Raw genomic sequence first — 72,089 nt, forward strand, 5'->3', positions numbered from 1 at the left:
TTTAAGTTTCATTGGCAGCTAAATGATGAACCGTCAACTGTTGTAAGTTGTAACACTTAGAATAGAGTAAGTCTAGGGCAAAAATGGCCAAGTACCACTGTTTGGCGAAATACGTATGGATTTACTACTGTTTGTGAAATAATTAGGGATATACCACTTTTTTAAAACTCTAGTTTGTGAAACTTGAATTTGCCATGTAACTCGAGTTTCACAAACTTGAGTTCTTTGAAAAAAAAAATTTGATGAAATTCAAGTTCCATAAAAAATAGCATGGCAAATTTTAAAGCTTTTTTTTTTTTCTTTTAAAGAACTTGAGTTCCATGGCAAACTCGAGTTTCAAAAAGGTAATAGATTACTAAATATTTCATAAACAGTGGTATATTGCTAAATATTTTGCCAAATATTGGTATATGGCCATTTTGGCCGTAAGTCTAGTGAGACAAATTTTTCCCAAGATAAAATGCGTTGGTGTATAATAAAAGTGATTTTCATGTGAAAATAATTTTGTACCATTCACAACTTATTACCTCTAGCGAGTTGTGAAACAATTGCTTTTTATTTTATTTTATATTATATATATATATATATATAATATTTAAAAAAAAAAAAAAAAGAGTTTCCTAGGCTTGTTCAATATACTTTCTCAACTAACCAATTTGTTGCAAGTCTTTACTTTTATGCCGATAGAGTCTGAGCATGGAGCAGATTTCTGCACAAAAAGATTCTTGGGTCTTTATTAGCACTAGAGTGCCCTCACAAACAATTAGCATGCCAGCAATGATTAATGCAAACCAGAAAGGGAAAGAAAATTATGATTATTGATCATTAGACAGTCGACACCAATGGGATGCTTCAAGCTTTACATATAAGAACAAGAAAATGACTAGATTTCACCTAATTAACATCATTCTATTCACTATTTAACATCATCCTCCATATCACAGTTATTAATGTTATATATTAGTGTTAATATCTACACTTTTAAATACTAGTAGAATGGAAGCCATGGTAAAGTGCACTACAATGCTATATCCATTTACCACTTCAATAGGATTAATTAATATATGAGTTAATTTATGATTAGGAAAGTGGATTTAAGACAATTTTTTTTTTTTTTATTTATAGATAAAATTGAATCTGTATTAACTTCATGATGATTACCTAAAGATCAATTACCTTTTATCTTTAGGGTAAGACTCTAAGCTACCTTAGAGAAAGTATCTTATGATACCATTGCATGGAGTGCTCTTCTCTCATTTGGTGGCTCTACATACCATGGAACCAACTTATTTATAAGAGGGAATGCTCTTGGAAATAGTCTCTTAAGATAATCTTTTGCTACTTGAGAGGTTAGAATTTAGAAGTTAGAATACTCTTTCTAGAGTCTGCTTGAACTTACATCTTTAAAAGATTCATCTAACACACACAACCAACCCCCAATCCCCTTCATATTTAGCAAAAAATTGATGTACAAAAATATTAATTTTCCTTGAAAATTTTAGTAAACACTCATGATCCCATGTTTGTGAATTTGAATTATTAATATCCTTCCTAGTTCCTACTACAGTCTTCAAAAACCACCTTTAACCTCTATGATTATAGCTTAAAATAAGGGTTATAGAAGTGTATCATATAGAATTTTTTAGTCCCCAATGTTATGTGCAGGGCCTTGCCTAGGGCCCCTTACTAGAGAAGGCCCCAAATTTGTGGGGGCAAATTTATTTATTTATTTTTATATATAAATTTTTTTTTTGAAAAATATATAAAAATATTTTTGGGAGATATTAAAACATTTTAGTTTACATTTTTTTTCACTATTAAGAAGGCTCAAAGAATTAAGTAATGTTAGAGATTGAGATAAGACACATTTAAATAAATAGGTCTTACAAATAGATGTGTTACTAATCACAAATAATTCAAAAAGGAAAATGTTAACAATACCATAAATTTTACTACGTAACTTTTATTTATTTAATTATTTTTATATAAGATAAGAATTATACTCTAGCCTAATCTAAGTGTATATGTGTGCGAAACTCTCTTATAGAGACTTAAATCTCAGCCATTGCCCCCACACCCCACACCCCACGAGAACTTATACTTGTGGAGTGATTACTGCATCAAGGGTGCGTGGTAGTCTCGATAACTTTTATAATTTGGTGTGACAATGAATATAATAGGTAGATTTCAACAAACTATTGATGTATTTTTGAATAAATATTTGTGATTGGTAATATATCTTTGTAATTCTCATGTTCTAAATTTTATAATATTTCTATAATTTTTGTAAGCCTTATGTTATTGATCACATTTATTACAACACTAGTTTGTAGTAAAATTTGTTATAACTTTAGCATTTTCTCAACAAAAAAAAAAAAATCATATTAAAGAGTAAAAATAATGGATTTAAAAAAAAATATTATATAAAATGCTAGTTAAATATTATTTAAGTGATAATATAAATGCCCCATTTGAAAATTTTGCCTCCTTACTAGGCCTCCGAAACGCTTGGGCCACCCCGATTATGTGGAATCTAATCTATACCTCAATCTCTTTACAATATTTCTCCACAAAATCTAGCTTGTGACCAGTGAGAATTTTCACTAAACACGTTAGATCTTGAACACGTATCCAAATCTAGTCTTGTCCATTAAAAATTTCACCGGATACAAGCTTTACCTTCTCCACAAATCCACCTGAGTTAGCATCAATCCGAATCACTACTTTGAATCCCGAAAACACCCTTAATTACAAAGAGAGAGCGCAAATAATCAAGGGTGTTTTAGACATGTCGAATACACAGTACAGTGGTACACACACTGATCAAGGAAGGGATGTCCTTCGCCTACTGTTGACGTGTTTGCTAGTGCACTTTTAAGCCAGACATTTTCGTCACGTGTCCCGCATTTTCCAAATTTTCTCTTGCGTGTCAACGCTTGGTTGGTTTAGAATTGACTTTTATTAAATCTGGATCAATGTGCGCCATTAGCTATTGCCTAATTTTGGGATTTACCGCGGAAAAATAAATATAACATTTCCCGCGCAATAAACTGCTTAGCCTTGTGATAAGTGATAACATGCGCCGGAGTATCCCTACCTTAGTTTTATAATTTTTCAAGGGGTATGGCTTGGGTGTATAGACCGTCTTGCATAGCACTAGACCCGTTAAGACATGGACGCATCTTTTATTATTTAAATATGTTATTTATTTGAGTTGTTGTGAAATTTACTTATATCTTTAGATAAGAAATCATTAAAATGTAAAAATAAAGAATGATAAAATCATGTATTTTTACTCATAATTTTTTTTTTAATAATTATTACCGGCTCATAAAATTTATAGTTTATTTCTCTTATGCTTTCTAGTTGGAAGTTCTAAGTTATTCCCATTAAGCAAGTTAGATTTAGCTCATCTTATCATCCCAACAAGGCTACACCTGGTACTTTGCCTATCATTTTTGAAAACATCCTTCCTTAAAACAATTAACATAAATGAGATCCGAGCCCAAAATTTATATGCACAAAACTTAGATACTCTTACGTGACAAACTGATCAATGCACTTCCTTATGTATAATTATGAACTTTAAGATAGAAAAATTAAATTTCAACCAACAAAAAGTAAAGTAAATTGTTAAAGAAAATTGTAATTACCAATTTTATATTGGAAATGGTTTTGCTGCATACAAGACTTGTGTACAACAATTGTTGTTTAATGGGTTATGTGGCAAAAAAAAGAAAGCAATATGTCTCCAAGAGTTACGTGTAGTGCACATGATCAGGTGGATACTTAAACATTTGTCAATTTTTTTTTGATACCACATAACTTATTATGTAACAATGATTGCATACAAGCCATGATTTTTTAATGGAATATGGTATGCCTTTGTGTTAAAACTTTTTTCACCCTCCTTTCTATATGTTTGTTTGTAAAAAAAAAAAAAAAAAAAAAAGTTCGCACAAAACTTTTTCCTTTTATACTTGGCAACAATATATATTTAAAGAAGCATGCAAGATACTAGTAGACTCGTGGTAAAATATTTATGGCGGGCTTAAAATTGGGCGCAAGTTAGCAAGGCCGTATTAAAAGAAAATGATTGGGAAAAAAAGAAGAGAGATGTTAAATGGGAGCCCCATTGAAAAAGAAAAGAAAAGAAAAATGGTAGAAGCTAAAAGGTTGAAGCTAGTAGCTGTAGTGGCTTAAAGCAGAGGTTTAAACTGTAATGGTGCATCCAACAGCTAGAACTCGGAAAAGGGTTCACGCAGTTCTCCGTGCCCCTGATGGAAGCGCCTTTCAGAAATGGTAATCTGATTCATTACACCATGCACACACACACGCGCGTGCACGCACACACACACACGCACGCACAAACGTGGATCGGTGGATACACATATAATGTTTCTTTTGTGTTATAGGGTTTCCTTTAGTTTTTGTTACTATGTTTTTAGATGAATTTGTGGCAGTGAAAGTTGCGGAGTTTCGATAGCAATCGCTTTGGCTGACATGCACGAGTGTGAAAGTAAGAAGGAGTTGGCGGTGAAGAGGTTTAGAGGTGTATGTGGGAGGCAAAGCGTTGTTACAGAGTCACAGTCACACACCATTGGGGACCAACCCAGGTCGCCTTTTCGGTTTTTCATGTAAAGTCTTTTCTTTGATTTCTAATGTAGTTTCATTATTTGATTTCTAATACCTTGGGGATTTAATCAGTTCTAAATTAAATGCTATAGACTATAGTTTCAAAAGTAGTAAATCAAATCATGACGAGGCTTTAAAAAGTAACAAATTAAATCCTGAGTTTAAAAAGTAAAATTAAACGACATTGTGGAAGTTCCTTTATATATACATATAAGTATTTTGAAGTGCCAATTATAGGTTGATATTTTAGGTAGAGTTGTGTTTATGCCATGTGGAATGTGTTTGAATGTTTGAAGAATACCTTTTGGTTGCTGGGTAATTGGGATAAAAGAAAGAAAAATATTTGGAGTTTGAAGCTTTAAATGGCATTTATTTTACAAGTTGGAAATGCTGATTGCAGCTCATCAAAATCGAATAATTGCATTGTGAATTGTTTGGAATTCCAGTGAAAGATTAGAGCGTATTCGTTTTGGGAGTAGATGATGATTTTTTTTTTCCTGGTGGGTTTGACAGGGAAAACTTTCTAAAGACCTGCAAGAGTAGGAATTTGATTAGCATTGATCAAGCTGGGTTTGACATTTGGAAGAACATGTCCAAGGAGGTGAAGTTCTTTAAGTTTCTGATGTAGACTAATCTGATTGCTATATTTTCATTTTTTTTGGATGAATAATTTAATCATTTTTGTGCTTCAGGAGAGGGAACCATACATCATTGAAGCTAAAAGGGTCAACTCTTCTTACATGAAAGCTTTGCTTGGAGAAGTTAACAATATGCAAGAGGTAATTCAGTAATTCTGGGCCTCAATGTTGGGAATTGATAAATTCCATGCTTGTTGGATGGAAATAGTTTATTGGAATTGTACAACCAGTTCAGATTCAAGGCTTATCAGTCTAGTTTGAGTTTTATGTGACATGGGTCCTAGTATAAAACTTGAGAATAGAGCTACAAATGTATATTGGGCATGGTATTGCTGTTATCATTCTTTCTAGTCATTTTTCCCTCTTTCTTAATTCCAATTGCTGTTGGGATGTCATGTGTGATTTGTAATAAGCAATGTTCTCTGGTGCATTGGTTTTCGTATGGATTGTGTTTAGTTTATAACTTCAGTATGTTTAAGCAGGAGTTTATGATACAGTTGTTCTATTTTACTCAAAATTTTCTTGATGGCCAGAACTATAAGGTGATACCCAGTTATGTATGATGATACTGTTTATGAATAGCTAAGAGATGTGGTTGGGAAAACCCTGACCTGTCAAGCTTCATTCTCACAATATTGTGTTATTCATAATATCTTAAACATCATTTCAATACATGATTCTCTAGTTTCAACAATTACAAATTGGTAGTTACATAATAGCCTATTTTTCTATATTGAGCCTAATTCCTCCTATTTCCTATGTCCTAATCTAGTAATTTTTGTATCCCCTATTATGTTCAATAAGGAAATATTGGCTTCTTTCTTCAAATATTGAGGCTTCCAGGGTTTGACTGATGACAGATTGATTGCAGGTCAATGATGAGGCAGATTCAGCAATGGTTGGGAAGTTTGATCGGGTTTGTCTACTTCAAAATGTTAAGAGTTTGATCGTTTTCTTTCTCTTTGTAATTGCTTTATATTAGTTTGCACAATTGTGCATATTTATTATTTGAGGCTATCACAATTGATGCAGGAGCATAAAGACAAATTTATTTCAATTAGTAGTCTATATAAACGCCCTTGTACTCTTACAGAGACAAATTTACAACGAATAAAACTTCATTTAGAATATTTCCAATGCATTGTGTTGACTCTGGCCAGCCTAGGTGCTGAATCCAAGGTTTATTTTATTGTTCTGTTCTTGCTGATTTTGTTCTATGTCAACAGTTCTATGAAGGCTATGAAGACTATGAGAACTGTTATAGCTCTGATAGTTTTCCATCTTGGGAGACTGAGATCTTAGACACCTATGGTGGTACTTCTCTTTCTCTCTCTTTCTGCATGCACTTTTGTATGGTCTTTACCTCTATCTACTAATATTGCTACCTTCTTTCTTCTGCAGTGCCCTACTAATTTCCTGAACTTCATGAAGCAAATGGTGGAATCACGGGTCATTGAGAAATCTGACTTAAGTTCAAGTTTGCGCATGAAGGTCCCCTTGTCAAAACTTTGGGTTAAGGGGGCCAGTCAATTGGCAATGGTGAAGTTATAGATGCTAACAGAATTTTTACCATTACCAATGTTCTCAAGGCAAGTCATTTGGCTATTGTATAGTGCACTAGGGGTTTTGGATTCTAACCAGTATATAGATATTTTCCTTAACAGAGTTTGGAAGGTTTCATATCGGGGTATTTTTGCTCTAATTATATTACTTGAGATAGTGACAGAGCTTGATACCTCATAGAAAGCATTTTGTCCATGTTTTTGTTTTGAAATGTTCCCTTAAATGCAAGGTGATGCATTGAAGCTATTCTGTTTTGAACTCATATTTCCTTTTAATTGAAGTGCTTGTCCCACACGATTAGATTATGGAAGGCATGGCTTCTTGGATCTTGCTACGCCATGCACAGCTTGTGGAGTATGGAGTAGTAAGATATTAAACAATAAAGGGTTGTGCTAGAATGAACTGAACATGCAAGCTTCTGCAAAAACTCTCTCTTCTTTTGCATTTTAAGAGATACTTTAAGAGTTTGAGATACAATCATAGAAATTTCTGTATATCAAATACCATCGATTCACAAAACCAAAAAAAATCCCAACTCCCTAGTTTATTGGTCATTGGTGTCATCAGGTCCGATCAAGCAGGTGGCTCAACAGGTTGAGAAGATAAGGGAACAAAATAAGTGATCAGTCAAGGATCATAAGGATCATCAGCATAACCTTGAAAGATCCGATAAACTTGTGACATCGTTGACTTTTAATGTTCCAATCGATTGGTCAGCCTGTTAATCTTTGACTCCTAATGTTCTAATCGATTGGTGAGCCTGATAATCTCTGACTCATAATGTTCCAATCGATTGGTCAGCTTGTTAATCTTTGACTCGTAATGTTCCAATTGATTTGTTGTGCGTATTGGGTGAAATAAATATGTTTACACAAGGTTAAAGAAGAGAGAGAGAAGATAATATGACACAAGGAATTTACGTGGTTCGACAATATGCCTACGTCCACGGGAGGCGACGGAATAAATTTTCACTATATTTTGGAGATTACAACAATGACTTGTAAGCACTCTCACACAAACCCAAACCCCAAATACACCCTTGGTTCTTTCACAAACAAATGGAGAACACCCTTTTGTATTTAGGCAAAATTGCAAGACCTAACTTCCTAGCTCTGGTGCACACACACAGAAGAAGTTATTTGCTATCTCCCTGGCTCACCCTTGCATGCTTTCATTTGCTCCACACATATTGTATTTATAGCCAAGGTTTAGCCGAAATCTCCACCTCTAGAGCACACTAGAGACTTCCATTGTTAAGGAAGTCAACAATGGTGGCTAAGCAATTCATGAAACATCCAATGCATGAATGTTGTCTTTCTTCAAGCAAGCTTTTATACAATGAATCGTATATCTTTGACTTTGCTAATCAAGTCATACTTTTCGGCTAGCTTGTATCTCCTTGCCTTTTCTAGACAATTCATGAATGCAAGAAAGTCATATATTTCGGCTAGATCTCAAGTGTTCTAGACCAATGTGAATGTAAGACTTCTATCAACCAAGAAGTCAATAATTTCGGCTATGGAATCTTCTTGCAACTTCTTGATAGTTTGATGCTTAATTGTTAAGCCACCAATCTTGACAATTCAAGCCACATTATTTGACAATTCAAGCCATTCTAACAAATCTCTACCTTGGCTTGAATTGTATCAAGCTCCACAAAACAAACTCTTCAGTCGCCTCCACCTTAGCCCTTACGGGCTATCACAAGCTACAAACACTGATCAAGTCCAAGCAATGCTTGAACTTGCTTGTAGGTACCGGCTTCGTCAACATATCAGCTGCATTTTCTGAAGTGTCAATCTTCTCAAGAATAATTTCTCCTGTAGCAGTCAACTCCCTTATCTTATGGAATCTCACATCAATATGCTTTGTCCTAGCATGATAAACCTGATGTTTTGCCAAGTAAATGGCACTTTGACTGTCACAATGCAACTGAACTCCTCTTTGGTTCAAACCAAGCTCTTTGACTAGCCCTTTCAACCACAGTGCTTCCTTTGCAGCTTCAGCTACCGCCATGTACTCAGCTTCTGTAGTAGACACGGCTACTACGGATTGTAGTGTGGATCTCCAACAAACAGGCCCTCCTGACAGTGTGAACACATAACCTGTTGTAGACCTTCTGTCATCTATATTGCCTGCATAATCTGAATCCACATATCCTACCACTGAGTTATCACCATGTTGCCTCGCAAACAGGATCCCATATCCTGCGGTTCCATTCAGGTATCTGAATATCCACTTCACTGCATTCCAGTGCTCTCTACCTGGGTTTGCCATGTACTTACTGACAGTACTTACTGCATGAGCCAAATCTGGCCTGGTGCAAACCATCGCGTACATTAAACACCCAACTGCACTTGCATATGGAACCTTTGACATGTCTTCAATTTCTTTTTCATTCTTCGGGCACTGACTACCAGATAATTTGAAGTGATTCGCCAATGGGGTGCTTACAGGATTAGCATCTTGCATGTTGAATTTTTCAAGAACTTTTCTGATATAGTTCTTCTGAGATATCCACAGCTTTCTTGAATCTCTATCCCTGCGAATCTCCATACCCAAAATTTTCTTAGCAGTACCCAAGTCTTTCATGTCAAACTCTTTGCGCAACAAAGCTTTTAACCTGTCAACCTCACACATGCTCTTTGCAGCAATTAACATGTCATCAACATACAGTAACAAGAAAATATGAGAACCATCATCAAGCATCTTAACATATACGCAGCAATCATACTCACAACGGGTATAACCAATCTGGATCATGTAGGAATCAAACCTCTTGTACCATTGTCTGGGAGATTGTTTAAGCCCATAGAGTGACTTATTCAATCTGCAGACAAGATTCTCCGTACCAGGTTTCTTGAACCCCTCTGGTTGTTCCATGAAGATTTCTTCCTCCAAATTCCCATGAAGGAATGCCGTCTTCACATCCAGTTGTTCTAATTCCAGATCCTGATGTGCTACCAAGGCTAGCACTACCCTGATAGAAGTATGCCTGACCACAGGTGAGAAAACCTCATCGTAGTCAATCCCATGTCTTTGTGAATATCCCTTTGCTACCAATCTTGCTTTGAACCGTTCTCCTTCCTTTTCTGATACTGCTTCCTTCTTTCTGAACACCCACTTGCAACCTATTGGTTTCTTTCCCTTTGGTAGTTCTGACAACTCCCAAGTCTTGTTCTTATTCAAGGACTCCATCTCCTCCACCATAGCTTCCATCCACTTGTCCCTTTCAGAGCTATCAATTGCTTCCTGAAAAGTGGAAGGATCCCCGCTACTGATTACTAAACAATAAGAAGCAAGATCCTCGAAACCATACCTGACCGGTGGTCTTATGTTGCGTTTAGGCCGTTCTGATATCATGTTGTGATCTTCTTGATCACTATTGTGAGGTTCCTTCTCTGGCTGAGACTCCACTTCATCTAGCTCCACCTGCACCACTGATCTATTGCTGTCACTACTGCTTCCCTTTTCTTGAGACTCTTCTTCCTTTCTGAAATCTTTTATCATGGACTTCTCATCAAACACCACATCCCTGCTAATCACCACCTTTTGAGCCACTGGATCCCAAAGCTTGTACCCTTTTACTCCTTTCTCGAACCCGAGAAAAATACACTTCTTGGATTTTGAATCAAGCTTTGACCTTTCTTCGATAGGAATATGAACATAGGCTGGACACCCGAATATCCTCATCAACGAGTAATCAACTTCTTTCCCTGTCCATACCTCTTCAGCAACTTTCCCATCAAGCGCAGCTCTAGGTGATCGGTTAAGGATGTAACAAGCCATGTTCACTGCTTCAGCCCAGAAGACTTTAGGAAGCCCAGCATTCAGTCTTATGCATCTAGCTATCTCACCGATCGTCCGGTTAAGTCTCTCAGCCATCCCATTCTGTTGAGGTGTCCTTCGTACTGTAAAGTGCCTTTTGATGCCATGCTCTTCACAGAACTTCAAGAACTCCCCATCCTTGTACTCAGTGCCATTATCAGATCTTAGGCACTTGATCTTCCTTCCAGTCTGGTTCTCCACTTCGGCTTTCCACTTCTTGAACTTTGCAAATGCCTCAGACTTGTTCTTCAAGAAGTAAACCCAAACCTTTCTGGAATAATCATCAATGAAACTCATAAAATACCGAGCTCCACCTTTGGAGACCACTTGTACCGGCCCCCAAATATCAGAGTGTACATAATCCAATATACTCTCTGTCTTGTGCGTGGCTGTTTTGAATCGCATCCTACACTGCTTTCCCATGACACAGTATTTGCAGAAATCTAACATACATGACTTAACTCCAGCCAACAGATTTCTTTTCTGCAATTCCCTCATACCACGCTCACTCATATGCCCTAGCCGCATATGCCACAAGAGTGTATCATCCTCCTCAGATTCAGTCACTGCAGTAGCTCCACCTACAATGGTATTGCCGAGTAGCTTGTAGATATTACCTTCTACTTTCTGCCCCTTCATCACAACCATAGCGCCCTTTGACACCTTCATTAACCCATTCTCAGACTTATAGCAATAGCCATTAGAGTCTAATTCCCAATGAAATTAATACTTTTTCAACTCTAGAACATGTGTACCTCTCCTAATGTCCTCACCACATTATCGAACATCTTTATCTTAATTGTTCCTGTTCCAACAACTTTGCAAGTAGCATCGTTGCCCATTAGAACAGACCCACAATTAACCGACTTGTAAGTGTCGAACCAATCTCTGTGAGGAGTCACGTGGAAAGAACATGCTGAATCTGAACCCAAGAATCGATTAGTCTGTTGGCACTGGATGAAACAGAAAGCATATCTCCATCTGAATCTGAATCTGCTGCCACAATGTTTGCAGATCTTGATGACCCTTCCTTGTCTTTGTCCTTGCCTCTTTTCCACTCTGGACAATCTCGCTTAAAATGCCCCTTCTTTTGGCATTTAAAGCACTTCACTGTCTTGCTTCTGGATTTGGATCTGCTATGTCCCCTAGCAGAACTGTGATCTCTGTCTTTCTTCCTTCCACGATCTTGATTACCCTTTACCATAAGCCCTTCACCAGAACTTTCACCAAAATTCTGCTTCCGTTGGTAGTAATCCAACAGGGCTCCTGAGATCTCTTCAAATTCCAGAGTCTCTTTCCCCAAAGCAGGGTTGTAACCAAGTGTTCATAGGATGCCGGGAGGGAGGACAGAAGCATCATCGCCTTGTTTTCATCATCGAATTTTATATCGATCCGTAACAAGTCACTGATGATTTTATTGAACGTGTGGACGTGTTGAGCCAAATCCGCACCCTCTGCCATCTTAAGCTCATATAGTTTTCGCTTAAGATTAAGTTTATTTGTGAGGGATTTGGACATATACCGGCTCTCCAACTTCAACCATATGGCTGCAGTAGACACGTCATCCAAGACATCGTACATAAGCTCGTCCGCCAGACATAGTCGAATTGTACTGACCGCCTTCATATCGAGTTCTTCCCATTCGTCATCCGTCATCGTCTCTGGTTTCTTTGCTTTCCCGTACAAAGCCTTCACCAAACCTTGTTGTACCAACAGATCTTTCACCCTTCTTTGCCATAGCCCGAAGTTACCAGTTCCGTCGAACTTAACTACGTCTACCTTGGCAATAGAAGCATTGATCTCCATTGAATAAATCAACCTGGAGCTCTGATACCAGTTGTTGTGCGTATTGGGTGAAATAAATATGTTTACACAAGGTTAAAGAAGAGAGAGAGAAGATAATATGACACAAGGAATTTACGTGGTTCGGCAATATGCCTACGTCCACGGAAGGCGACGGAATAAATTTTCACTATAGTTTGGAGATTACAACAATGACTTGTAAGCACTCTCATACAAACCCAAACCCCAAATACACCCTTGGTTCTTTCACAAACAAATGGAGAACACCCTTTTGTATTTAGGCAAAATTGCAAGATCCAACTTCCTAGCTCTGGTGCACACACACAGAAGAAGTTATTTGCTATCTCCCTGGCTCACCCTTGCATGCTTTCATTTGCTCCACACATATTGTATTTATAGCCAAGGTTTAGCTGAAATCTCCACCTCTAGAGCACACTAGAGACTTCCATTGTTAAGGAAGTCAACAATGGTGGCTAAGCAATTCATGAAACATCCAATGCATGAATGTTGTATTTCTTCAAGCAAGCTTTCATACAATGGATTGTATATCTTTGACTTTGCTAATCAAGTCATACTTTTCGGCTAGCTTGTATCTCCTTGCCTTTTCTAGATAATTCATGAATGCAAGAAAGTCATATATTTCGGCTAGATCTCAAGTGTTGTAGACCAATGTGAATGCAAGACTTCTATCAACCAAGAAGTCAATAATTTCGGCTATGGAATCTTCTTGCAACTTCTTGATAGTTTGATGCTTAATTGTTAAGCCACCAATCTTGACAATTCAAGCCACATTATTTGACAATTCAAGCCATTCTAACATGATTGGTCCATCTGTTAATCTTCAACTCATAATGTTCCAATTGATTGGTCAGCCTGCTATTCTCCATCATCAATGGTTGTAATTGATCTAGCAGTCTCTCCTCTATCTGTTGAGGTGTGCACCCTTGAGTGAGCAGGTCGCGTGGCCTGATGATTTCCCGCTTTCTCTTACCTAGCAACCTGGACCTTGGGGTTGAAATGAAGTCATCATCATCATCCTTGTCCCCCTCAGCCACCACCACATTCAACCAACGCTGCACAGGTTGGGGAACAAGAAGCGGATTGGATGAGAAGTCTGAAATAGGTATAGGCACTTCCCCACACAGGGTGACTCCCATCTCCAAAGCCAAAAACCTATACAAAGGTAAAAAGTTCAATCACAAGTAAATATAAACCAAATATCAGGAAAGGAACACTCCAAAGCATAATTTGTAGAGCCATAATTTAATAAGGCATCCACTGAATTAGTTGAAGCATTGTTAAATCTCAAGACACAAGACAAAGTATTGACATGGTATGCTAAATCCAATTCCTCATCACACTTATTGTAGGTCTCCCCGAGGGTCTTAAAAATAAAAACTACGAGTCTACGATGCTAATGACACGTTTTCCTTTGTCTTCGACAACATACTGATAATTAGACTCCTCTGGATGTGGAGACATGCCAGACAATACAAAAGAATCCATTCCCTAAGTGAAGCAAGCTTGACGAGGACATCACCTGTGGAGGAAAATTACAAGTAGCATCCATATCCATACTCATCTCGTTTGGGTAATTTGCAGCCATCTTGCTCTCCCTCTCCATTCTTTTCTCTCTCTTTTCTTTTTCTGTCTTCTCCTCCCTGATTCTCAGCTAATGGAAATTTTAATGCACACACGTGGGTCATCCTTCCGTTAGAACATCCATAAAGAAAACCGTCTACATAGTCAATCCTGCCAGAGAAAGGAGGATGAGGAAAAGGGAAGGGATGGAGGGTTAAGTATTTATCCCTATCACAATTGAATGTTATCCTTAAATAATATTTATTCCCATACACAAGTTGCTAAAGGGTTTCTATAAATTTGTCTCTAAGATACAACAAAGTTTATTGGGTTCTACTACAGGTGGCAAAGTAAGTCTAAACCCATTTGCTTGCCCAAGCCCACTGACTCTACTTGAACCCAAACCCACCCAATTATTTGTAGAATCGTTCTACAAATAACAATTTTGGAGAATACCCACAAGATTTCTAGTATTTCTTTTAAACTTACTATTTTGGAGAGAGCCTATACTTCTAGTGAACATGAACCTCTATTTATACCCATAGGGTTATAACCATTCAAAAGGTACGTATAGAGAGTTAAAATGTTTCATAAAACCGTTTACAAGACTTGAAACCTCTTCAAATATTTAGAACAGTTATCAGAAAATATTGCAGAAATTCAATTTTCACGAGTCTCGAATGATCGAGAGGAATCAAGTATCGATCAAAAGTTCTTTTCAATTGATTGAATAGGAATTGAGTACCAATCTAAACAGGCAGAGACTTCAGGATAATTTCCTTCACCACTTCGATCGATTGAGCAAAAGTTTTGATCAATCGAATATACTGAATTTCAAATTTTCACTTAGAAAATTCCATAACTTGAATTTTCACTTTATTCATTTAACAAATGAATACTCTCCAACCTTATATCATTATTACAACCTATCCATGTATATACCTATATATACAACAGTATCAACATCAAAATAGTAGAGACCGTGTTTTTCTCTGCCTTGACTACGGACTGAAAGGAGAACCTAATATTGGAGGGAGCACTGGGACATGGCAATGCAGTCCACTCATTAATCATACATCTCAAACCAATTCATGGGCTCTTATGTGTTTTGTGCTTCCAAAGCTTAAGATTGAGCCAGTGCTTCCAAAAAATGGATTTGCCATTGAAGAAGTAAAATTTAGAACCTAGTTGAACACAACACATGGTAGAAGAGTACTCTCCCTTTCTAAGTTTGACGATTGGATTTAAGGCACCATTCGGAAGAGGGTTGGATTCTTTATCGCTTCGAGTTGGGTAGGTTTAGTTGGGGGAGAAGGGAGATGATTTGGTACAACAATATCAAACATTGAATGCTGGAATTTTCCATAGTTGTGCATGTGATCTAAATATACATACAATTTTGTTGTTGCTGTTGCTGAAGCCATCGTCACGGCACAATGGTTGGTTTTGAAGATGAAGAACAACCTAGGGTTTTGATTCGATTTGAACTTTGAAGATGTGACTACATTTTATAAGTTACGGGTGGGAATTTTGTATAATCGATTGGACTCATTTATATTTAGAGAAAGTATACCATGTTTCAATATTACCTTTTGGTGTTTCCTACCCAATGAATACACTTGGACATGGCAATGCAATCCGCTTATCAACTACAAGTTCATATGCCTCAATCAATTCATGGGCTTTTATATATTTTAAGCTTCCATCACATATGATTGAGTAAGTGCTTTAAAGAACGTAAATCTTCTCATCCCACCACAAACCCCAACGGGGTAGCTTTTCCAATGTTCATGGATGCAACCCTTGTCAACTTCTTATCGTTATCAGTGGTGTCAAAAACATGGACATCTCAAGGGATATTGTTTTGGTTTTTAAATGTTCTTTTTATTAACTTTGTGAATTCATATATGTGTGTGGAACTAATATTGTAGTATTTATTCTATGTAATTAGAAAGATTAAATATGTTTATTTGTTATATTCGTTATTTTAAGTATAATGAGATTTTTATATAATTTTTCTAAGATTTATATGAGAAACAATTGAATTTTTTGTTATGTGAGAAAAAATTGATTTGAAACATGGTATTGTTGCTCAAATTTAGTAATTTTTGCAACAATGTCTATTAAAAAAGGAAAAAAAAAAAAATCTAGTAACACACAATCAAAAATGTATAATAAAAAAAATGTAAAAATATTTGCATTTTTTAGTAGGCATGAAACATGCCTATTTATATTAGTCACTACATCATGCAAATTTTAATTTGTAAACACATATAAATAGTATGATCAGATCACTATATACTATTCATAATGTCTTTCTATTTTGTCTATAAAATAACTAAAGATTATAATTTTTTATAAGGAAATTTATTGAATTTTTTTTATGTATACATTGATAGTTGAGATAGGGGATTTAAAGTCTGGATGTCTCTATTGAAAATATTATGAGGTGCCAACCAACTAAACTACAAGATTCTTATCAAAACTTATTGAAATATTGGAGAAAACTAATAATAAGTTGCACTGCATGTTGTGCAAGAACTTAGCTAGTAGGGTTAATATCAATGCACATCAATAAACTCTTGAGTACATTCTACTGCAGGTGTGCATATGTAACTGTTTTATGTTCAATTGTTCATAATCTTGCCAGAGGAAACATATATTCTTTGCAAGTGCTGCTTCTTATTTGGTTTCGGAGCATTCAAGGCAACCTATATTGCATTATCAAAAACAGTTCTCACATTCTAAGCAACTAAAATTGAGAAAGAGTTAGATTTAAACATTTGTCTAGAATTAGAATCTCTAATGTTATGTTAAATTTACAATAAGCTATAATAGGGAAGAGAAATGTTATAAGATGTTGTATTTTATTGGATACACATTGTAACTTGATTCATATATGATTTTAAAATCTTTCACATCACAAAACTTCATCATATGCTTCCGGTCGAAAAGCCTTTTCCCAAACAACCACTACACCAGGTTCATAAACCCCATCAGATCATATGACAGTGGTTGCTGGATCAAGATTTTCATCAAGTGGGCAATGTCATAGGCACCATGAAAGGTAACCCAAGTGAAAGCAGAGTGACTACCCAACAACCCAGATTTCAACATCAATGCAGCAAAATCAACAGAGTCAATACCCTCCTTCAAGTTCTTGTCAAAATTGATTCCCTGGCTTTTGAGTAACTCTATTGATTTCGGTTTTCATTGTATGTATTTTGGATCATGTTTATCAACTAGATCGCAATAAAAGACCAAAAAAAGAAAACAGTATTTCAATTAGCAATGGTGGCGCCACATGGTGTTCAGGGGTTCATTTTAAAAAAGATAACATTTTAAAATATTTTTGTTTTGAATACCTTAAAATAAATTTTTGAACCCCCTAAAATAAGTCCAAAGAACAAATCAATTCAATACTAAAATTTATCTTGGCCTTCTTAAACAAAAAGAAAAAACCCAACATCAAACCAATTTGATATAAAATATGAGGAAAAAATTAGTAATTTGTTGATCAAAAATCTCAAAAAAAGACAATTAAATAAGTTGTAAAGCGTAAACACAAAAAGAAAAGTAAGTGTAAGGCAGTGGAAGTGGGGCGTGAGATAGTGGAGAATGAATATTTTATATTTATATATTTTTATTTTATATTTTATAATGATTACATCGTTGCATTGAATTCTTAATAGAGTAATGTAAAAAACACAACAAAATTCTTCTTAATGAATTACAAAGATTTGTAAGTTGTCACAATTGAGTTGAATTGTTAAATAAAAGAATTGAAAAGAGTAAAACCAAAAACTAACAAATATTGAATTAGAGTATTCTAAGTAATAATAATTGAAATCACTCAACAACAATAATTAATAACATTATTATAGTAGTGAAGAATAGATAATTTACAAGATTTAATCTTAGTAATAATAATTAATATTTTCATTATACTTAGAAAACAGATGCCCAATGAACTTATAATTTATCTTTATTTCTCTTTTTAATAGTATAAATAAATTTTTGATAAAGAAATCACATATACCGTAAGATTTATCTCCTACCTAAGATTTATTATCTAAAAGAACTCATGTTGACTTAAAAAAATCTTCTTTTAGATCATAGGTTACGAAAGATCTTATTAATATTATCATAATGATCAAGATGAAAGAAAATTATTTACAAGGAGATTCTTGTCAACCTCTTCAACACAAATTTGAATGAACCCCTAAAAAATATTCTTAGAGCCGCGACTGTCCATTGGGCCAATAAAATATAATATCTAAGATCTAAATTCATGGGTATTAATTGATACTCATGAATAGATTAACATTAATACCCCTGAGTTTAGATCTTTTTCCAACGATTGATTCTTCCCATTGCTTCTTTTACGAAGCTCTGCTGCCATCCATGCTATTGTTTAATGAGAATAAATCAATATTACAAACAAATTCATGTTACCAATAAATGTTGTGACTAGGTGCCAATTTCTCAGAATGAATTAGTCAAACTTTAAATCCTAGTTCTTACTTGGTCAATTCATGTTACTATTGATGTATTGGTTAAACAATCAAAATACATTTGTCACGACTACGTTTAGAAATTGTTTTCCTTTGTCCATCAGGGAAACAACCACAACATTAGGCCCCAGAATAGAATGTATATGCTCAAAAAACTTTAGAGCATTCACATTAAAGGTGCTAAAAAATTTAACTTTTTAATATCTCAAAAAATAATTTTATCTATTTTAACACCACACTTTACAATACACCATAAATTAAATATTCTATTTTTACATATAACCTATTAAATAATATAAATAACCGAAAATATTAATAAAAATCATTATAAAAAAAAAGGAGAGGTATGTAGGAGAAAGACCAAAAAAAAAAAAAATTTGTTATAGTGAAGTCTAAACTGAATGTTAATTTTTTTTTTTTTTTTTTAAAATATAGTATTTTTGAGTTACTAAAGTATATTGATTGGAAACCAATTAAGGGGGCCATTTTCATTGAACCCACAAGCGTTATTGACCACCAGATTATCCTTATCCAGGTTCATACGATTTAATTTCTGTGAAACATAAGCAATCGGTAATGGAATTAAATGGTACTAAAAACAAAAAGGAAAGGAAACAAATAGAGACAAACCGGTAATCTGAGCTTTGAAGGGTAGAGAGAGTGTGAAATCTGAGAAGAGGGTCTCCATGGAAGTAGAGAAGAGCTTCTGAAATTGCTGCAAGTGGCACTGCCCATTTAGGAGAGTAACGAAGCTGGTAGAAGAAGCTGTTTCTGGGGATTCATTCGTAGTTCAAAATCCAATTTTTGCGTTTTATATTTCATTGGTTGGCTCCACGTGTATGACTCATGGGGATGGCACGTGATCTCTCTTCTTCTTCTTCTTCGAATCCCTCTTGGTATAATCCCATGATTCATGACACATCATGTCATCACATCCCTAAAATTATGTCACGTGGGAGAAATTTCTGGTTCAACTTATGAAGAGGAAGGATTTTTATACAACAATGACTAGTGACTAGTCAATAAATTTTAAGCACCAGAGATGTTAAAAAAAAAAGCACTAGAGAGCATTCGCAGTAGAGCTCGAGAGCTATACTTTAGTAACTCAAAAATACTATATTTTAAAAAAAAAAAAAAAAATTAACATTNAAAAAAAAAAAAAAAAAAAAAAAAAAAAACCTCTATATTTTTTATGAGTGAAAAAGGAAAATTGCTTGCTATTGACAAATGTTGTAAAATTAGTTGTTGAGTAGACTCATATATATAAGCGTGTTACAAGTAATGTTCTGATACTATGTTAAATTACCAACCATGAGTTTCAATTAGCTTAATTGGTGAAGTCTCTAATAGTTGAAACCCTCTAAAAAAAATGTTAAACTACCAACAATTCTTACATTATTTCTTTTTTCTTTTCTCCCTTTTTTTATATATAAATTTTTATGGGTACTATACTATTATAAATAATTTGGTTGGTTCAAATTAAAAATAATAATAATAATAATATGAAGCAAAAAATAAAAATAAAAATAATCCATTTTCCAAATAGAGTTAGGCACCCGACTTACCTCCTATTCCTAGTATAATAAAGTAACCCGCTAAAGCTTTCAACTTCGTTAGAGATAGTGGGAATGTGGGATAAATTCAAATAAATGAAATACAAAATCTTAGCTGCCTTACCAATTGCTTTGCTGCTTATACACATGTTGATTCCGATTTTGTTTTAAATATAAGAGGAAAGTTTGCTCATACGGTTGTTGGTTTTGGATTTTAGTGGGGTTTGAGCTTGTTTTGGAAGCTGATGATGAAAGAAGAACATGTGGATGGATAGGGAAAGATTGACCCAGAGAGCTTTGGTGACTGAGCATTCCAGGGGGAAGCCTGTTAATACTGCCGTTAATGAGATATTGGCTGATGAGATAGGTGAGCTTAAGATTGATGAGAAGCTTGTTCATACTGTATCCAATTCTGGTTTTGATCATTTACTACCATATCAAAAGCCTAGTGGATGGTTTGTTGGGGATTCCTCAGATGAAGATGAGGATGAGGATATGATGATGGAGGATGAAGTGGAAGCTGACGGTCCTTGGGCTATGCAACTACAACCAAATTTTGACAATATGAGGGTTGATGTTCTAAGCATTGGTTCTTATTGGCTTCAACTTCAGATCAATGAAGCATGTGATTAGTTGGTTGGAGTGACAAGATGCATCCATTCTGCAGAAGATGTGCTTAAGATACTCGTTGAAGGTGATGACAGTGAAGTTGAATCAAAGCTATTGGTGCATTTCCAATATGATAATTTACAGCATCTCTAAAAATCATATTTATCTAGCTTTGTTAAGTTTCTGTTGAGGAACAGGCTAAAGATTGTTTGGTGTACCCTTTTGGATCAGGCAAGCGATGCCAAAAAATATAAGATTGAAGAGAAAATGATGGGATTGGGACCAGAAATGGTTGCAATTGTGCATCGGTTGTGGGCCGTAAAGGTTACTCCATAAGAAAGGAAATATAACTCGGTGAAGAGAATTAGAGAAGAGGCTTATCGATTGAAGGAAGAGAGAAGGAGAGAGAGAACGGGCTTGTCGTTTGAAGGATAAGAGCAAAGGAGATGAGGATGTAGGGAATTAATACGAAATTCCCAAACTTGTGATAAACAAAATAGAGAAAATACACGCCAAAGAAAAAAAAATCACACACACAAAAGACAGTATTTACGTGGTTCGGCAATTTTCCTATGTCCATGGAGTTGTAGGGATTTCACTATTATCAGGGAAAAATATAAAGTCCGGTAGTACAGTTTTTCTCTCTCTCAAAAACTACATAAATAAAACTCTAATCACCAAAACAATGATTTCTATATCTTGCGCACAAGATTCACAATGGGCTACAAAACGGGCCAAAAAAATTGGCTCCAAATTAAAAAGCCAACTTATTTTACTATTCAACTTATTTTTGCTACTATTTATAGACTTCACTACACTTTTTGATACTATTTATCGGTCTCACTATACTATTTTATCTAACTTTTACTTTTATCTATAGTATTTTCAGTAAAAATTTTCAGTTTTAGCAAAATAAGCGGATCCCAAAAAAACCCTTAATAAAAAAAATAAAAATAAAAATAAAAAGCATTCTTGCCATGTACTATAGAACTACCCAGCAAACAATAACTAAATAGGAACAAATTGCAAACTGTGGAGCCAGAGAATTTGGCAACCCTAGCTCATTTCATACTGAGCCCAAGGCCCACGTCGAGGAGAAAAGGATGTCCGAGGATGAACAAAAAAAGTCCAAATTGTCGAGGATCATAGCCGAGGATAATCCTGTCCTCGGCCAACCAAGATCATAGAAGAGAAGAGCGGCACGCCATCAAAGGCTCAGAGCATCCAAAAAGAATGACGAGTATGATGGACCAGCCATAGGAGCATGGTGGAGGAGCAATTCAGGAAGAAGTTGTCATCTCCGCATTAAATGCTCATAACTAATGTTCTGGCCACATTAATAAGAAAATGACCTTGAACAGTGCTACCTTCGTTGCTGCAACTCACAGAAGGTTTGGGAAGATGGCTGATGAGACAAGCAATCGAGTAGTGACCTGCATTGTCAATAAATGGAGGGTCAAGATCAACTGAAAGGGGGTATATAATGTAAGAGATCTTCCAAGAAGGGGGATCGAAGAGAGAAAAAAGGAAGAAAAGAGGAAAAGGAAACATTGTAGCCATTTGTATGGTCTTTGAAGTCCTTGTAACCAAGCACCGAAGAAGTAATAAGAATTGCAAGCTCCTCAAATGAGGGCTGAGAACAGAATTTCATACTTTAAGCTCATGTTCTTGTTATTCAAATCAACCCGTAACCGTGCCTAGTTGTTGTATCCCTTATTAAGACCTAGCTCTTTGGCCCACTCTTTAGAAATTTATTGTATTGGGCTAGTTGGGCTTGAGTCCGCTCTTCTAGTAGAAGAAGTGTTCACACCCAGTTCCTACACAAACTATTTTATACATTCTCATCTATGTTGCTCTTGTTAGTCGAGTGAAGAAAATCATTGGGCTTTGATTTCATAAAACTACATCTTTGGGATATCGAAAGTAGCTATAACAAGCCTCCTCCACATTCTCTACTTCTAAATAATGTTTTGATGGTAACCAAATGGTGACTAAGGATAGCATGTGTAGCCCATAGTATGTAGAGAGAATCTATATATGACATTCGTCAGATTTATCATCCCCAATTCGCATTGCAAAATCAAGTGGTTTCCCATTATTGATCATAGTAGAGACAACTTCCTCTGCAACTAGCCCTTTAGATTTTAGTAATCCCCTGCAATGTTGATGCAACATTAGGCCCTCTAAACAACAAGAACGGTCATCACCTATGGAATGGTTCTAGGCTTCTTGGAGTTTAAACATGTCCCCAGATGCCAATTCCAAAACATGAGATAGTAGAAGGAACTAGGAAGGATGAAGCAAATCAACTTTCAAACTTTTGAAATTAGTGGCCGTCATCAAACGTTGCTCTATCCCAATTGCTGCCACATACAATTGTACTTTTTTTCCACTAAAGACTGAAAGAGGGAGTTTAGATGCTCAAGTACTTTGTTCCCATTTATAACCTTCCACCACCATAACCTTTATAACATAAATTCTTTTTTGTGGACTGCTTGCACAAGCAAGCATTGAATGTCCCAATTTTAGGTGCTAATTGAAATCCATAATGCAATTTTAGTTGCCTTTGAAGAGCAAATGAGATGTGCATCCTATAAAGCCACTATCAATCACAAGTTAGCTTCTACAACAATGGGAGCCCTTCACAGTTGGAAATGTTTTCAATATTTGACAAGAGGATGTGAGTGCAATGATACTATTCATCAGCCAAGTTAAATGCCACTAGGCTTCACAGTTTGAACTGATGTGGAAGACAGCCACATCTACTCTACAATCTCAAAAGCTCTTTTGAAAAACCTTGATTACTAGTTAGCAAGAGCCCATTCAAAACTTGATTGAAAGTGAACTTTCGAGGAAAAAATCCTCTCTCAACCATCTCAATCAACAACTTCCTAGCCACCAACAAATCATTTGATTTCTTCCTCACAAACATATCACACTTATCAAAACATTATATGTATCCAAATTGGGGAAGCAAACCCCACTATCGATCTTTTCAAGCACCTTTAACCCCTTTTCTTCTCTCCTACATCACAAAAATAACGGATCACAATGTTATACATCTGAACATTCAGCTCCCACTCATCGTCCTTCATTCTTCCCATAAACTCCAATGCCTTATCCATTTCACCCGTGTGACACAATCCTCTAACCAGTACACTATAAGCCATCAAATTAGGCACATAACCCTTCCCCACCATCTCCTCAAAAACCAAAACTGCATTTTCCACACTATCCTTCTTACACAAAATCTGAATCAAAGCATTATATGTCACAATCGAAGGAAGCAACCCTTCCTTAATCATCTCATCAAAAACCTTTTTAGCTCTCTTAATCTTGTCTGCATAACCAAACCTGTGAACCAAGGGAGTATAAGTAACAACATCAATCCCATATTTCCTTTTCTTCATTGGTAAAAAGAATTCCCAAGCTTCCTTAATCTGATTAGCGTTATATTATACATCGTTAAGCTTGAATTCAATCCTCTCTCAACCATTTCCTTCAACACCTCCAATGCCTTAAGCATCTACTTAATCAAACAAAACCCTTTTGCAATTATATTATAGCTAACACAATCAACCTTAAGCCTACCCTTTAACATCCAAAACAAGTTATGAGTCATTTCAACTTACACAAAATGTCAAGAATAGTATTGATAAATTCAATTCATGAAAACAACTATGTTCATGCATTGACATGAAGAGTTTGAAGGCTCTGTCGGGTTGGAGAGTGGCATGGAAGTAATTATGGGGGTTTTGGAGAGTGGGTTTTGAGATGGGAGAGTGGTGAAGAAGCTCTTTGAAGCTGAGTGAACAATTTCGATTTTCCTTGTCCCAACAAACAAGTTTTTCATAACCGTTATTGTCTAATTGGGCTCTAATTTGTTTTGGGCTTTATCACTCTCTCATTAATATGGTTGTAAGTGGGCCAAGCCTACTCAAACTTTATTATTACTAAAAGTTTAGGTGTATGGAACAAGATTACAGGCTTAGGAATTGGCTTGAGTCCAGTGCACAAGTGCACTAGACCTATTGAGATGCTAATACATGTTAAATATTTGGCAAATTTCATTTGGTCTCATGTGCACTAGACCCAATCCTTACCCATATTCACAAACTTTGTTCATTTTCTTATCAAACAAATTTAAGCTTGTTCACAGTCTATTTCATTCATTTATTGTATGCTTAAAAACAAAAAAAAAAACAAAAAAAACTTCATTCATTTATTCTTTTCCCATAAATGCTAAAACCTTAATAAAAATCTGTACCCATTCCTAATTGTAAAAATGAACTATTGATATTATCAATAATCTAAAAATAATAAATCCTATTTACAAATTTATATAATTCAATCTCAACTTTATATAAATATATTNTTGATATGGTGAAATCTAAAACACAATTTTCGAAGAATTGTCAAATTTTTTAGAACTCTATGATAGAGTTAACCTAGGAACTCTAGAGGATTTCAATCCATTTTATTACCTACTTTTATATTGTAGAAGATAATAATGGAACTTTGATTTTCTTAAATTCAAAATTTGAAAAACTATCATATTTTTGTCATAGCTGGAAGTTATTGCAAGTAATAAAGGTTGGTTGCATAGCATATGAACAGATTTTTGTTTTTGACTTACTTGCACGTATTCCTTGCAGCTGGATCGGAAACCATCCAAGTGTGTGGTGTTTGAGGATGACCCTAGAGGCATAACTGCTGCTCACAACTGTACAATGATGGCTATAGCACTAATTGGTGCCCACCCAGCGTACGTATTCACAATTCTATGTTGGGAGTATTCAGATGTCTCATAAATTTGGAAAAATTCTGTTGGTTATCCATTGGATTGGATGTACACACAAACATGTACATGATTTTTTCAATGAATACAAAAATACCTAGAAGTTTGATCTAATTGCAATCATTTATAGCATTTTGAAGGGGTCTATATCCATGAAATGAATTGTTATATAGTTCTTCCTCTAATCAGTTATAATTATAATTTAATAAAATTTTTCTGTGTATGCATGTGCAATGAATCCTTGATCTTAAATGTGTTCCCACAAATATTGGAAAAAACAAAAATCACTTTCCATTCCATAGAGGCATAGAGTATAGCTTGAAAAATATATCAAAACCATGTGTCCAGAGATTGATTGACATTGGAAAATGCAGGTATGATCTGGGGCAGGCTGATCTTGCAGTTGCTGGCTTTAATGAGCTTTCGGTGATCAACCTGCGAAGATTATTTGCTAATAACGGTTCTACGTTCATGGACATGCAAAAACAGATTGTAGAGAAATCTCCACCAAAAAGGAAGCTCACAATAGATACCATTTTTTGATTCACTCTCCACACTTCCTTCTCTAAATTTCTCCTTGTAATTAAGCAGCTGATCATTATCATCCTTTCGTTTTTTTGGTCTCCTGTGAAATTTTTTGATACCAGTCTAAATAAATTAGATTTTATTCAATTCTTATTTGATTTAGATCAAATTTTGCTGTTGTGGTTCCCATTCAGATTTTGACCCTATAATTTAGGTTTTGGCACAATTTCAATTGTCTTTACTTATTAGAATATCGAAACTTTATGCCTTATTATTGTAGTGACAGCAAATGTATGAATTGTCTAATGTTCTGTGATGTTAGAATCTTAACCTATTCTAGTCATTTAATGTTTGTTATAGTGAGATGTGAAATTTATAGTGAGGTTCGCTTCTTGTGGTTCAACATAAGAGGTAAGAGTTGAAAGGTGTTTTATCTGTTGCAGGATGGAAATCTTGCAGTGGATTAGGTGGGGACCCTAGGAGATTTATGGCCCGGGCCTATATATGAGAGGGAGACCATACAAAGTTTTACCTTCCAAACATGGCCTTTTTTATAATAAAAAAAAATCTTTTTTGGGGGAGAGGTGTTGATAAACGTGATTCGAATTTAGGTTTTTGTTATTTTACGTTAAGAGATTTTGCCAATTAACTTACAAAAATATGGTGTATTTCAACTTGAATTTTATAATAAAGTTTGCAATTTATCTCTGCCACTTTAATTTTGTCTTATTATTAAATTATTCTAAAACCAATTGAAAAGTGAACATTAGAAAGTTCTATTCCCCTATTATAAGAAAAAATAAAATAAATAACAACCACTCTATTGGGAGAAAAAAAAATGTCGATTTAGTGTAAAATTATCTCCTATATCATTTTAATGGTAGACCAATTACAACTGCATCTTCTAAAAGAAATAACAACTTACCCACAAGGTAATTGTCATTTATCAATTAGACCTGTATCATTTTTATGGTAGACCAATTACAATTGCATCTTCTAAACAAAAATAACAACTTGCCCCCAAAGTATTTACCATTTACCTATTGAGTTAAGCTTGTGTTTAGTGCACTAAATACGTTAGGGTTAGGATGCAAACAAGTGACACAAGCCATATTCTTATCTAGACCTATTCGGAGAGAGCCAGAGATGGAAAAAAAAAAAATTTAAGCAAGGTGGGTCCCGTCATCTGAATATCAATGCCCACAAAAATGAAAAATCCTATTACTTTTCTTGACTACAAGGATGAGAATAGAGATAGAGAGATACTGTAATGTACCCGCCCTTATCCTAATACCTGTCCTGCATCTTTTGTATTACTATTTTTCTATCATATTCGCTCGCACCTATTTCTTATTACTTACCGCGTCCAAAACAAGCAAAAACAGTCTCTAACGCTTTCTCAGATATGTTGAGCTTTTGAATTCAACATTGCCAACACAATGTCTTGCATCTATAGCTGTAGCTCCACACCTTCTTTCTTTGCTCCTTTTGTTTCATCCAGAAGCTCCAGATTTGCTCCCTCCTCATCAAATTCAAGGCCCGAATCCATTGTGCCCTTGGAGGTAATTCATATTCTTTCTTTTGATAATTTTGTTATATTTCGTTTTGGGTTAGTTTTTAGTGTTGAATTGTGGGTAAAGTTTTGATCTTTGTGAGATTTTCGTTGTTTTGGTACCTGGGTTTTGTTGACTGAGTGGTTATTCTGCTATTTGGGTTAGTGGGGGTGTTGAGGTTTCTTTGATTTCCTCACGGTTTCTGGGGAAGCAAACGGTGGGGAATGCTTGAGTTGACTTGGTTTTATGTTGACTATGCTCAATCAGATTACTAGTTTTGCAATTCTTTGAGGAAATTAGAGTACTATTCTCAACTGCTAACCATAAAATGAGTACTATGCTCAATGTGATATATGCTAAAAATTTGTGATGTTGTGAATGTTAAAGACAAGCTAGCACAAAAAAGCTTATGGGTTTTTCATTAATGGTTGGAACATTTGCAAGGTGTAAGTAATATTTTTCGAATAATTTGACAGTTATGCTCTCTATGTGGTTGCTCATGGGAATGAATTTGGACTTTTCTTGCTTGTGGGTCTCATATGATGGACAATCTATGTACTTTGTTAAGGAAATGACAAAACTTATGGTCCGTATGGATTGAGGGGTAGGGAGAGATAGTAGAGTAGGGTAAAGTAGATTTCGCCCAAAATTAGCTTATTTTCAGCCAATTCTACTTTATTCCCCTCCAGTCCCTCTCAATCCAAACAAGCCCTTAGGTATAGTTACTTATGTGCTGTTCCTTAGTATCCCAATTGTATTCAACCATGAGATTGCATTGGCCAATGAACTACATGGTTGAGTTTAATTGTCATTAGGGAAAGAGAACATTTGTTGTCTTGTATTGGTCAATACAACTAGGTGTTTGAATTTAATCGAGGAACCTAAGGTACAATAACTAAAGACCTGTATCTAAGTTTTGGCCTTTTAGGAAATATATTGTCTTATGTTCTAAGAGTTTTTGTCCCTTAACAACCACGTCCTTTTTTTTTTTTTTTTTTTTTTTTTTGGGTATATATACTTGTAATTTTGATATGACGCAACTGTCTTTGATTTATATTTATTGGTTTAATATGTAAAAACAGTAACTTTATAATTTTATTGGTAGTTTAGACATGGACCCAGTAGGTTTTGAACTCATGACCTCTTCCTTTATCCACTCCCACGAGAAGAGGAAGTGTTATTTGATTTGAGTACATTTTTTTTTTTTTTTTTGATAAGTAATTGATTTGAGTACAATTCATTGGGATATGCTTCTTTTTTTTTGATAAGTAAAAAGATTCATTGGGATATGCTTCTAGTCCATGGGTTTTTCTAATTGAAGAAAATCCTATGCAGGGACAGTGGCGGAACCAAAAATTACCACTGCTGCTGAACCATTGTTGCTTAATGCTGTTCGTGGGGAAGATGTTGAAAGACCCCCAGTTTGGCTCATGAGGCAAGCAGGGAGGTACATGAAGGCAGGTTTAAACAGAGATCTTTGGATAACAATTCTTATGTTCATGGCCCATTTTTTAGAGAATTTATTTAGATGCCTTTTCTATAAAACTTCTATTACCTATACCAAAAAAAAAAAAAATCATGCCTTTTCTTGGATTTGTATAGCACCAAACCTGCAAATTCAGAATGTCTGAGTTTCTTATACTTTGTGTTTTTTACTTGTTGGACCCTCATTTTATTTCTAAAATAAAGGACCAGAACTGGTCTTCTCTTTTGCCTCAGGATGAGGATCATGTTACTACTTTGGAATACTTATTAGTTTTTTAAGTGGTCCAACTACTTCATCAGTTACTATCCTATATATCCTTAGAATTGTTTTGTTTACTTTACATCCCATTCATTTGTTATTTGTTCATTCTGGTAGGATCTATTGCTTGTGTTGTAAGCTATATTTCTACATAAATTTGGGTTTTAAGAATCTTTTAAGTAAAGTTACCCAGAGAAAGTTGACTGCTATGTCTGATCTGTAGATCACTAAAATTCACAATGTTCTGCATTACCAGATCAGCTGTAATTTGAAATTTCCATAGTTTCTTTGTAGTATCTGTTTCTTTTATATCTTTCACTGCTGAGAAGGTTAATCTTGCATTACCTATAGCACTGCAATGCATATATGACTTTAGTTCCCCCTACATAACTTGGACCTCATTTATTGACAATTTCTTGTGATAGAGTTACCAAATTATCTGTGAGAAGTATCCTTCATTTCGTGAAAGATCAGAAAATGTTGATCTAGTTGTGGAGATTTCACTACAACCGTGGAAAGTTTTTAAGCCTGATGGGGTAAGATACCTTTCTGGAAATCATTCCAACATATTTTTTATTTAGGCAATTTCATGTTAGACTTCTTTTTCTCCTTTGATTTATTTAGTTGTTATCTTTTATTAGATTTCTTTCACACTGATTGTGATAGGTCATTTTATTCTCGGACATTCTTACCCCTCTATCTGGGATGAATATACCTTTTGACATTGTGAAAGGTAAGGGCCCTGTCATATTTAATCCTCTAGGCACAGCTGCTGATGTTGAACAAGTGAGAGAATTCGTTCCTGAAGATTCAGTTCCATATGTTGGGGAAGCATTGACAATCTTGCGGAAAGAGGTACAGCTTGTTTCCATTTATTTTTCACTTGTATTTTATTAATTCATTCTAATATTTTACAATTAATGCCTCCAAGTTCAGTAATGTACCAGTACCATAAGGTGACTTATTCTTCATGTAATTCATTCAAATGAAAGGGCATTCTTTCTTCTGTGTTTATATCATAAATGGATCATTACTGGTTTAAACTAACAGGTGTGGGTTTGATATTTGCTGGAGAAAATAATTAAAGACCTCTCATGTGGTACCCAGGGAAATGGAATTACAAAATAGTGTATGAATCCTCTTGCATGTACCAATATTTAATAAGCATTGTCTGTTGTTGTATTGTCTATTTTGAGTTGGACTCCATAAACAGAGATGATAAACAGTCACACCATTTCAATTTACATGCTAAAGTATGACTGGTTCTAAACATCTGTTCTATGAACTTAAAAATTTTAATGCTAGAGTATTACTGGCTCTAAATATCTGTTCTATGAACTTAAAAACTTTTTGTTATCCCATTTCTCATTGTATAGATTAATGTTCTTATGCCTTTTTTTTATGTTGTTTAATAGCCAATATGAAATTTTTTTGTGTAATATTCATCCATATCTCTGTGTTCCCAGGTAGATAATAAAGCAGCAGTTCTAGGTTTTGTTGGGGCTCCATTTACCCTGGCATCATATGTGGTTGAGGGCGGTTCATCAAAGCACTTCACAAAAATAAAGAGATTAGCCTTCTCCCAACCCAAGGTAAAAGTACCTTTTTTTTTCCAGCTTTCTGGGACCTGGAAAGGTCCACAATGATGGCATACTAGCTGGGATGATACTTGCAATATTTTTCAGTGGGCTGCTATTTTGGTTTGGGATTGATTGTCAAGTGGGGTTTAATTTCTAGTGAGTCATGCAGCCATAATGATTGTATTAGTCATATTGTTAGTTTAGGTGCTCGAAAGACATCATAGCTAGTCCTGAGTCTTGGGTACTAGTTATTCCTTTTTTAGACAGGTATACAGAATTGGTCTGTGACTAATATGTGTCTTCTAGAATTTATCAGATCTCTTTCAATGGCTGTACTAAGATTTGACACTTATGATCTAGAGCTAATTTACTTAACAAAAAGAGAAGAGGGGGGAAAAGAAAAGGCACCCATCAAATTTTAAGGACTATTTAATTATGTAGATACAAGCCATTTTCTCACTTGAAATTTAGGCATTTTGTTGGTAGCCACTTCAGGTAGACTTCCAAATACCCATTTCAAAATATCAAACCATGTAGTATTCATTATCCAAATCTTTTGCACTATTTTGTCGTTCTTGATGATAGGCCTGTTATTGTGACTGCGATTTTAACTAATTAATTGTGGCCACCTCTCATATGTGAGGCAACTACAGGTGCAGTTCCATTTTGGGAGAGGCAGGTTAAACCAATGTGGAAAAAATTTGTCCAGTATATGTGGATCATATAGGAAACAATATATTTGATAAAAGAAAATATATACGATTATCTATATTTTAAGAATCCATTATTTCTGTATTGAGGAGGCAGTTCAACTTTTTGATCTTTTCCCACTGATGTTAAGCTTTTATTTGATCTCTGATTATTTCTACAGGTCCTTCATGCATTACTTCAGAAATTTGCAACATCAATGGCAAGATACATTCAGTTCCAAGCTGACAGTGGAGCTCAAGCTGTTCAGATTTTTGACTCATGGGCCACAGAGCTTAGCCCAGTAGATTTTGAAGAGTTCAGTTTGCCTTACTTGAAGCATATTGTGGACACTGTAAAACAAACCCATCCTGATCTCCCCCTAATCCTGTATGCAAGTGGATCCGGGGGCTTGCTTGAGAGGCTAGCTTTAACTGGTGTTGATGTAGTTAGCTTGGATTGGACTGTTGATATGGCTGAAGGCAGGAGGCGATTGGGACCAAATATAGCGGTTCAGGGTAATGTGGATCCTGGTGTTCTTTTTGGTTCAAAGGATTTTATCACCAACCGTATCAACGATACTGTAAGGAAAGCGGGGAGAGGGAAACATATTTTGAACCTTGGTCACGGTATTGTTGTAGGTACACCTGAAGAGAATGTTGCTCATTTCTTTGAGGTTGCTAAAGGACTCAGATACTAAAATCATATCTGGGGTAGATTAATAGTTTTCTGCATATTGGAGTTTTTGTAACATTAGTTTCCTTTCCAGCTCCTGATCATTCATTTGAATATTAGTGCCCAAATAGTGGAGAAAAATATTTGAAAGTGATTATTTTAGCAGGTATAATTCCTTATTGCCAAGTTAGGGCTTGGATAATCTTGAGATAAAACAGGATGGTTGAATTAAATTGGTGAGCCTAAGGTTCACGGTTGAATTCAATTTAAGGTGTTGTTCTTAAGATATATAATATATTAATTCTAAAAGAGAAAAAGAAAAAGTTATACTATGTACTAATACTTGCAGTAATAAAAATTCTAGACCGTTCATCGTGTTCCAGTCATGCATAATTGGTTTGTAGGGACAAAAAAATTTGTAGGTGACAATGTAATGCCTAATGCATTATGTCATCAATGTCAATGCTGGTTGAAGAGTATCATTGTGACAGTTTTAATGGCCGACATTGATAGGCTAACACCAGAAAAATTTACAAGTTGTGGAATTATGGTTACAAGTTGATCTAGTGCAGATGTACTTAGTGTCAACCTTACTGTTCTTTTTACTGTTGCGTTTGTAATTTTCAAATTCCCTCACATTGTCATAATGCTCTACCAGTCTGCTCGGTGATGTTTGCTTTATGTAAGATTTTTTACCGACTTTATAAGGTGTGGAGCCAGTGGTGCTAAATTTTTAAGTTTTACTTATCGCTTCAATAGTATTTTCAGTTATCTCATCAAGTTATACAAATTTTATTAACTATATACGCTCACAATAACTCAGCCATGAGTACTTTATGGTGCCCTGTTAACATTTACCATTTAATTAATAAGATCTGCTATTGTTGGAACGATCGTTTAATCAATCAACCCGACCAACGCTATCCAGTCTAAAATTGCTGATAGACTGGTTGAGATCAGACTGTGTTGGGTTTTGAATTTGCATATTTTTAAATTTTTTCCAAATTGTTGAAACCCGAACCAATGTTCTCACTCACACCCTAACCCAATAGTTTGGATGAAAACTTGTTATTTTGACTAAAAAGGTTCAGACTGACTAACCCAAACTGACCCGCAACTCGTTTGCATTCCAGTAATGTGAACCAAGTATAATTTTATTTCTAAGGCCACTGTTTCTAACATCATTCTGGTGGCAATTTCTTTTCCTTTGTTTTCATTTCCACGCAACAATCTTTGAACCTTTGCTCTTGGGGACAGAAAAATACCAACTAGCCACCAAGCCAACAAAAGAAAGGCAATTACTCACACAACACATTACTGCACATAGCAAAGTCAACCTTTTGGCTATTGCATACATTTCTCTCTCTCTCTCTCTTTTTTTTTTTTTTTTTTAAGGAGACAGTCAAAACATAAAACAAGCAAGAAAATAATGAACAATGTTATACAAGCAAACAAAATACACACTTTTGACTCCTTAATAACTCACTTTCAACTTTAGCTATTGCATACTTTTCTTTCTCTCTTTTGTGTTTTTGAGGGAGACAGTCAAAAATAAAACAAGCAAGAAAATAATGAACAATGTTATACAAGCAAACAAAATACACACTTTCGACTCCTTAATAACTCATTTATGTGTTGTTTGGATATGCTTATTTTGCTAAAATGAAAATTTATTCTAAAAACAATAAAAAAAAATTTTCTAAGTTACTGTTACTCTGAAAATATTGTAACTTTGCCTTAATGCACGTTCATGTCTCATAAATAGTGCAAGAGCTGCTAGTAAAAAAAAAAAAAAAAGAAAGGCAAAAATGCCAAAACGCAGACGTGCGGACGTGATCCAAACGGGCTTGTATTCTGTGTAATTATGGAATTATCTTTCCCTTCAAGGTTTCTTTAGTTTTTGAGAATATCTTCTTTTGTTTTTTTTTTCTTGACTTGTTTCAAGGACTAATTCAAGAAGTGTAGTCAATGATGAGCCCACATGTTTATAATGTTAAAAATACCCAGAGAATATCAAAAAATTGTTCTTCACTTGTCTTATTCAAGACAAAGAGGACAAAGAGAAAAAAAGTGGAAGAAGATAATCATCTTGAAATTTCTCTAAGCCAGAAGAGGGGTTCCCACTCGCTAAAAAGCATCAATTGAGTTGAGTTGAGGCCCCATTTGCAATTTGGGACATGACACCCCTAACATAATATCTAGTCACTTCATCATTTTCAATTTGTGTTCACTGCTTACTATTCCATACAATTTGGCGGCATACACAGATTTAATGGGCAGTCCATCAAGGATTGCCACTTAGCATGGAGGAGATTGAACTGGACCTTGCCTTATGGAACCCCATTTGGAGTGGGCCTGCTTCTTATTTGTGATTTGTTAAGAGCAACAATTAGAACTACTTTGGATTTGGATAGCTAGGCTTAGCTATCTAACACCTAAAGGTTGTATTATCCATTTGATGCCTTTACAGCTCTCTTAATTAGATTCTTAGTTCAGAAACAATTGGTACCGACAAATTCTTATCAACAAGTACTGTGACAAAATAAATTTGTTATCCATTAAAAAAAAATTATTTATTGAAATGACCTGTTAAGAATTAAGAATTTAAGATTGTTGTATAATAATTAAAAATAACCTAAATAATATGCATATTTGTAACTTGTAAGCAGTTTAAATTTCAAAATTTTTAATGGAGTTGTGAAACAAGTTGTGCTCATAACATTACTCAATTATTTTTTTCATCTACACATTGTTAATGAATTTTTTTTAAAGCATTTTATTGAGCTAAAATTTCTTTTTCTGCATTAGAGTGATATATTTTTTAGTGTGCATTTAGATGAACTTATTTTTATTAGTTTATTAGATAAAAGTATAGTTGTGTATCTTGAAAAAAATTAATGCTTTAAAAATTGAACATGCATACTTTATTTTAGGATGAAAACAAGCTCAAATAAACATATATCCTTTTGCTAATGTAGTTTTTTTTTTTTTTTTGAGAAGAAGGCCATCAAGGCCTATTATTCATTTAACTTGAAAATAAAATAAATAATAGTTATAAATATCTAGAGAAACAGGCTCCATCCAAATCATCATAGGAGAAAAAGATCTTGCTCACTTGGCCAAAGCATCAGCTAAAACATTACCTTACCTAAATGTATGAGAGAAAGAAAAGCTCTATAAATAGCTAGCAAAAGAGAATATGTCTCTAATTAAGTGACTAAAGAAAAAGTGAAGTAAATTCTTGGTTCGAAACATATACTCTGAAAAACTCAAAGTTTAATCTATTAAAAATAATAAATTTAATTATTTAACCATAATTTTAATAAGCATCTACAAATTCTCCATTTGAAGAACCTTTGACCCCCTCAACCTCTTTCTCTACCCCAATGCCAATTTTTCTTTGTGACTTACAGAACCCTTGTCAGTCACTAACACAAATGCATATTAGGTTTAGAAGCACTCCAAGGTACATTTAGCAAAGATAAGAAAGAGGACTAAAAAGTAGAGTAAACGTCACATGATGCCTGTCAAGCATATGTGAAAAGTTGAGAAGGGTTCCTAATATATTTAAGAATTATGTTAACATATGTCCTTAGGTAATTGTTAATAAATTATTTTAGAAAAATTTCTACATTACTTTTATGAGAAATTAAAAAAAATTATCAAAATATTAATTATTTTTTCTTTTCTTATAAATCATTTTCTAAAATGGTTCATTAACAAATACTCTTAAGCATTCGTTAAATTTTCCCTATATTTAATTGGAAATTCTATAGATACCAAAAAATTTGATAAAAAATTCCATACTTCACTTAATACGACCGATTGTTAGTGCAAAGTAAAAAAAATTAAAAATTGATGTCATTGATAAATTTAGATAAGAAACAGTTAAAATTTACCAACTCAACTGAAATGAAAAATGTTATGTATTTTTTTTTCTTGGTGTTGTAAATTTTTTTGTATCTATAGCTATTTAATTTCTTTCTTTTGTGCGTGTGCGTGTGTATATATATATATATATATTTGAAAAAAATCTTGGGTGAAACGGGCGCATGCGCGTGTGGGACTCACATGTCAATGAGACAATGAGCGCATGCGGCCGTCTCAGAGTCAGAAGATAACATCTCATATATTTGATGCTAGAGCAGCTAGACAACAAATGAGATAGAGAAATTGGGAAAATGGGAGACAGTTTGAAGGAACTTGTACTTTCATCTCAAATCACGCTCCACTAACTAAAAGAGAGAGTTTTGTCCTGCTATGTGCTATCTAACATTACATGGATAATTCATACTACCAAAAAAAATCCCTCACTACTTGTGAACCATTCAAATCTCATTTATATGCAATGCAATTGTTTGTGGGCCCTAGATTTTCACTTTTTATTATTACAAGAAATGTTAACGAATGCTCTAAGAGCAATTGTTAGTGAATTATTTTTAAAAATTTTTTATGGAGAATGAGAAAAAAAAAATTATTTTGACAATTTTTCCAATTTTCTATAAAAATAATATAAAAATTTTCCCATAAAAATTTATTAACAATTGGCCTAAAAATACACATTAACATAACCCTTCCTTCTAACTGCGTCATCATTTGAAAATGCGCTTCTTTTCCTTTGTCTAGAATTGGTTGGGATTCAGTGAAACCCTTAGGATTAAAGGAATAAAAAAATATGTCTCCAAATTTAAGGACCCACTTAATAATGCATTAAAGTGGTCAATTAAAGGTGTCATTTTGATAATCAAGTTTTTATAATTTTATCGTGCAAATGAATATCCCAAGTGTCAGTAAGAGATGAGATTATTGTATGTATAAGTGGGCAAAAATGTGGGTCCAATTGATTTATTTCATTTTTTATGATTCCTAACTTCTTCATATCTCCATCACTATCACTTTCCTTCTAGATTGCAAAAGTCACTTAGAAGAAAAAATTATGAAAGCCATTTAGAAGAAAAACTAGTCACAAATATAAATTTAATTGAAAAGTTTGAATTGTTATTTATGATTAGCAATTGTGATTGCCAACCTGTTTAGCTACAAAAAAATAATTACTACTTTATGCCGAATCTACCAAGATTCATTCCTTTGTGCTGGTCATGATCAAATAAAGGAAAATATTATATCATTCATTCTATAATCCCACATGCAGTGGACAAATGATGGAGTCCAGCTGGAGAAGCAAGTGTTGCTGAAACCCTTTTTGATAGAATTTCAACTTATGGCGTACACTTTTAGTAATTGATTTCTTTATTTATGACAAGACACCAATCGATTTTTGGTATAAATAAGGATTGGACCTTAAATCTTTTATTCAACTATCAAAAAGTTTACCAGTTGAGCTAATTGGAACCAACATTACTTTTGTTATTTATTTGCAACATGTAGTATGATTGGGTAATTGAAAGTTATACCACATGATTGTTGCATTTGCAATAGAAGATGCATTTTTATTTTGATTTTTTTTTTTTAAGAAAACAAACTAATATTAAAGAGAATCAACAAGCACCCACAAGTGTCTTCATTTGACTTGTAGCCCATCATAAAAATCTGAGTTAGAATGTTATAGGTTAACTCATAAAGTTGGCTACATGTTGATTGATTTGCTAATTAAAAGTTGGAAGTCACATGGTTGTTGCATTTTTAATAGAAGATGCACTTTGATTTTGATTTTTTAAGAAGACAGACTAATATTAAAGAGAATCACCAATTAAATACAAGTGTCTTAATACAACTTGTAGCAAAAAAAAAAAAAAAAAAAAATTGTAGCAATCATAAAAGGCTAAGTTAAAATGCTACATTAGTGAAGTCATGCATAAAAATAAGCATGTTTGGTAGATTGTAATAGATACTGTAATGTAATTGTTATTTTTATGATTTAGTTATTTAATAGTTTTGTTATATTTTTATCACAAAAAATAGTCATTCTTTATGAATAGTTATTCTTTAAAATGAGGAATAACTATTCATCTTTAGAAGGAATGTAATAGTTATTCCTTAGTAGGTGTATTCATTTCTACAATTAATATATTTTTAAATAAACAAACTTTCCATATGCAAATAACAATTATGAAAATAAAAAATCATAAAAATAACTAATATCTCTTTCAAATTTAATTTTTTTTAGGAAATATAATTAAATGAGTAAGATATTTCTTAAAATATATCTTAAATTTGATTTAAAATATTTTCATTCCATTGTCTTTATGGTTCTATTATTGTATTGTCACAAAACAAATGAATAGTAATAAGCATTACATTACAACATTTTGTATTCCTTGTAATATCTATTTCTATTCCTTTGTAATTACTGTTATAGTCTACCAAACGTGCCCAATTTTGGGTATTATTGAGGTCAATTAGTTAAAAACAAATTAATTAAATAAGGATTTGAACCTAATGATTTAAGGAAAATCCTTCCTTTTTCCTTAACCTTAACCTTAAACCTAACTTACCAATGTGATTAACAACAATATATCAAAGTAAATATCAATGGTTTCTCAAAATAAATAAATAAATAAATATCAATCAATCTCTTAATTCCAAGAGGCAATGATAAATTTCCTTTTACCTTAACTTTAATGATAAGTTACTAATATGATTAAGGACAAAGTTTAGCTACAAAATTAGTTGTAGCCTAAGGCTACAACCTTACCGATAAAATAAATATTACTACATATTTTGAAATTTAACTATTAAATTGTATGTTCTTTATGCTCATAATACACATGTCAAATTTTGTGTCAATCAAATATTATTTACTATATGATCTATAAGATTATATTTTATGCATAATTTTAAACTACAAAAACTTGTAATTTAAACAATTTATTGATAACATAGCTATTGATCTTTAATTTTCTAGAAATTTTGTAAGCATGGAGGATATAAATAGAATGTGTAATCTAACGGTGGATTTGTCAAAATTCACATTCAATAAAAAGATATTGAGTAAGGTTGTAGCCTTAAATTATAACAAATTTTGTAGTTAAACTTTATCCTATGATTAACAACAATATATCAAAGTAAATATCAATGAATCTCTTTTTTTAAAGAAGCAATGATAAATTTCTTTTTTCCTTAACTTTAATCATAACTTACTAATATGATTAACAACAATACATCAAAGTAAATATCTATGAATCTCTTTATTCCAAGAGGCAATGATAAATTGGTAAAAATAAAAATAAAAAAGAGAAGAGGGAATTATAATCTCTATGACGATGTGACCTACACCAACGTCAAAGGGTTTAAAAGAAGGGTTAGGAATTAGATGGTGCCACGCTGTGTAGCTTATATATAGTTATAGGTTTATTATTTGTAAGTGGTTCTAGTTAACTCAACTGGTAAAATTTCTAATGGCTAGTGTCTAGGCTTAATGATAAAGAGTTATCATTAGGAACAGATGGCATAATAAGTTGAAACTCTCTAAAAAAAAGGTTAAATTGAACTCTCTAAAAAAAAAGGTTTATTATTTATAATCAGCTAAAAGAAAAGAGAAAAAAAAAAGGTTAGGTTGAAACTCTCTAAAAAAAAAAAAGTTTATTTATAAACAGTATAAAAGAAAACTATAGTACCACTGTCACTATTTTGAAACTCTCAAAAAAAGAAAAAAAAAAGGTTAATTACTTATAGACAACTTAAAAAAAACCTAAGTATCACTCTCACTATTTCCTCAGTCCTTTCCCAAGTTTTTCTTTTAAAAAAGAATGTGTTAGATAAATATAGAGCAATGAGTAATGACAGCTTGGGTTACTAATTTAACAATCAGAAATGAGTTTACAAAGTAAAAGGCAGAATATACTGTCAGATCCCATCAAGGTTGAATAGGAGATACACTTTGTTTTGGCACAATTAAAACTTTGCAACATTTCACGGTAATTTTATTTTGAACTATGAACCTATGAAGGATTCAAATATAATTTTATGTTATTAAGATTTATGCTGGACTTATCTCTTAAATTTTTTTTTTCTTAGAAACAACTTACATTTTAACTTGTAAAGTCTTTGATAGTTGAATAAGAGATCCGAAGTTCAATCTTCACCTACACAAAAAATCGATTAGTGTCTTAATCTGATGATAAATAAAAGAATCATCATTAGGAGTGGATCGCCATAGGTTGAAACTATATCTCAAAAAAAAAAAAAAATTTGTAAACATGTTATGAAATTTTATTGTTATTGTAAAAGAACTCATAAATCTATAAGTTCTCCTTTTCTTAAATATGGATTTAAATAATAATTAAATTACTTATAAGATTCACCATTAGGCATGAATGTAAGTAGGATAAGATTCTTAAGCTATGGTATCTTGGGAAGCTACGTTCCCCTATGTGTATATAGTTCGTAAGGGTTTGACAGTCAATACTAAATAATCCAATGGGGTTGGTCGAGTGGTCAGGCACTCTCTCTTAAAGTGGTTGTCTCGAGTTTGATTGGAGTTATTCAATTCAAGTTCGGGCACCAACACTTTGAAAAAACTCCATGAGCCTGCGATTTATCCTGCTATGGGCCCACCCGTCATGAACAATAATTAGTCGTTGATTGAGAGTTTTGAGGAAACACAAAAAAAAAGAAAAAAAAAAAAAAAAAAAAAAAGACAGTCAATACTAAAGAAATACAATGCATCTGAAATAAGACAAGTTATTGGGTGGTGTAAGATTGTTTAGAGTTACACCAGGTGTATCTTAAACCTAACTCCAATATATATTATATATATATATATATATAGTTTTGAGATGGGTTCAAGTTACACCTGGTGTAACTCTACAAAAGTTACACATTTTTTAAACCGTAATTTTTTAAGAAATCTAATGGTTAGAAAATCACTATAATTAATGTCATCTTTAAAATTAATTGCTTTCCATATTAGTTAACCTAATTAATTTGAGAGAATATTATATTATTTTATTTTTAACTTTCTTTCTCTCTCCTAATCAATTCATCCCTAACCTTACACAAAAGCATATTCTCAACGTTCTTGGGCATGGAGGCAGTTGTCCTGCATACATGTATTTTTGCTAAATGGTACTTGTATTCTGAGATGTGAAAAAAATACGTCTTATATGTGTTTCAACGTCTTAGCAACACTGCAACAGCACTCTTTCATAATAAGAAATAGAACAAGAAACCTTTGAGTTCTTTGTGCAATCTGGGTCAAGATGTTATATATAAAGAAAATATTTACAAAAATAAATTGAAAAACAAAAAAGAGACTCATGGGAAATGTTTCCAATATGAAATATAGTAAAAAAATAAATAGAGCATTTAAAAGGAAAGTCAACTCTGTATATCCAGACAGGCAATGACAATGGCAATGGCAAGGCAATGGCAATGCTGTTTCTTATTTGACTTTATATATGCCCCGTCATATTCCAAGTTGTACTAGTTTTTAGTTGGGACTTGAGAGTTGAAATTGGAACCCGCAAGCCATCATGTTTTGCTCTACATGACCTCATCTTCACTTGCTAGTTTTTGGAATCAAGTACTTACGTAAACAAAAGGTAGTTTTTTCCTTTTTGGAATCAAATTGCATCTTTTGAAATTATCGAGAATCAGGGGCGGCGTTAGCAATGTATATAATTTTATAATTTTTGTTTTGATCCCTTAAAATAAAAATTTAAAATTTGAATATCTTGAGTACTTAACTCTAAATCTTTTTTAAATCTAAGTTTAACTAAAATAAATTTGAATATGATCCCTTTAACAATTTATTCTTGCAAATAAAGTTATAATTAATTAAAATTTTTGATCGAATCTGCGAATAAAGTGGCTGAATTTGAATGTGTTTTTAATTTTTTATTTGTTAAGTAGGAATTGGGGCATGCGCTAGTTAGTTAATCAGTGATTAGTAAATGTTAACATAACAAGGGATGATTCTAGAAAAAATTAGACAATGGGCGTGGAGCAGGTGAGTAATTGAGTGAAAACAAAAACAAATGTTAAAATTACAATAATTTTCTTAATAGAATTAGGAAGATCAATAGTTGTCAGAGTTGAGTTTTTTTTTTGAGAGTTGAGTTGAGTTGAATTGTTAAATAAAGTTATAACTAATTTATACTTTTGATCGAATCTGTTAGTGGAGTGGCTGAATTTGAATGTGTTTTTAATTTGTTATTTGTTAAGTGAGATTTGGGGCATGAGCCAGGCAGTTAATCAATAATTAGTAAATGTTAACACTAAAAGACAATTACTCAGTTAGACAATGAGTTATTCTAAATAAAAAAATTAGACAAGGGGGTGGAACAAGGGAGTGATTGAGCAAAGATAAAAACAAATGTTAACGCAACAAAAATTTTCTTAATAAAATTACAAAGATCAATAGTTGTCAAAGTTGAATTGAATTGAATTGTTAAATAAAAGAATTGTACAAAGTAAAGAAATAAACTAATTGATAAAAATATTCTAAGCAATGAATCATAATTAAAGTTCACTTAACAACAATAACTAATATACTTATTATGCTTTTATATGTGTGCGAAGCCTTCTCTTGAAGACTTGAACCCTGATTTTTGCCTCCCTCACAAAAACTTATACTTATGAAATGACTATCAAACTAAGAGTGTGCAATAGTATTGTATTTAGAAACAATAGATTATTTCCAAGATTTAATCTTAGCAATCACAATTAGTATGTTCATTATATGAAGAAACAATATATTAAATGAACTTATAGTTTATCTTTTATTATCTTCTTAGCACTATAAACAAATTTGGAATAAAACTATGTAGACCACAAAATTCATCTTCTACTCAAGATTGTTGAGAATCCTAAAATGATTCCTAAGTAATTCCTATGTCAAATCAAGGCCCCCATTTTTTTTTTTTTTTTTGTAAAAAAAATCTTGTAATATACATACTTATCCCAAAATTTTGTAAAAAATATTTAAGTAGATATCTTTTGGCCCCCCTCTCCTAATCTCCCTCCGGTAAATTCAAGTAGAAATACTAACTTGTCTCAAAAAAAAAAAAAAAAAAAATTAAAGTTACATTTTTAGATGGATTACAGCTATATTAGTGATAAATTAATGAGATATTCAGATAAACACATAGTTATTTCAATTATTATCTCAAAAATTCAACTAAAAAGAAAACAAGTATCTCAAATAAAAAGTTTATAAATTTAACTAAAAAAAAAAAAACAATTACCCCCTGATGCCTATTGGTGAGTGCGACTCTTTTCTTAGTATTTCTCTATATTTTCTCTTCCTCTTTTTCTTTCTATTTTTTCAATCCATGTTTTATTTATTTATTTTTCTTCTTCCAGTTTTTCTCTATTAGATTTGCTTTTTCACTTCTCCTTTTTACTTTGTGTTGTTTGTTAAGTTTTTTTTTTGCTAAGTCCTAAACCCCTGTACTCCTTACTTCAATTCCAAAAAGGTAAACACTTGTATGGTTAAAAAACCATACGCTTTGCCAAGTTAATTAATATTAGCCATTACCTTTTCTCTTTACTTCCCATTAGCATTATACCCGTGCAATGCACGGCTTAATCAAAATTATTATGTAAATAATTTTTTTTATTAATTTACTTAAAATAAATAATGAAAATAAATGAATATTTTACTTTTAAGTTACTTAATGAATGCATGTTGTATGAGACTAAGGTATCATAAAATGCATATATATATATATATAATTGAATGGAAGATAGTAGAGATACCTAAAAATATATATAAAATGATTTTCAATAATACATTAAACTTTAAGGCTCAATTAATCGTATATATTTAAATGAAAAACCCTTGAATTTAAAGTTTAAGTCTTGTGTGTTGCATGCTACATGTGTGTGTATATGCATGAAAAATGATCTGAATTTAACATTTATTGTAGAGAAGAGGTGATGTAGTCTTACTCCTGTCTAGCTAATTCTTGTTATAATCTCTTTGTTTTGTGGGGGAGATAGAGAGAAACGCTTCTTTTGGAAAAAAAAAAAAGTCAATGTATAATATATAATAGCTAAGATATTAATCTTTGGAAGTGGTATTTCATACATATTAGTATTTCAATTGTGGGTTTTAGTAGTTAGAAGTTAGCACATAGTAGTTAATAATTAGAAAATTACTTTGAAATTTTTTAAAGCCACTCCCTTAAAAAAGTTTTAGTAGAGTTTAAATCACGTTAATAAATTATCTCTCTATTCAAATTTTTTTTTTTAAATCATGTTAATAAAAAGTTATTGATAAAATTATTTTTAGTAAACATTTCTTAGGCTTATATATTTAGCTTTGTTGCCAAATTTATATAAACTCTTTTAGTTTAATTTAATTCTTTTTTTTTTCCTGGAGAATTTAACACAACCAAAAACCTATAAACAACAATTTACATTCAATATAAAGAATATAATCAAACTTATTCACGATTTAAAATTAAAAAAATTAACACAAATTATAAATTAAGATATAAATTTAGAAAAAGAACAAAGAATAAACATGTTTGTTTTCTCTATCACTTTGAGAGATGAACCTTAATCAATTATGTAACACGTGTGAGTATGTAACTAAAACCTTAATCAATTATTGTAGAAGAGAATAAATGAGTATGAAAGTTTAATATTATGAATTGGGTTAAAATGTGTGTGAGAAGTTTTTATTAATATTTTTGAAGTTAAAGAAAAATAGCTTAAACAAAATGAAAAAATAATAATGAAGAAATATTTTGGAATAAACTTCACTTCAAAAAGGATATATATATATATATATATAGAGAGAGAGAGAGAGAGAGAGAGAGAGAGAGAGTTTTATTTGATATAGAATTTAAATCCTATTAGAATTAAGATTTCTAATCAATTTGTTTGTTGCTATCTCATAAATCCCATAAAAAGTGAAACAAAAAAAAAGGTCATATGAAGAGAAAGAAAAAGGAAATCATTTTTTTTAATGGAAAAATGAAAACTTTTCTTTTATAACCCAAAAAAAAAAAAAAAACATTTTTGTTTAGAAGAACAAACATTTATTATATATAGAATGGATACTTTTTTTTTTTTTTTTTGGAGAAGAAAAAGAAGGTGTATACTTTAAACTCAAATACTTATTACCTTATTTAAATTTTTTTTTTTTTAACTTTATCCAAAAACTTTTTTCGTGAATCAGTATGAACAATAATTATCTTTAAAAAAAAAAAAAAAAAAGCCACGTGTGAAGAGGAAGATTTTGTTGTTGAATACGTAGCTATTTTTTTTATTTTTTTTTTACAGGAAGTAATAATTTAAAAAAAAAGGAATAGATGAAGATTGTTGTTGGTTTTGTTTTTTAAATTTAAAAAAAAAAAAGGATTAGATGAAGAGTTTGAATTGTAATCAAATTAAAATTTTTTTATCAACTTATCAATTATAATAAAAAAAAGGATGAAATGAAGAGTTTGGATTGTAACTAAACTAAGATTTTTATCAGTTTATAAATTATAGGAGAAGAAGATAAGTACCAAAAAAAAAAATTATAGTATTTATTTTTTTTAAATTTTTTTAAAAAATTCTGCAATTTAATGTAGCTACTTAGCGCAACCACGGCTTCTAAACCTAACTTTTATTATATAGTATATGATTTATTTATTTTTCATAAAAAAATACTTCCCATTTATTTGACTCTTCTTCTTCTATTTTTTATTTTACATTAAATTTAGATATATTCATTTATTTATATATTCTATATGACATTTTTTTTGGGAATTAATATGACATATAAATATAATAAATTATTCTTAATTTGATAATTATATATAATATATCATATAATTAAAATAATGTTATGTTTGATTGGTTATTTGATTATATTTCTTATGCATTCAATGATAGTTTGTCTGAATTTCTACAATATTTAACCTACTAATAATTTTTTAATCTTAATAACTTTTTGATAATTGGATAATTTTTTAAATCTTAATTATTATACTTAGTTTGTTTTTGATTATTGGATAGTTACAATAGGGAAAGGAGGAGTTGAACACTAGTTGTTTTCGATAGAAGTACCTGAATATGTCAACCAATGGAGCTACAAAGATCTTGACAATTTTACTTAATTAATAGATTGTAATTTATCTTCTAAAAAATGTAGTGACTTTAATTTCAAAATCTAGGTCTATGAGCAAGTTAAAAACTATTAAATTATAAAATATTAGTATTAAACTTGTGTTACACATTTAATTATGTTTATTAAGACTTATTCTACTTTAGTATGGATATAGTAAATAGTATATACATAGAAAAAAATTATTTATTTATTTTTTCTTCGGCCTGCAAGGATAAATTTCTGGTTTAACCATTGTGTCTAATACCTTTTGACTAAATTTTTTTTATCGAAAGTAAAATATTGTATCTATGATATTGTTATCATTTTGCATATATAAACAATGTTTAAACTTTGTTCTATGATAATTATTCCAATGTCAAACTACATTCCTAAGTTAAAGCTTGTGTTGGATATATAAGGTTAAAGGAAGTGTTAGGGTTACAACAAATTTCGTAACACTCAATTTGCATGTGTGAATGCAAATTGAATATCATTGTGAATTTAAAAAAAAAAAAAAAAACTGACTAATTCTTTGTTATACGATTATACCTATCAAAATAATGCACATAACCTTAAAATGAAGAAGAAAAATAAAGAGATTTAATCAAACATATGCTTGAAAATCATCTCCATATTTCCAAAAGAAAATTCATAAACAAGGCACATGTAATTGAAGAATTTGGACTTTGAGACTTTGTGCCACTTTGGTGATATATTAATATGAGGTTTTTCAACAGCCAGCAACAGTTGTCATGCCTCACATTCACACGGGTCCCTCTCCCTCACCGTTTTTTTATAAGCCTTTTGTTCACACACGTCTCTTTTGATCAATTAGTCTTAATAAAGACGTTAATTGGAGCAGTAATCTACAACTCATTTACTTATTAATTGTTCACACACACAAATATAATTTAAGAAAAAAAAAAAAAAAAACCCTTCATAAATAGAATCATAACACGTTTAGAATCCTCCAGATTCTATGTATTTCTCTTTTGTATCTCCAAAAATAAAAGATTCTCCCTCTCTCTCTCTCTCTCTCTTATGACCATATAAATCATATTTCTCCGTTAATCTTAGCCTTGCTTCTCTTTAAACTCTATATAATATAACAGCCCAAAAACAAAACACACCCACCCTTTCAAAGTTCAGAGTTTTTTTTTTTTTTTTTTTCTTTCGCATTCCTTTCATTTGGGACTCATAATATTATCAACATGGAGGAGTCTCAAACTCAGACTCAGATGACTCAGAAGCAGAAACCCCTGACACGCCTAAACACCTATGTGGAAAAAAGCTGGGTGGGCAAGCGGTTCAAGGTAGCCGAAAGAAACACCACTTTCACCACGGAGCTCCGAGCCGGAACAGCCACGTTTCTCACGATGGCCTACATCCTAGCCGTCAACGCCTCCATACTCACCGATTCCGGTGGCACTTGTTCGGTCTCCGACTGTATCCCACTCTGCTCTGACCAATCCATACCCGTATCCAGCTGTACCGGGTCGAACCTCCGGGTCATCCAACCCGACGTGTCATGCAAATTCGACCCTGTTAATCCGGGTTACTCGGCCTGCCTCGAACGCATACGCAAGGACTTGATCGTTGCCACCGTGGCTTCTTCTCTAATTGGGTGTGTGATAATGGGTGCCTTTGCGAACCTTCCTTTAGCTTTGGCTCCGGGTATGGGTACCAACGCTTATTTCGCTTACACAGTCGTCGGGTTTCACGGGTCGGGTAGTGTATCCTATAAAAGCGCTTTAGCCGCTGTGTTCATCGAAGGGTTAATCTTTCTAGCCATTTCGGCAGTTGGGTTACGAGCAAAACTCGCTAAACTCGTCCCGAAACCAGTCCGAATCAGCTCCTCTGCCGGTATCGGACTCTTCTTAGCATTTATCGGGTTGCAAAACAACGAAGGAATCGGACTTATCGGGTACAGTTCTTCAACCCTAGTCACTCTCGGAGCTTGTCCAGCTTCCTCTCGTGCTTCACTAGCACCTGTCATAACTGCCGCTAACGGAACCGTTAGTTTGTTACCGGGCGGTACCGTATCGGGCGGTATTTACTGTCTCCGAAACACAATGGAAAGCCCGACATTCTGGCTCGGAATCGTTGGCTTCGTCATCATAGCTTATTGTTTGGTGAAAGACATTAAGGGTGCGATGATTTACGGTATAGTTTTCGTAACGGCGGTTTCGTGGTTCCGAAACACACAGGTGACCGAGTTTCCCGATACGGACGCCGGTAACTCGGCGTACGAGTATTTCAAAAAGGTAGTTGACGTGCATGCGATAAAAAACACAGCTGGAGCTCTGAGTTTTTCGAGTATAGGAAAAGGGTATTTTTGGCAAGCCATGATTACGTTTTTATACGTGGACATCCTCGACACGACCGGGACGTTGTATTCGATGGCCCGATTTGCCGGATTCGTGGACCGAAACGGAGATTTCGAGGGACAATATTTCGCTTTCATGTCGGATGCCACGTCAATAGTTGTGGGTTCGTTATTAGGGACGTCACCAGTGACGGCGTTTATTGAGTCGTCAACGGGGATAAGGGAAGGTGGGAGGACGGGTTTAACGGCGCTGACGGTGGCGGGGTATTTCTTCTTGGCGTTTTTCTTCACGCCGTTACTGGCGTCAATTCCAGCGTGGGCTGTGGGTCCGCCGTTGATATTGGTGGGCGTTTTGATGATGAAGTCTGTGGTGGAGATTAATTGGAACGATATGAGGGAAGCGATCCCAGCGTTTGTGACTATGATTTTGATGCCTTTGACTTATTCAATAGCATATGGGCTTATTGGTGGGATTGGTACCTACATCGTGTTGCACCTATGGGATTGGGGTGAGCTGCTTTTGGTGAAGCTTGGACTGGTGAAAGGTCGTGTTGTAAAGGCTGAAGTCAATGAGACACGCGATCATGGTACAGAAGAAGACCCTAGTGATGTAAAGGCGCTTGATGTTTAATTTTATTACAGTGATAGAATTGTGCCTCTTTTTTTTTTTAATTGGTGTGGGATTTGAAATTTGTGGAAAAAATGGTTTCCATAGTGGGATTGTAAAAAATATATATAAATTGCTTTCAAATCTCCTCTTTTTCTTTATTTTTTTCCACATTAAGTTGGTAGGACATTAAGGTCGAATTCTTAGACCTCTTTCCTCTTTGATGTAAGATAGAATCTGCAGTTTGATTTCTATAATTGATTAATTTTGGTTTTTCTTAATGTAATTTTCATTATTTTAAGTTTAGGGTTATTATTTCTTCATTTTTAAATACATTTAATGCTTTTACAATCAAATTAGAGTCCTGATGAAGTGTGACTTCGTCAGCCAATGAATGCAATCAGAGACGAACTGAAACCTCGTGAAACACCTTTCCTGACGGATGGTCACCGGTGTGGTGCCTGCCACAACGTCTCCGATGCTAAAGTCAGTGTCTAGAATTATATGAGAGCAAAACAAACACACAGCATCAATGTAAACGAAATGTTCATACCTCTCTCGTTGGGGGATGTGAAGGATTTATATATGTTGTTGTAGATTTTAGCCGTTGGGTGATTTATGGTGCTTTAACTTCTCTCTGTGTAACGCCTGCTGGCATTATTAAGTGGCTTTAAGTCGGTCCCAACGGTCTGTTCGTCTGGATGTGTAACCGCCCCTTATCATTTACTAGTGGTAATGATGGAGGGGATACCCTCGTCAATGACGTGTGTTCTCGTCACTATCGATCTTCCTCGTCGTCGGCCTTACCTCTTGCAGGATCTATTTCGTCAGTCCCATCAGTTGCCCCTGGATTCCATGGTCGTCATGACGCGTCGTGTTGACCGAGGAATGTGAAAGGTTTCTGGGCAGCAGGCGGTTGGGTTTTTGAGCCGCATTTAATGTGCTGCGGCGGTTCCTTTTGAGTTATGGCCCACGTGGCGCCTTTTGGTTGGAGGAGTTAAGACTGCATATGATGAGCCTCCTTGATAGAATTTTTTTTTTTTTTTAACTTAGATTCTAGATGAACCGGAGTGGTGCCTCCACAAGGCCTGTGACTGTTATTTTTTTTGGGGGGGGGGGGTGTTCTTGAAAGATACTTGTATGACTTTATCCTTTTTTGATGAATGAGAAGATTGCATTGCATCAAATGAAATATTTAGAGAGATACGTATACTTTTTTGTGTTTTTTTAGATTTAGAGATAGGTATGGAATGCAATAAATAATAAATAATTAATGAGATATTAATCAAAATATTAACATTAATAAGGGTCTTTTTTTTACCATTGGATTTACTTAAATCCAATGGTTTAAAAAATGTGTATCTCTTTAAAGTTACATCAGGTATAACTTGAACCTATCTCAATAGTTTTATATAAATACCATAATATTACCTAAGCCAACTTGTAGTTTTTGAGGATGTTAATTTATAAGGGGCAGTTGGATCCAAGCCATGTGTGATGCGTGAATGAATGAATTCGGCGTGAATGAATGAATTCAAATGAAACAACTCAAACTGAAACTAGCCGTTTTTCCTTGCAATCTGGGTCAAGATGTTATATATAAAGAAAATATTTACAAAAATAAATTGAAAAACAAAAAAGAGACTCATGGGAAATGTTTCCAATATGAAATATAGTAAAAAAATAAATAGAGCATTTAAAAAGGAAAGTCAACTCTGTATATCCAGACAGGCAATGACAATGGCAATGGCAATGCTGTTTCTTATTTGACTTTATATATGCCCCGTCATATTCCAAGTTGTACTAGTTTTTAGTTGGGACTTGAGGGTTGAAATTGGAACCCGCAAGCCATCGTGTTTTGCTCTACATGACCTCACCTTCACTTGCTAGTTTTTGGAATCAAGTACTTACGTAAACAAAAGGTAGTTTTTTCTTTTTTGGAATCAAATTGCATCTTTTGAAATTATCGAGAATCAGGGGCGGCGTTAGCAATGTATATAATTTTATAATTTTTGTTTTGATCCCTTAAAATAAAAATTTGAATATCTTGAGTACTTAACTCTAAATCTTTTTTAAATCTAACTTTAACTAAAATAAATTTGAATATGATCCCTTTAACAATTTATTCTTGCAAATAAAGTTATAATTAATTAAATTTTTTGATCGAATCTGCGAATGAAGTGGCTGAATTTGAATGTGTTTTTAATTTTTTATTTGTTAAGTGGGAATTGGGGCATGCGCTAGTTAGTTAATCAGTGATTAGTAAATGTTAACATAACAAAGGATGATTCTAGAAAAAATTAGACAATGGGTGTGGAGCAGGGGAGTAATTGAGTGAAAACAAAAACAAATGTTAACATTAAAATAATTTTCTTAATAGAATTAATAAGACCAATAGTTGTCAGAGTTGAGTTGAATTGTTAAATAAAGTTATAACTAATTTATACTTTTGATCGAATCTGTTAGTGGAGTGGCGGAATTTGAATGTGTTTTTAATTTGTTATTTGTTAAGTGAGATTTGGGGCATGAGCCAGGCAGTTAATCAATAATTAGTAAATGTTAATACTAAAAGACAATTACTCAGTTAGACAATGAGTTATTCTAAATAAAAAAGTTAGACAAGGGGGTGGAACAAGGGAGTGATTGAGCAAAGATAAAAACAAATGTTAACACAACAAAAATTTTCTTAATAAAATTACAAAGATCAATAGTTGTCAAAGTTGAATTGAATTGTTAAATAAAAGAATTGTACAAAGTAAAGAAATAAACTAATTGATAAAAATATTCTAAGCAATGAATCATAATTAAAGTTCACTTAACAACAATAACTAATATACTTATTGTGCTTTTATATATGTGCGAAGCCTTCTCCTGAAGACTTGAACCCTGATTTTTGCCTCCCTCACAAACACTTGTACTTATGAAATGACTATCAAGCTAAGAGTGTGCAGTAGTATTGTATTTAGAAACAATAGATCATTTCCAAGATTTAATCTTAGCAATCACAATTAGTATGTTCATTATATGAAGAAACAATATATTAAATGAACTTATAGTTTATCTTTTATTATCTTCTTAGCACTATAAACAAATTTGGAATAAAACTATGTAGACCACAAAATTCATCTTCTACTCAAGATTGTTGAGAATCCTAAAATGATTCCTAAGTAATTCCTATGTCTAATCAAGGCCCCCAATTTTTTTGTAAAAAAAATCTTGTAATATACATACTTATCCCAAAATTTTGTAAAAAATATTTAAGTAGATATCTTTTGGCCCTCCTCTCCTAATCTCCCTCCGGTAATTAAATTCAAGTAGAAATACTAACTTGTCTCCAAAAAAAAAAAAAAAAAAAAAAAAATTTAAAGTTACATTTTTAGATGGATTACAGCTATATTAGTGATAAATTAATGAGATATTCAGATAAACACATAGTTATTTCAATTATTATCTCAAAAATTCAACTAAAAAGAAAACAAGTATCTCAAATAAAAAGTTTATAAATTTAACTAAAAAAAAAAAAACAATTACCCCCTGATGCCTATTGGTGAGTGCGACTCTTTTCTTAGTATTTCTCTATATTTTCTCTTCCTCTTTTTCTTTCTATTTTTTCAATCCATGTTTTATTTATTTATTTTTCTTCTTCCAGTTTTTCTCTATTAGATTTGCTTTTTCACTTCTCCTTTTTACTTTGTGTTGTTTGTTAAGTTTTTTTTTTGCTAAGTCCTAAACCCCTGTACTCCTTACTTCAATTCCAAAAAGGTAAACACTTGTATGGTTAAAAAACCATACGCTTTGCCAAGTTAATTAATATTAGCCATTACCTTTTCTCTTTACTTCCCATTAGCATTATACCCGTGCAATGCACGGCTTAATCAAAATTATTATGTAAATAATTTTTTTTATTAATTTACTTAAAATAAATAATGAAAATAAATGAATATTTTACTTTTAAGTTACTTAATGAATGCATGTTGTATGAGACTAAGGTATCATAAAATGCATATATATATATATATAATTGAATGGAAGATAGTAGAGATACCTAAAAATATATATAAAATGATTTTCAATAATACATTAAACTTTAAGGCTCAATTAATCGTATATATTTAAATGAAAAACCCTTGAATTTAAAGTTTAAGTCTTGTGTGTTGCATGCTACATGTGTGTGTATATGCATGAAAAATGATCTGAATTTAACATTTATTGTAGAGAAGAGGTGATGTAGTCTTACTCCTGTCTAGCTAATTCTTGTTATAATCTCTTTGTTTTGTGGGGGAGATAGAGAGAAACGCTTCTTTTGGAAAAAAAAAAAAGTCAATGTATAATATATAATAGCTAAGATATTAATCTTTGGAAGTGGTATTTCATACATATTAGTATTTCAATTGTGGGTTTTAGTAGTTAGAAGTTAGCACATAGTAGTTAATAATTAGAAAATTACTTTGAAATTTTTTAAAGCCACTCCCTTAAAAAAGTTTTAGTAGAGTTTAAATCACGTTAATAAATTATCTCTCTATTCAAATTTTTTTTTTTAAATCATGTTAATAAAAAGTTATTGATAAAATTATTTTTAGTAAACATTTCTTAGGCTTATATATTTAGCTTTGTTGCCAAATTTATATAAACTCTTTTAGTTTAATTTAATTCTTTTTTTTTTCCTGGAGAATTTAACACAACCAAAAACCTATAAACAACAATTTACATTCAATATAAAGAATATAATCAAACTTATTCACGATTTAAAATTAAAAAAATTAACACAAATTATAAATTAAGATATAAATTTAGAAAAAGAACAAAGAATAAACATGTTTGTTTTCTCTATCACTTTGAGAGATGAACCTTAATCAATTATGTAACACGTGTGAGTATGTAACTAAAACCTTAATCAATTATTGTAGAAGAGAATAAATGAGTATGAAAGTTTAATATTATGAATTGGGTTAAAATGTGTGTGAGAAGTTTTTATTAATATTTTTGAAGTTAAAGAAAAATAGCTTAAACAAAATGAAAAAATAATAATGAAGAAATATTTTGGAATAAACTTCACTTCAAAAAGGATATATATATATATATATATAGAGAGAGAGAGAGAGAGAGAGAGAGAGAGAGAGAGAGAGAGAGAGAGAGAGAGAGAGAGAGAGAGAGAGAGAGAGTTTTATTTGATATAGAATTTAAATCCTATTAGAATTAAGATTTCTAATCAATTTGTTTGTTGCTATCTCATAAATCCCATAAAAAGTGAAACAGTAAAAGGTCATATGAAGAGAAAGAAAAAGGAAATCATTTTTTTTAATGGAAAAATGAAAACTTTTCTTTTATAACCCAAAAAAAAAAAAAACATTTTTGTTTAGAAGAACAAACATTTATTATATATAGAATGGATACTTTTTTTTTTTTTTGGAGAAGAAAAAGAAGGTGTATACTTTAAACTCAAATACTTATTACCTTATTTAATTTTTTTTTTTTAACTTTATCCAAAAACTTTTTTGGTGAATCGGTATGAACAATAATTATCTATAAAAAAAAAAGAAGCCACGTGTGAAGAGGAAGATTTTGTTGTTGAATACGTAGCTTTTTTTTTTTTTTTTTTTTACAGGAAGTAATAATTTAAAAAAAAAGTAATAGATGAAGATTGTTGTTGTTTTTTGTTTTTTAAATTAAAAAAAAAAGGATTAGATGAAGAGTTTGAATTGTAATCAAATTAAAATTTTTTATCAACTTGTCAATTATAATAATAAAAAGGATGAAATGAAGAGTTTGGATTGTAACTAAACTAAGATTTTTATCAGTTTATAAATTATAGGAGAAGAAGATAAGTACAAAAAAAAAAAATTTATAGTATTTATTTTTTTTTTAAATTCTGTAATTTAATGCAGCTACTCAACCACGGCTTCTAAACCCAACTTTTATTATATAGTATATGATTTATTTTTTTTCATAAAAAAATACTTCCCATTTATTTGACTCTTCTTCTTCTATTTCTTATTTTACATTAAATTTAGATATATTCATTTATTTATATATTCTATATGACATTTTTTTTGGGGAATTAATATGACATATAAATATAATAAACTATTCTTAATTTGATAATTATATATAATATATCATATAATTAAAATAATGTTATGTTTGATTGGTTATTTGATTATATTTCTTATGCATTCAATGATAGTTTGTTTGAATTTCTACAATATTTAACCTACTAGTAATTTTTTAATCTTAATAAGTTTTTGATAATTGGATAATTTTTTAAATCTTAATTATTATACTTAGTTTGTTTTTGATTATTGGATAGTTACAATAGGGAAAGGAGGAGTTGAACACTAGTTGTTTTCGATAGAAGTACCTGAATATGTCAACCAATGGAGCTACAAAGATCTTGACAATTTTACTTAATTAATAGATTGTAATTTATCTTCTAAAAAATGTAGTGACTTTAATTTCAAAATCTAGGTCTATGAGCAAGTTAAAAACTATTAAATTATAAAATATTAGTATTAAACTTGTGTTACACATTTAATTATGTTTATTAAGACTTATTCTACTTTAGTATGGATATAGTAAATAGTATATACATAGAAAAAAATTATTTATTTATTTTTTCTTCGGCCTGCAAGGATAAATTTCTAGTTTCACCATTGTGTCTAATACCTTTTGACTAAATTGTTTTATCGAAAGTAAAATATTTTATCTATGATATTGTTATCATTTTGCATATATAAACAATGTTTAAACTTTGTTCTATGATAATTATTCCAATGTCAAACTACATTCCTAAGTTAAAGCTTGTGTTGGATATATAAGGTTAAAGGAGGTGTTAGGGTTACAACAAATTTCGTAACACTCAATTTGCATGTGTGAATGCAAATTGAATATCATTGTGAATTTAAATAAAAAAAATAAAAAATAAACTGACTAATTCTTTGTTATACGATTATACCTATCAAAATAATGCACATAACCTTAAAATGAAGAAGAAAAATAAAGAGATTTAATCAAACATATGCTGGAAAATCATCTCCATATTTCCAAAAGAAAATTCATAAACAAGGCACATGTAATTGAAGAGCTTGGACTTTGAGACTTTGTGCCACTTTGGTGATATATTATTGTGAGGTTTTTCAGCAGCCAGCAACAGTTGTCATGCCTCACATTCACACGGGTCCCTCTCCCTCACCGTTTTTTTATAAGCCTTTTGTTCACACACGTCTGTTTTGATCAATTAGTCTTAATAAAGACGTTAATTGGAACAGTAATCTACAACTCATTTACTCATTAATTGTTCACACACACAAATATAATTTAAGAAAAAAAAAAAAAAAAAAACCCTTCATAAATAGAATCATAACACGTTTAGAATCCTCCAGATTCTATGTATTTCTCTTTTGTATCTCCAAAAATAAAAGATTCTCCCTCTCTCTCTCTCTCTCTCTTATGACCATATAAATCATATTTCTCCGTTAATCTTAGCCTTGCTTCTCTTTAAACTCTATATAATATAACAGCCCAAAAACAAAACACACCCACCCTTTCAAAGTTCAGAGTTTTTTTTTTTTTTTTTTTCTTTCGCATTCCTTTCATTTGGGACTCATAATATTATCAACATGGAGGAGTCTCAAACTCAGACTCAGATGACTCAGAAGCAGAAACCCCTGACACGCCTAAACACCTATGTGGAAAAAAGCTGGGTGGGCAAGCGGTTCAAGGTAGCCGAAAGAAACACCACTTTCACCACGGAGCTCCGAGCCGGAACAGCCACGTTTCTCACCATGGCCTACATCCTAGCCGTCAACGCCTCCATACTCACCGATTCCGGTGGCACTTGTTCGGTCTCTGACTGTATCCCACTCTGCTCTGACCAATCCATACCCGTATCCAGCTGTACCGGGTCGAACCTCCGGGTCATCCAACCCGACGTGTCATGCAAATTCGACCCTGTTAATCCGGGTTACTCGGCCTGCCTCGAACGCATACGCAAGGACTTGATCGTTGCCACCGTGGCTTCTTCTCTAATTGGGTGTGTGATAATGGGTGCCTTTGCGAACCTTCCTTTAGCTTTGGCTCCGGGTATGGGTACCAACGCTTATTTCGCTTACACAGTCGTCGGGTTTCACGGGTCGGGTAGTGTATCCTATAAAAGCGCTTTAGCCGCTGTGTTCATCGAAGGGTTAATCTTTCTAGCCATTTCGGCAGTTGGGTTACGAGCAAAACTCGCTAAACTCGTCCCGAAACCAGTCCGAATCAGCTCCTCTGCCGGTATCGGACTCTTCTTAGCATTTATCGGGTTGCAAAACAACGAAGGAATCGGACTTATCGGGTACAGTTCTTCAACCCTAGTCACTCTCGGAGCTTGTCCAGCTTCCTCTCGTGCTTCACTAGCACCTGTCATAACTGCCGCTAACGGAACCGTTAGTTTGTTACCGGGCGGTACCGTATCGGGCGGTATTTACTGTCTCCGAAACACAATGGAAAGCCCGACATTCTGGCTCGGAATCGTTGGCTTCGTCATCATAGCTTATTGTTTGGTGAAAGACATTAAGGGTGCGATGATTTACGGTATAGTTTTCGTAACGGCGGTTTCGTGGTTCCGAAACACACAGGTGACCGAGTTTCCCGATACGGACGCCGGTAACTCGGCGTACGAGTATTTCAAAAAGGTAGTTGACGTGCATGCGATAAAAAACACAGCTGGAGCTCTGAGTTTTTCGAGTATAGGAAAAGGGTATTTTTGGCAAGCCATGATTACGTTTTTATACGTGGACATCCTCGACACGACCGGGACGTTGTATTCGATGGCCCGATTTGCCGGATTCGTGGACCGAAACGGAGATTTCGAGGGACAATATTTCGCTTTCATGTCGGATGCCACGTCAATAGTTGTGGGTTCGTTATTAGGGACGTCACCAGTGACGGCGTTTATTGAGTCGTCAACGGGGATAAGGGAAGGTGGGCGGACGGGTTTAACGGCGCTGACGGTGGCGGGGTATTTCTTCTTGGCGTTTTTCTTCACGCCGTTACTGGCGTCAATTCCAGCGTGGGCTGTGGGTCCGCCGTTGATATTGGTGGGCGTTTTGATGATGAAGTCTGTGGTGGAGATTAATTGGAACGATATGAGGGAAGCGATCCCAGCGTTTGTGACTATGATTTTGATGCCTTTGACTTATTCAATAGCATATGGGCTTATTGGTGGGATTGGTACCTACATCGTGTTGCACCTATGGGATTGGGGTGAGCTGCTTTTGGTGAAGCTTGGACTGGTGAAAGGTCGTGTTGTAAGGGCTGAAGTCAATGGGACACGCGATCATGGTACAGAAGAAGACCCTAGTGATGTAAAGGCGCTTGATGTTTAATTTTATTACAGTGATAGAATTGTGCCTTTTTTTTTTTTATTGGTGTGGGATTTGAAATTTGTGGAAAAAATGGTTTCCATAGTGGGATTGTAAAAATATATATATAAATTGCTTTCAAATCTCCTCTTTTTCTTTATTTTTTTCCACATTAAGTTGGTAGAACATTAAGGTCGAATTCTTAGACCTCTTTCCTCTTTGATGTAAGATAGAATCTGCAGTTTGATTTCTATAATTGATTAATTTTGGTTTTTCTTAATGTAATTTTCATTATTTTAAGTTTAGGGTTATTATTTCTTCATTTTTAAATACATTTAATGCTTTTACAATCAAATTAGAGTCCTATTATGGTTAGGAATTGGTTAGGATATGTTTTAGTAGAATATATTTTATTGTCTATCAAATTTTACTGAACCTTTAATTAGGCCTTCAAGGTGGTTTCAAGCTTATTTTTCAGAAGCAAATGTGATTTTTTTTTTCTAGGAATAAATGTGTTATGTTTTTTGTGGCTTCTGCACCCATATCACTTTTTGTTAAAAAAAAATATACCTTTTTAATTGGAAAGATTAGAAGATATCAATTGACTTAGGCTTCACTTGGGAGTTTATAAGAGAATGGAATGGAATGGAATGAAATGACATGATCATAAGGGAATGAAAATTAATGAAATGGAATGAAATGACATGATTATAAGAGAATGGAAATGAATGGAATGGAATGAAATATATTTAAGTAAGGGAAATGAATGGAATTGAATGGAATTAAGTAACCTTGATTAGATGTTTTAAAATAAATGAATGAAAATGAATGGAATGTAAGTAAACCTGTTTGAGAGCAACATGGAAGGAATGAAATGGAATCATTTTATAACAATATTACTATTAGACCCCTATTTTAAAATAAAGGGTTGAATATATAGGGGTATTTTGGGAGTTTTAGTAAAAAAATTATTAAATCTAATTTCATTTCCTCTAATTCCTTCCAATTTCGAGAGAATGAAAATTTGAGATTTTAAGGGAATAGAGAGAAATGAGTGTTCCCTCCTATCCATTCTATTTCCTCCCACTCAAATTCTCAAACAAGAGAAGGGAAGAATATTCTAAATTTTTTTTTTTTTTATTCCTTTCCTTTCCATTCTATTCTATTCTCTCTTCTTAAACGGAGCCTTAAGTTTATTGACCTTATTTTTAAGGAAGTTGATACTGTACCGGCCGGTACGGCCAGAATTCTTCGTACCAATTGATAAACCGGTATCAAAACACCTTCAAAATGTACAGCTCAAAATACCGGCCTATATTGGACAATACCGGTTGTACCGGAGTATACCGAACGTTTCGGCTAGAAAAGAGAAATTCGGCTAGTACAAAAACTAAAAGGAAAATAAGAAAAAATGCATGATTTGAACATACCCCAGTGCAGCAAGTTGCCACCACATTGACATCGCGGGTTAGATCTTCTTCTTCCTTTTTTTTTTTTTCTTCTTCTCGTCTGTTGTCCTTCTCCACTGCTCCGATTTCTTCTCTTTTTTGGTGAACAATGAACATTGTTACGTGGTTTCTCCTTCTTTGTTTTATATCTTATTTGAAATTTCCAAAAGCCCTTTTACACGTGAGCAGCCTTGGAAATGTTGAAAACTTATATTTTCTAAATAAAAGATGGGCTGAATGGTTCAGCCTTTACTTCTTTTTCAGTTTTGTGCCCCACGTTATGTGATACATTAATTGCATCACATCAATAGAACCTTTTAGTTTTTATTTTTTATTTTTTGAGTAGCAAGTTTTTAAATAGAGATTTTGTGTACGTGTGTATATATATATATATTAAATATATAAAATAGCGGTAAACTCGAAACAATACTCTGATATTAACCGGTACTTAAAATATATTGTATCACTGATCAAATCGGCACAGCCTCTAGTACGATATTAACTTCCTTCCTTATTTCTCCTCTTTTGCAACCACCAAAAGTTTATCTTTCCGCCTTGTTTTCAATCCAATTAACATGTTTTAATTATTATTTTTAGAGCGAGCATGTTTAAAATCTGATTATTAATAGTCAATAGATAGGTTCTGGTTGGCAAGTCTTTAAAAAAAAGGAATTTTGTGAACGCATTATAGTTTTTGACACTGAAATTGAGTCAAATGGACGGTGGTGGGTTTTCATTTTTCAAGTAATACAATAATGTAAGTATGAAAACTTGTTCTATGATTACGTCCTGTATTTTACTTCATTGGACATGGTAGTATAAAATTCTTTGTATATGAAAACGCGAAGATAGTATTAATTTCTTAGTCTTTATCAGTGCTCTAGTCGCTTTCTCTCTCAAAAAAAATGGGGGTCTCAAAATAATGGTAAGCAGTGTACGCCGGGCAGTGAATCAATCAATATTGCATTTTATTGCTTCCTGCTTTTTTAGGTACTCTGTCCCTGAGAAATATGGTCCCCCCTGTGAGTTATGAGCTATGACTCATTTGAACATTGAAGATTGAATATCTCAAAAAAAGAAAAAGAAAAAACTATAAACTATACTGAATTGCTAGTTAACAATACTTGCCACTTTGTTGAGACAACTGGGACAGAACCAAGTTAAAGATTCGGTATGAGAAGTAATTCTCAAGGCTGAAAAATATGAGTGTGGATTGAGAAGACCTTACCTTGATTTGGCCCCCTATTAGAGGCAGCCACTACTCATTTGTGCTCAAAGATCATATCAATTATCAAAGTGGGCAGTGTTTAGTGGGGAATTAAGAATTCAAGATTAGCCAAAACAGATCAAAATACTTATCCGTGGCATTAATTAGTGGGGGAAAATGGGATTAACTAAGTCAATCAAGGAGTCATTCTCGCTTAAAAAAAAAAGGAAAAAAAAGAAAAGAAAAGGGAATCCTTAATTTTGGCCTACAAATTGAAACATCTTATCACGTACCAATGTACGTACACATAATGACATAATGATTCTAGTAGCAATGAGGCTTTGCAAGAAGATTGAATTCCAAAAGCTCACATTTGCAACGTACAGCTTGCGAACATAATGGATTATTATTCTGTTTGCTAGATGATAGCATAATTAAGGTGAAAAATAGAACAAATTCTTGCCTGCGTGTTGATATGATATGACATAAAACATGAGCATTTGTCATTTTTTTTTTCTTTGGGCCACAAGAAAGTACATGTGTCACCTTAAATGCCCATTTTTTGGAGCTTTTTCATACACAAAAGAAACTCTTTTTTTTTTTCTTTAATTATTATTAGTATTATTTATAAACTGTTGGATGAATAGAATTTAAGCTGTTAACGATAATAGAACACGTATTCAGGTCCTAATTTGATGGACCATCGGTATGGGACCTGCTGTCCAAAAGTTGTGCTAATCCGCAAAGATACTCTACCAGTATTCCATTTTTTTTTCTCAGCAGAATTGCGTACAAAAATTTGCCTAACACAAATTTCTCATCTCAAGTTTCTTTGGGACACCATGGCGTGGTTGGCTCAATGGACGGTTAGTTGGATTTTTGAAATATCCCAATCTAAAGATTGAGACACCAAAAACTGATTTAGTGGGTTCCAATTAGCTCAACTGGTAAAATCTCTGATGGTTGAATAAAAAATCTAAGGTTCAATTTCCGTCTAAACCAAAAATTAATTGATGTTTGGTATAATAATAAAGAGCTATTATCAAGAGCGAAGTTGAAACTATCTATAAAAAAAAAACACAATTTTTTTAATTAAAAAAAAAATCTTCAACTCAAATTCCCATGCCTACCATATATATATATATATATATTGAGTTACATCATTATAGCATTTCAGTCAATGTCAATCCACTTTGGTGCATTTTGGTCCAATTTGGTCCACTTTGGTACACTTCAGTTTGGTCCCTTTGGTCTATTTCGATCTACTTTGGTATACTTTGGTCCGATCCCTTTGCTCTACTTCGGTCCAGCTTGGTCCATTTCAGTCCACTTCGACATAGTTAGGTCCATTTCAATCCACTTCGGTCTATTCAGTCAACTTCGATCCATTCCAGTCTGTTTTAATACACTTAAGATCTGGAAAGACAGTTTTGAGTTAATAGTACTTGTTATAAATCCGAATTTATTTTTAAAAAATACAGATCTTTAACTACTGTTTATATAATTGCTTAAGGTATACCTGGCGCACTTGCACACGTTTTTTGGGGTTCAATAGTTGATTTGCATCATGGGTTTTTAAATGGGTTCAACCTAAAGAAGATAAAATACAAGATTGGGCTCAAACTCAATGTTCTGTGCTTATCAATTACAAGGGTTGGCCGAAGAAAACTCTCACATAAAGGAAAAAAAAAAAAAAAAGGCAAAAAAGAAAAAAAAAAGTACACGTGTCAAAATGAACAAGTAAAAGTATTAAGGTCTCGGCTTAATTCCAGTATTTTTTAAAAAAATTTCAATTTGTTTTAATTAGAGACTGCCACATTAAAACTCAATACCACTTGTTATTGTATATTTAAAACAAAATGACATGTCTAGTTAAAAAAATACAAGAGGTAAGCCAAACTCAAAGTGTAAAACCTTAACCTTAGGATTTGTTTGGGATCCGCTTATTTTACTGAAACTAAAAACTTTATTTTGAAAATACAGTAAATAAAGGTAAAAGTTAGCTGAAATAGTACAATAAGACCCATAAATAGTACCAAAAAGTGCAGCGAGGCCCATGAATAATAGTAAAAATAAGCTGAATAATAAAATAAGTTGGTTTTTTAAGCTAGAGCCAAACGCACACTTAACCTTAACAAGCTTGGCACTCTGACTTTTATTGTGATTTCAAGTTTCAACCTGTTTCTCAAAAAAAAAAAAAAAAAGTTTCAACCTTGTTAGATATGACGTTTGAGATACATCATCATTATTCACAAAAGATGAATGAAAATCTGCATTTGAGATTCCCAACTTCTTTACTAGCCCAATCACGCTATTATTTGGGCAGCAGGGATGAGAATCACTGCTCCCTAAAATATCAAAAGCCAAGAGAAGCACTGCACGGTGCTAGACGATATGACTGAAAATATGAAATATACTTCAGGGTAACATTAATAGCAATGATTAATATTGATGATAAAAAAAAAAAAGCAATGATTTTTTGTTATTGGTTGGAAACTTGGAATATTGAACAGCAAGTGCCACTGTAAGCCAATTGTTTAGTAAATGAGCCAAATTCATGACTATAATTAAGTTCGACAATTAAACAAGCTAACTATTAAATAAATTGATGATAAATACCAAATAATTAAGACTACGATTAGGATAAATAGTCTAATTAACATAAAAAGGAGGGCCTTTAAAATATTATAATATGAAAAAGAAATTATATGATGTCAGTCATGCAAAATTTCATTCTCCGATTTCTATCAAACAAGAAATATATATGATTACAAATTGAAGGCAATTCTAAATCCATCAGTGAAGCTCTACAAAATCCTTCTTTGGCTTTAAATTTTTTGGATTTTTTTTTTTTTGGGGGTGGACTTCTATCAAATTAGCTCTTAGTTTCCTCATTATGTTGGGAGTTTGTTCTTGAGCATGCTGTGCACAGCTTTATCTGGTACCAGGACAATGATCTTGTCAAAACCAGTTGCTTTGGCACTGGACAAAGCTTCTCGAATGGCCAATAGTCTTGTAGTGGTTCTTTCTGTAGGCCTAAAACTTCTGCTTCACCAGCCTAAAAGCTTGTTTAATAGAAGTATCACAACATTTTTAGTGGTACAAAAGAATTCTCAGCAACTCATTTCACAACTACATATTTAATCACATCACATCAACGATAGTGCACGTATAGGAGCAAATTTCATTGTTGTACTCAAAGCTAGAGCTTTACAAGTATGCTTTACCGTCCTCTCTGTGGAAGGACTATAATTTATCTTCAATTGTGTATGTACAATTTAAATATCTAAGCAGCAAATGAAACTGAGCTGCCAAGATGGCGTTAGGGGTTTAGCAGTTGCGGAAGCTCGTGTGAGTATATGTACATTGCGAATTACTAATGGGGCAAAAGAAAAGCCAATGGTCCACCCTGTGAGTTGAGTTATGACTCATTTGAACATTGAAGATTGAATATCTCAAAAACAGAAGGGGAAAAAAAAAAGTCTCTCTGGGTCTATATAATTAATTTATTTCATTTTTTGGGGAATAAATTTTGGTCCAACTTGTGTTTGTCTGACCAGATTTGGATTTAACAAGTTGTTTAATCTACTCCTTAAGTACTTTCTCTTATTTTATAATAGAAGCATGTTAGTAATAAGAATTAAAAATACAAACCTATAAACTATACTTTCTTTTCCCATGTGATAAGATCATATGCTATAAACTATACTGAATTGACTAGATAACAATACTTGCCACTTTGTTGAGACAACTGGGACAGAACCAAGTTAAAGATTCAGTATGAGAAATGATTCTCAAGGCTGAAAAATATGTGTGGATTGAGAAGACCTTAACTTGATTTGGCCCCCCATTATAGGCAGCCACTACTCATTTGTGCTCAAAGATCATATCAATTATCAAAGTGGGCAGTGTTTGGTGGGGAATTAAGAATTCAAGATTAGCCAAAACAGATCAAAATACTTATCCGTGGCATTAATTAGTGGGGGAAAATGGGAATAACTAAGCCAATCAAGTAGTCATTCTCACTTCAAAAAAAAAAAAAAAAGAAAAGAAAAGAAAAAGAAATCCTTAATTTTGGCCTACAAATTGAAACATCTTATCACGTACCAATGTAGGTACACCGTACACATGATGATTCTAGTAGCAATGAGGCTTTGCAAGGAGATTGAATTCCAAAAGCTCATATTTGCAACATACACCTCGCAAACATAATGGATTATTATTCTGTTTGCTAGATGATAGCATAATTAAGGTGAAAAATAGAACAAATTCTTGCCTGGGTGTTGATATGATATGACATAGAACATGGTGCATTTTTTTTTTTTGGGGCCACAAGAAAGTACATATGTCACCTTAAAAGCCCATTTTTGGGAGCTTTTTCATACACCAAAGAACTCTTTTTTTTTTTTTTTTTAAATTATAATTATTATTATAAATTGCTGGATGAATAGAATTTAAACTATTAAATGATAATCTAGAATATGTACTCATGTCCTAATTTGATGGGTCCTGCTGTCTAAAAGTTGTGCTAATCCGCAAAGATACTCTACCAGTATTTCTTCTCTTTTTTGGTAGAAGTGCATACAAAAATTTTGCTAACACAAATTTATCATCTCAAGTTTCTTTGGGACACCTTGGCATGGTTGGCTTTGTTGGATTTTTGAAATATCTTATAGTAGAAAGTAAAATAGTCTAGCCAAAGATTGAGACACTAATTTTTTTTTTTCAATTAAAAAAAAAAAAAAAACCCTCAACTCATACCCTANATATCATAGAAATAAAATCTCATGTACCTCAGAACTAATTATATATATATATATATGCCAGCTACAATTCATTTGGGCTGTCAAAGTACAGTAAACAATGCAGTGTCGTCTCTATGGTATTCTTTGTGCGGATGATGAAATGTTTTTCTACTTAACTCAATTGAATTAGTCATTTGCTTGGCGTAAGTTTCCAACCATATTGATATTTTTTATTCCAATGTTTATGCTTGCTGGTTCCATGCCAATAGAAATTCTTAACATCTTAACAACGATAAATAGCAAGAGTACAAACGATAGTGCACGTATAGGAGCAAATTTCATTGTTGTACTCAAAGCTAGAGCTTTACAAGTATGCTTTACCGTCCTCTCTGTGGAAGGACTATAATTTATCTTCAATTGTGTATGTACAATTTAAATATCTAAGCAGCAAATGAAACTGAGCTGCCAAGATGGCGTTAGGGGTTTAGCAGTTGCGGAAGCTCGTGTGAGTATATGTACATTGCGAATTACTAATGGGGCAAAAGAAAAGCCAATGGTCCACCCTGTGAGTTGAGTTATGACTCATTTGAACATTGAAGATTGAATATCTCAAAAACAGAAGGGAAAAAAAAAAGTCTCTCTGGGTCTATATAATTAATTTATTTCATTTTTTGGGGAATAAATTTTGGTCCAACTTGTGTTTGTCTGACCAGATTTGGATTTAACAAGTTGTTTAATCTACTCCTTAAGTACTTTCTCTTATTTTATAATAGAAGCATGTTAGTAATAAGAATTAAAAATACAAACCTATAAACTATACTTTCTTTTCCCATGTGATAAGATCATATGCTATAAACTATACTGAATTGACTAGATAACAATACTTGCCACTTTGTTGAGACAACTGGGACAGAACCAAGTTAAAGATTCAGTATGAGAAATGATTCTCAAGGCTGAAAAATATGTGTGGATTGAGAAGACCTTAACTTGATTTGGCCCCCCATTATAGGCAGCCACTACTCATTTGTGCTCAAAGATCATATCAATTATCAAAGTGGGCAGTGTTTGGTGGGGAATTAAGAATTCAAGATTAGCCAAAACAGATCAAAATACTTATCCGTGGCATTAATTAGTGGGGGAAAATGGGAATAACTAAGCCAATCAAGTAGTCATTCTCACTTCAAAAAAAAAAAAAAAAGAAAAGAAAAGAAAAAGAAATCCTTAATTTTGGCCTACAAATTGAAACATCTTATCACGTACCAATGTAGGTACACCGTACACATGATGATTCTAGTAGCAATGAGGCTTTGCAAGGAGATTGAATTCCAAAAGCTCATATTTGCAACATACACCTCGCAAACATAATGGATTATTATTCTGTTTGCTAGATGATAGCATAATTAAGGTGAAAAATAGAACAAATTCTTGCCTGGGTGTTGATATGATATGACATAGAACATGGTGCATTTTTTTTTTTTGGGGCCACAAGAAAGTACATATGTCACCTTAAAAGCCCATTTTTGGGAGCTTTTTCATACACCAAAGAACTCTTTTTTTTTTTTTTTTTAAATTATAATTATTATTATAAATTGCTGGATGAATAGAATTTAAACTATTAAATGATAATCTAGAATATGTACTCATGTCCTAATTTGATGGGTCCTGCTGTCTAAAAGTTGTGCTAATCCGCAAAGATACTCTACCAGTATTTCTTCTCTTTTTTGTAGAAGTGCATACAAAAATTTTGCTAACACAAATTTATCATCTCAAGTTTCTTTGGGACACCTTGGCATGGTTGGCTAAAAAAACCCTCAACTCATACCCTAAGCCTCTCTATTTATATATACTTATATAATATCTAAAATTTGAAGCCTAACATTTATTATTACTTCACTCTTATTAAGTTACATCAACATAGCATTTCAGTCAATGTCGATCCACTTTGGTACACTTCAATCCAGTTTAGTCCATTTTGATCCACTTTGGTGCACTTTAGTCCAATTCAGTCTTTTTGGTCCATTTCGATTTTTGGTCCAGTTTGGTCTACTTCAGTCCATTTAAGTCCACTTTGGTCTAATTAGGTCCATTTCGTTCCACTTTGGTCTATTCAATACACTTTAGTCTATTTCAGTGCACTTAAAATTTGGAAGACAGCTTTGGGTTGATAGTATCTGTTAATAAATCCGAATTTATTAAAAAATATATATCACAAACTCACGATTTATATAATTGCATAAGGAATGCCCGGCCCACTTGTGCACATTTTTTGGAGTTCAATAGTTGCTTTGCATCATGGGTTTTACCTAAAGAAGAAGAAAATACAAGATTGGGCGTAAACTCAATGTCCTGTGCTTATCAACTACAAGGGTTGGCCCAAGAAAACCCTCACATAAAGAACAAGTGTAAAACCTCAACCTTAACAAGCTTGGCACTGACTTTTATTGTGATTTCAAGTTTCAACCTTGTTAGATATGAAGTACATCATCATTATTCACAAAAGATGAATGAAAATTTGCATTTGAGATTCCCAAATTCTTTACTAGCCCAATTACACTTTTATATGGGCAGCAGGGATGAGAATCACTGCTCCGTAAAATATCAAAAACCAAGAGAAGGACTGCTCCGTGCTAGACAATGTCACTGAAAATATGAAATATACTTCAGGGTCACATTAATAGCAATGATTATTGATGATTTAAAAAAATGGGAATCATGCTTTGTTATTGGTTGGAAACTTGATTTATATAAAGGATCGAAGAGTCTACAGCAATTGCAATGGTAAGCACGGGTGTAGCCAAAAATTTTTTCTTGGGAGGCCAAGATAAAACAATCATATTGATTTGCAATTCAAAAAAAATTCAAAATATGACATTCATACATACATAAATGTCTTGGCGCATTAGTTTAGAAAAACAAAAATAAAATCCAAAGTAAGTCTTAACTATATATGTATCATATATATATATATATCATAAGATTACTGCTAGAATTTTTTTATCAATGTAATTCATATTAGCACTCAAAATATTAACAAGCTAATCAACCAATTGAGCATCATAAGGAAGAATTAATGAAGAGAAATTGAAGAGAGAGCACTCGGTAATGGCAATGAGTAGAGTGTTTTGGGTGGCTATAAAGTGCAAGGGAATATTGTAATAGTTTTGGGAAATTGCAAAACTTAAGTACAATATCTAAAGTGTAATACATTAGGTTTCTCAATTAAATTCAAACACATGTTTACCATGACAAATAAAATACAAACAATATTATCATTTTTAAGGACAATTAAATTCAATACAGAGTTTAATTGGGAAATATAATGTACTACACCTCAGGTTTATGACTTTATCTTATTAGAAAAATTGAATGACTAAAAAGTGATAAAAGTGAGGGGTAAAACTGTAGTAAAGGACATGGACATGGACATGGACATCAGGACATGGGATATGGTCTTAGCCTCTTAAAATTTTAAATTTTATGAGGTATTTTGTGAGTCCACTATCCAAGAATTTATTAAAATTGAACCATTCTTGCACTAGGATTGAATACTCTTGGAATATATTTCAAGGAAAAATAGTGTTACACGCACAGTCTTGCACCCAACTGTACACACAGACTCTAAATCATGTGTTCAAAACATGATTTCAACTATGCATCCCGTACACACCATGTAACTATCGCTGCTCATATTTCAAAAGTGATACTAGCAAATATTTACTTAAAACAATGAATTGAGTTAGAAGTAGAAGACAAAATGTGTGTATTTCATTCATGTATTAGTACAAAAAGTGAAGGTCTATAATGTTGTACAAATTTACAGACAAAATTGATGCTCATGATGATTTCTGCGCTAGTGGTTGAGGATGTTGAGAAAGGAAACTCGGGTCTTGACAAGACGCCTAGAGAAACCTTCAAGCACCTCTTCAACATCTTCAATGCTCGACTCCAACTTCCCCATCCAGTTCTGCACATTCTGAATGTGGATGGAGTAATCGGATTTGCTAGTCTTGTGACTAATGAGGGATTGCAATGCCACATCTACCTTGTCAAATTCATTTGCATCTGTTTCTTTACCCTCACATGCTATTTTTTTTGGGTGCACCAATTTGGAAACCACATACCAGCCACTTGATTTTGATTGCAACTTTGTTCCAGCTATAAAGTTCAAGAGTGATTCAAAGACCATAACAGTAACAACTTCTAGCTCTTTTAACATGCTAACCATAGCTAGATCTTCATTTTTCTTAGAGTACAACTTAGTTTGCATGCTCTTTAAGGCCTTCTGTGTTGCCTTTTTTATCACATTCCTAGAGGCCAAGTATTTTTCAATCTCACTTGTAAGCTCCATTTTACTGCCACGTCTTCTGCACAGGGTTGATTGAAATTCACGTGTGCATTCCTTCGTTTGTATCAATGCATCCCTTGCAAATTCAGACACATCTAAGAGCCTGAGAGATCCATCCAACAGCTCGTTAAACCATTTATGATGCTGTTCTTGGGCTAAGTCTTGTGTGCAAGGCAACAGGAGCAAGTTATCAACACAGTCATGCAAATCTTGAAGGCCAATGAGTTGCTGGAATAAAGATGTTGATGATGATGAGGTTGTTTCAGCACCTCTCAATCTGCTCAACTGGTCATTGAATTCTGAAATGAGTGGGTGTGCTCTAGTGGGAAAGCTGTTGGATCGAAAATGGTGATGGCAGGTTTCATTGACAGGAGAGGCAGCCATTTTTACCTAAAACAAGAAAGACGTCTTGCTGTTGAATGTACAATTTTGTTTATCAATTTGCTTTGCTTTAGTTAGCATCTTCTTAATATATATGATGGGTGAGGTGGACATTAGGAATCTCAATATTTTCAAATATCAATGAATTGTAACATTATTTTGATCTGGATCTAGACACTCTTTCAGCATTGTCTATGCAGTGTCTCCCTCTTGCCAGCTCCCCAACTGAATATCCAATTGTTTAAGCTTCTGAATTACAGGAGCATCTTTGCAGAAGATAACACTACATATTAGAAGCATTGAACCTGCTCTCCAACTCACTATTGCAGCAATGTTTTTGCAATGTCTCTCACCAGCTCTCCAACTCACATTCAATCACATTTAAATTCAAAAATTATAAGAGAATCTTCTTAAATTTATTCAAAATATACAATATAACAAATGACAAGAAAAGGCAATAGCCATTTTATCCAGCCTACACGCCTGCCTTTCAGGCAGATAGTCTGTACCACATCCCTCATGCACACATAAATATCATTAAATTATTAGTTTCATGCAATGAAAAGTAATGTTTATTACAACCAGACAGTAATTCCTAAAATTTGGAAAATTTTCTTCAGTGTTTAAAGTGCCGGTCATCCAGGTATTACTTGCTTCCTGTAGATTTTTAATTATAAATACATGTGTCAAATTATTCCGTACTCTTTGTTTGCCTGAATATTTTCATGTTTACAAGATAAGAGTATGTCATGGTCTCTGTTATTTATAATGAAAATTTAGCTGCACTGTTTAGTATTTAGTATATCTTTACCATGTTGGAGCTTCTACAGACCTTCACTCTGTCCACATGCTGACATGCAGAGCTGTCTAAAATCACACGTACAGCTTAATAATTTAATTGGCTAATCAGTGTGATTGTTACATCATGTTTGTGCCATAGGCAGGCAAGATCTGCCTATGCAACTTCTCCATTTCGGATCACAATGTAGGCAATTTTATTGGATGATTCAATAAAAATATGGGTTGTCCCTACAGTCAGGATTTTCAATTTCTTAAGTACAGAAATTCAAGTAAACCATATGAGTCTCAATTAATTTAGATGTGTATTAATCAATTTATTTGATACAATCAAAATATTGACAGCTAGGATGTCATGTTTTCCTTTTCTGTTTTTATGTTCAATTCCTTAAAGTGGAGGAGCTTGTTCCTTAACCAAGTTCGTACCCTGCATTCTCTAAAAGCACAATGTTACATGTTGACCAAAAATTGGAACCCGTAGGCTGGACTGCTAAAACAATCTAAGGCACCAAATTTAAAATTCAATGGCTCAAACCACTTCCTTCTGTTATTTAATTTCACAACTTCCATGTATTGAGCAAATGTGATGATCAATTGCTCTAT

At 33.2% G+C, this 72,089-nt stretch overlaps 6 protein-coding genes and 1 pseudogene across 10 annotated transcripts in view; 4 read left to right on the forward strand and 3 right to left on the reverse strand.

Annotated features, from left to right (window-relative positions):
- The first annotated feature begins 4,101 nt into the window (after window positions 1-4,101).
- On the forward strand, window positions 4,102-7,082 carry LOC112024153 (high mobility group B protein 7). Of its 5 annotated transcripts, none has more exons than XM_065766850.1 (7): window positions 4,102-4,302; window positions 4,464-4,637; window positions 5,149-5,236; window positions 5,328-5,414; window positions 6,145-6,207; window positions 6,500-6,587; window positions 6,675-7,082. In XM_065766850.1, exons 1-7 carry the CDS (start codon window positions 4,223-4,225, stop codon window positions 6,683-6,685), a joined length of 591 nt encoding a protein of 196 aa, XP_065622922.1. In that variant the 5' UTR covers window positions 4,102-4,222; the 3' UTR covers window positions 6,686-7,082. The 5 variants fall into 5 exon arrangements, with proteins under 5 accessions (XP_065622922.1, XP_065622923.1, XP_023912559.1 ...); XM_065766851.1 differs by having other exon boundaries at window positions 6,500-6,584; XM_024056791.2 differs by having other exon boundaries at window positions 6,145-6,189; window positions 6,500-6,584.
- Window positions 7,083-23,452: 16,370 nt separating this feature from the next.
- LOC111999297 (pentatricopeptide repeat-containing protein At1g74900, mitochondrial-like) lies at window positions 23,453-25,432 on the reverse strand (annotated as a pseudogene).
- Window positions 25,433-27,276: 1,844 nt separating this feature from the next.
- On the forward strand, window positions 27,277-32,472 carry LOC112024152 (uroporphyrinogen decarboxylase). Its single transcript, XM_024056789.2, is given in 7 exon segments — window positions 27,277-27,573; window positions 27,576-27,609; window positions 28,936-29,057; window positions 29,770-29,880; window positions 30,011-30,199; window positions 30,811-30,936; window positions 31,796-32,472. Coding segments are annotated over 7 exon segments (1,185 nt in total). The 5' UTR covers window positions 27,277-27,486; the 3' UTR covers window positions 32,312-32,472.
- Window positions 32,473-47,265: 14,793 nt separating this feature from the next.
- LOC111985963 (adenine/guanine permease AZG1) lies at window positions 47,266-49,505 on the forward strand. Its single transcript, XM_024017605.2, has one exon. It carries the CDS (start codon window positions 47,503-47,505, stop codon window positions 49,246-49,248), a length of 1,746 nt encoding a protein of 581 aa, XP_023873373.2. The 5' UTR covers window positions 47,266-47,502; the 3' UTR covers window positions 49,249-49,505.
- A 7,098-nt stretch (window positions 49,506-56,603) lies between these two features.
- Window positions 56,604-58,842, forward strand: LOC136064733 (adenine/guanine permease AZG1-like). The gene has a single exon (XM_065766848.1). The coding sequence runs from the start codon at window positions 56,841-56,843 to the stop codon at window positions 58,584-58,586; it is 1,746 nt and encodes a 581-aa protein (XP_065622920.1). The 5' UTR covers window positions 56,604-56,840; the 3' UTR covers window positions 58,587-58,842.
- A 10,863-nt stretch (window positions 58,843-69,705) lies between these two features.
- Window positions 69,706-70,749, reverse strand: LOC112035262 (uncharacterized). The gene has a single exon (XM_024068085.2). It carries the CDS (start codon window positions 70,689-70,691, stop codon window positions 69,813-69,815), a length of 879 nt encoding a protein of 292 aa, XP_023923853.2. The 5' UTR covers window positions 70,692-70,749; the 3' UTR covers window positions 69,706-69,812.
- A 131-nt stretch (window positions 70,750-70,880) lies between these two features.
- The window catches only part of LOC112035263 (uncharacterized), a 2,492-nt gene continuing 1,283 nt past the window's right edge, over window positions 70,881-72,089 (reverse strand). The window contains exon 4 of the mRNA XM_024068086.1: window positions 70,881-70,993. Within this exon, the coding sequence (XP_023923854.1) occupies window positions 70,881-70,993 (113 nt within the window). The remainder of the gene's footprint in view (window positions 70,994-72,089) is intronic.

Source organism: Quercus suber, unplaced genomic scaffold (genome assembly GCF_002906115.3).
Source record: "Quercus suber isolate HL8 unplaced genomic scaffold, Cork oak 2.0 scaffold_751, whole genome shotgun sequence".
Taxonomy (NCBI): Eukaryota; Viridiplantae; Streptophyta; class Magnoliopsida; order Fagales; family Fagaceae; genus Quercus; species Quercus suber.

Bases quoted from the DNA above. Each gene is read 5' to 3' on its own strand.
- LOC112024153 (XM_065766850.1), top strand. From the start codon at position 4,223: ATGGTGCATCCAACAGCTAGAACTCGGAAAAGGGTTCACGCAGTTCTC. The intron at 5,237-5,327 runs GTGAAGTTCTTT...TTTGTGCTTCAG, and splicing joins GGAAGAACATGTCCAAGGAG to GAGAGGGAACCATACATCAT. The intron at 5,415-6,144 runs GTAATTCAGTAA...GATTGATTGCAG, and splicing joins AAGTTAACAATATGCAAGAG to GTCAATGATGAGGCAGATTC.
- LOC111985963 (XM_024017605.2), top strand. From the start codon at position 47,503: ATGGAGGAGTCTCAAACTCAGACTCAGATGACTCAGAAGCAGAAACCC.
- LOC136064733 (XM_065766848.1), top strand. From the start codon at position 56,841: ATGGAGGAGTCTCAAACTCAGACTCAGATGACTCAGAAGCAGAAACCC.
- LOC112035262 (XM_024068085.2), bottom strand. From the start codon at position 70,691: ATGGCTGCCTCTCCTGTCAATGAAACCTGCCATCACCATTTTCGATCC.